Source organism: Ovis canadensis, chromosome 3 (assembly GCF_042477335.2).
Source record: "Ovis canadensis isolate MfBH-ARS-UI-01 breed Bighorn chromosome 3, ARS-UI_OviCan_v2, whole genome shotgun sequence".
Classification (NCBI taxonomy): domain Eukaryota; kingdom Metazoa; phylum Chordata; class Mammalia; order Artiodactyla; family Bovidae; genus Ovis; species Ovis canadensis.
Window position 1 is genome coordinate 107,337,165 of NC_091247.1, and position 69,883 is coordinate 107,407,047.

Genomic DNA, 69,883 nt, shown 5'->3' on the forward strand with positions numbered 1-69,883 from the left:
TCCTCTCCAGTGCTGACATGGATCTTGGGGTGCTTCTGGAGTCTCCCCAGGGAAGTCAGTCCTCGTCTCGAATGCGGGCATGCACTTGCGCTTTCCTCCAGAGCGGTAGTAGCAGTGTCACGCATTCCGCCGCTTGGATCAAAGGATCTATGGTTTTCCCTCGAGGCTTTCCCAAGAGGCTTTCCCACAGGGCTGTCCCACGTGCACACGTGGTGGGAGTCGATCCTCGGCTTGAACGTCAAGGCAGTGCAGGGAAAACAGGTTCCTCTGGAATGGACTGACACATCTGGGGGACTCTTGGAATGGTGGCACGACCCTGGAGTTCCTCTCGCCTTTCCTGTGGAGAGCGCCTCCTCTTGAGATGCGACGGGAACGCCGGGAATTCTTTCCCTACGAAACAGGGAAAGGATCCCTCACCTCGAGCTAGGAGGCGGAAACGGGGCTCCCCTGGAAGTGTGCGGGACCCTCGTGCTTCCTCTCGAGTGGAGACGGGTATGTCGGGGAACTTCTTGAGTTGCAGCAAGGGTGTGAAGGACCCTTTGGAAGTTCCAGTGGTTAGATGTGATTAGCCTCGAGAAGCCTCAGCGGAAACGGGCCTCATCTCACCTGGAGGGCAAAACCTCCTGGATTTTCTCGAGTTGCGGCAGGTGCTCTCGACTTACGACGGGGACTTCAGGGACCCGCTCTGGTGGCCTCAGGAAAGGCCAGTCCCCATGCGAGTACCTCGGGGGCCTCTCGGGATTCCTCTGCCGTCGATGCCGGGGCCTAAGACCTTGTGTGGAGTCGGGGCCGGAACCTGAGGATTCCTCTCCAGTGCTGACATGGATCTTGGGGTACTTCTGGAGTCTCCCCAGGGGAGTCAGTCTTCGTCTCGAATGCGGGCATGCACTAGGGCTTTCCTCCAGAGCGGTAGCAGCAGTTTCACGCAATCCGCCGCGTGGATCAAAGGATCTATGGTTTTCCCTCGAGTCTTTCCCACGAGGCTTTCCCACGAGGCTTTCCCACAGGTCTGTCCCACGTGCACACGTGGTGGGAGTCGATCCTCGGGTTGAACGTCAAGGCAGTGCAGGGAAAACATGTTCCTCTGGAATGGACTGACACATCTGTGGGACTCTTGGAATGGTGGCACGACCCTGGAGTTCCTCTCGTCTTTCCTGTGGAGAGCGCCTCCTCTTGAGATGCGACGGGAACGCCGGGAATTCTTTCCCTACGAAACAGGGAAAGGATCCCTCATCTCGAGCTAGGAGGCGGAAACGGGCCTCCCCTGGATGTGTGCGGGACCCTCGTGCTTCCTCTCGAGTGGAGACGGGTATGTCGGGGAACTTCTTGAGTTGCAGCAAGGGTGTGAAGGACCCTTTGGAAGTTGCAGTGGTTAGATGTGATTAGCCTTGAGAAGCCTCAGCGGAAACGGGCCTCATCTCACCTGGAGGGCAAAACCTCCTGGATTTTTTCGAGTTGCGGCAGGTGCTCTCGACTTACGACGGGGACCTCAGGGACCCGCACTGGTGGCCTCAGGAAAGGCCAGTCCCCATGCGAGTTCCTCGGGGGCCTCTCGGGATTCCTCTGCAGTCGATGCTGGGGCCTTCGACCTTGTGTGAAATCGGGGCCGGAACCTGAGGATTCCTCTCCAGTGCTGACATGGATCTTGGGGTACTTCTGGAGTCTCCCCAGGGGAGTCAGTCCTCGTCTCGAATGCGGGCATGCACTTGTGCTTTCCTCCAGAGCGGTAGCAGCAGTGTCACGCAGTCCACCGCGTGGATCAAAGAATCTATGGTTATCCCTCGAGTCTTTCCCACGAGGCTTTCCCACGAGGCTTTCCCACAGGGCAGTCCCACGTGCACACGTGGTGGGAGTCGATCCTCGGCTTGAACGTCAATGCAGTGCAGGGAAAACAGGTTCTTCTGGAATGGACTGACATATCTGGGGGTCTCTTGGAATGGTGGCACGACCCTGGAGTTCCTCTCGCCTTTCCTGTGGAGAGCGCCTCCTCTTGAGATGCGACGGGAACGCCGGGAATTCTTTCCCTACGAAACAGGGAAAAGATCCCTCATCTCGAGCTAGGAGGCGGAAACGGGGCTCCCCTGGATGTGTGCGGGACCCTCGTGCTTCCTCTCGAGTGGAGACGGGTATGTCGGGGAACTTCTTGAGTTGCAGCAAGGGTGTGAAGGACCCTTTGGAAGTTCCAGTGGTTAGATGTGATTAGCCTCGTGAAGCCTCAGCGGAAATGGGCCTCATCTCGTCTGGAGGGCAAAACCTCCCGGATTTTCTCGAGTTGCGGCAGGTGCTCTCGACCTACGACGGGGACCTCAGGGACCCGCTCTGGTGGCCTCAGGAAAGGCCAGTCCCCATGCGAGTTCCTCGAGGGCCTCTCGGGATTCCTCTGCCGTCGATGCCGGGGCCTAAGACCTTGTGTGGAGTCGGGGCCGAAACCTGAGGATTCCTCTCCAGTGCTGTCATGGATCTTGGGGTACTTCTGGAGTCTCCCCAGGGGAGTCAGTCCTCGTCTCGAGTGCGGGCATGCACTTGCGCTTTCCTCCAGGGCGGTAGCAACAGTGTCACGCAGTCCACGGCGTGGATCAAAGGATCTATGGTTTTCCCTCGAGTCTTTCCCACGAGGCTTTCCCACTAGGCTTTCCACAGGGCTGTCCCACGTGCACACGTGGTGGGAGTCGATCCTCGGCTTGAACGTCAAGGCAGTGCAGGGAAAACAGGTTCTTCTGGAATGGACTGACACATCTGGGGGTCTCTTGGAATGGTGGCACGACCCTGGAGTTCCTCTCGCCTTTCCTGTGGAGAGCGCCTCCTCCTGAGATGCGACGGGAACGCCGGGAATTCTTTCCCTACGAAACAGGGAAAGGATCCCTCATCTCCAGCTAGGAGGCGGAAACGGGGCTCCCCTGGATGTGTGCGGGACCCTCGTGCTTCCTCTCGAGTGGAGACGGGTATGTCTGGAACTTCTTGAGTTGCAGCAAGGGTGTGAAGGACCCTTTGGAAGTTCCAGTGGTTAGATGTGATTAGCCTCGAGAAGCCTCAGCGGAAATGGGCCTCATCTCGCCTGGAGGGCAAAACCTCCTGGATTTTCTCGAGTTCCGGCAGGTGCTCTCGACTTACGACGGCGACCTCAGAGACCCGCTCTGGTGGCCTCAGGAAAGGCCAGTCCCCATGCGAGTTCCTCGGGGTCCTCTCGGGATTCCTCTCCCGTCGATGCCGGGGCCTAAGACCTTGTGTGGAGTCGGGGCCGGAACCTGAGGTTTCCTCTCCAGTGTTGACATGGATCTTGGGGTACTTCTGGAGTCTCCCCAGGGGAGTCAGTCCTCGTCTCGAATGCGGGCATGCACATGCGCTTTCCTCCAGAGCGGTAGCAGCAGTGTCACGCATTCCGGCCCGTGGATCTAAGGATCTATGGTTTTCCCTCGAGTCTTTCCCACGAGGCTTTCCCACCAGGCTTTCCCACAGGGCTGTCCCACGTGCACACGTCGTGGGAGTCGATCCTCGGCTTGAACGTCAAGGCAGTGCAAGGTAAACAGGTTCCTCTGGAATGGACTGACACATCTGGGGGAGTCTTGGAATGGTGACACGACCCTGGAATTCCTCTCGCCTTTCCTGTGGAGATGCAACGGGAACGCCGGGAATTCTTTCCCTACGAAACAGGGAAAGGATCCGTCATCTCGAGCTAGGAGGCGGAAACCGGGCTCCCCTGGATGTGTGCGGGACCCTCGTGCTTCCTCTCGAGTGGAGACGTGTATGTCGGGGAACTTCTTGAGTTGCTGCAAGGGTGTGAAGGACCCTTTGTTATGTCTAGTGGTTAGATGTGATTAGCACGAGAAGCCTCAGCGGAAATAGGCCTCATTTCGCCTGGAGGGCAAAACCTCCTGGATTTTCTCGAGTTGCGGCAGGTGCTCTCGACTTATGACGGGGACCTCAGGGACCCACTCTGGTGGCCTCAGGAAAGGCCAGTCCCCATGCGAGTTCCTCGGGGGCCTCTCGGGATTTCTCTCCCGTCGATGCCGGGGCCTAAGACCTTGTGTGGAGTCGGGGCCGGAACCTGAGGATTCCTCTCCAGTTCTGACATGGATCTTGGTGTACTTCTGGAGTCTCCCCAGGGGAGTCAGTCCTCGTCTCGAATGCGAGCATGCACTTGCGCTTTCCTTCAGAGCGGTAGCAGCAGTATCACACAGTCCGCCGCGTGGATCAAAGGATCTATGGTTTTCCCTCGAGTCTTTACCTCGAGGCTTTCCCACGAGGCTTTCCCACAGGGTTGTCCCACGTGCATACGTGGTGGGAGTCGATCCTCGGCTTGAACGTCAAGGCAGTGCAGGGAAAACAGGTTCCTCTGGAATGGACTGACACATCTGGGGACTCTTGGAATGATGGCACGACCCTGGAGTTCCTCTCGCCTTTCCTGTGGAGAGCGCCTCATCTTGAGATGCGACGGGAACGCCGGGAATTCTTTCCCTACAAAACAGGGAAAGGATCCCTCATCTCGAGCTAGGAGGCGGAAACGGGGCTCCCCTGGATGTGTGCGGGGCCCTAGTGCTTCCTCTCGAGTGGAGACGGTTATGTCGCGGAACTTCTTGAGTTGCAGCAAGGGTGTGAAGGACCCTTTGGAAGTTCCAGTGGTTAGATGTGATTAGCTTCGAGAAGCCACAGCGGAAATGGGCCTCATCTCACCTGGAGGTCAAAACCTCCTGGATTTTCTCGAGTTGCGGCAAGGGCTCACGACTTACGACGGGGACCTCAGGTACCCGCTCTGGTGGCTTCAGGAAAGGCCAGTCCCCATGCGAGTTCCTCGGGGGCCTCTCGGGATTCCTCTGCCGTCGATGCCGGGGCCTAAGACCTGTTTGGAATCGGGGCCGGAACCTGAGGATTCCTCTCCAGTGCTGACATGGATCTTGGGGTACTTCTGGAGTCTCCCCAGGGGAGTCAGTCCTCGTCTCGAATGTGGGCATGCACTTGCGCTTTCCTCCAGAGCGGTAGCAGCAGTGTCACGCAGTCCGCTTCGTGGATCAAAGGATCTATGGTTTTCCCTCGAGTCTTTCCCATGAGGCTTTCCCACGAGGCTTTCCCACGGGGCTGTCCCACGTGCACACGTGGTGGGAGTCGATCCTCGGCTTGAACGTCAAGGCAGTGCAGGGAAAACAGGTTCCTCTGGAATGGACTGACACATCTGGGGGACTCTTGGAATGGTGGCACGACCCTGGAGTTCCTCTCGCCTTTCCTGTGGAGAGCGCCTCCTCTTGAGATGCGACAGGAACGCCGGGAATTCTTTCCCTACGAAACAGGGAAAGGATCCCTCATCTCGAGCTAGGAGTCGGAAACGGGGCGCCCCTGGATGTGTGCGGGACCCTCGTGCTTCCTCTCGAGTGGAGACGGGTATGTCGGGGAACTTCTTGAGTTTCAGCAAGGGTGTGAAGGACCCTTTGGAAGTTCCAGTGGTTAGATGTGATTAGCCTTGAGAAGCCTCAGCGGAAATGGGCCTCATCTCGCCTGGAGGGCAAAACCTCCTGGATTTTCTCGAGTTGCGGCAGGTGCTCTCGACATACGACGGGAATCACAGGGACCCGCTCTGGTGGCTTCAGGAAAGGCCAGTCCCCATGCGAGTTCCTCGGGGCCTCTCGGGATTCCTCTGCCGTCGATGCCGGGGCCTAAGACCTTGTGTGGAATCGGGGCCGGAATCTGAGGATTCCTCTCCAGTGCTGACATGGATCTTGGGGTACTTCTGGAGTCTCCCCAGGGGAGTCAGTCCTCGTCTCGAATGCGGGCATGCACTTGCGCGTTCCGCCAGAGCGGTAGCAGCAGTATCACACATTCTGCCGCGTGGATCAAAGGATCTATGGTATTCCCTCGAGTCTTTACCTCGAGGCTTTCCCACGAGGCTTTCCCACGACCTTTCCCACAGGGCTGTCCCACGTGAACATGTGGTCGGAGTCAATCCTCGGCTTGAACGTCAAGGCAGTGCAGGGAAATCAGGTTCCTCTGGAATGAACTGACACATCTGGGGGACTCTTGGAATGGTGGCACGACCCTGGAGTTCCTCTCGCCTTTCCTGTGGACAGCGCCTCCTCTTGAGATGCGACGGGAACGCCGGGAATTCTTTCCCTACGAAACAGGGAAAGGATCCCTCATCTCCAGCTAGGAGGCGGAAACGGGGCTCCCCTGGATGTGTGCGGGACCCTCGTGCTTCCTCTCGAGTGGAGACGGGTATGTCGGGGAACTTCTTGAGTTGCAGCAAGGGTGTGAAGGACCCTTTGGAAGTTCCAGTGGTTAGATGTGATTAGCTTCGAGAAGCCTCAGCGGAAAAGGGCCTCATCTCGCCTGGAGGTCAAAACCTCCTGGATTTTCTCGAGTTGCGGCAAGTGCTCACGACTTACGACGGGGACCTCAGGTACCCGCTCTGGTGGGTTCAGGAAAGGCCAGTCCCCATGCGAGTTCCTCGGGGGCCTCTCGGGATTCCTCTGCCGTCGATGCCGGGGCCTAAGACCTTGTGTGGAATCGGGGCCGGAACCTGAGGGTTCCTCTCCAGTGCTGACATGGATCTTGGGGTACTTCTGGAGTCTCCCCAGGGGAGTCAGTCCTCGTCTCGAATGCGGGCATGCACTTGTGCTTTCCTCCAGAGCGGTAGCAGCAGTGTCACGCAGTCCGCTTCGTGGATCAAAGGATCTATGGTTTTCCCTCGAGGCTTTCCCACGAGGCTTTCCCACAGGGCTGTCCCACGTGCACACGTGGTGGGAGTCGATCCTTGGCTTGAACGTCAAGGCAGTGCAGGGAAAACAGGTTCCTCTGGAATGGACTGACACATCTGGGGGACTCTTGGAATGGTGGCACGACCCTGGAGTTCCTCTCGCCTTTCCTGTGGACAGCGCCTCCTCTTGAGATGCGACGGGAACGCCGGGAATTCTTTCCCTACGAAACAGGGAAAGGATCCCTCATCTCGAGCTAGGAGGCGGAAACGGGGCTTCCCTGGATGTGTGCGGGACCCTCGTGCTTCCTCTCGAGTGGAGACGGGTATGTCGGGGAACCTATTGAGTTGCAGCAAGGGTGTGAAGGACCCTTTGGAAGTTCCAGTGGTTAGATGTGATTAGCCTCGAGAAGCCTCAGCGGAAACGGGCCTCATCTCACCTGGAGGGCAAAACCTCCTGGATTTTCTCGAGTTGCGGCAGGTGCTCTCGACTTACGACGGGGACTTCAGGGACCCGCTCTGGTGGCCTCAGGAAAGGCCAGTCCCCATGCGAGTACCTCGGGGGCCTCTCGGGATTCCTCTGCCGTCGATGCCGGGGCCTAAGACCTTGTGTGGAGTCGGGGCCGGAACCTGAGGATTCCTCTCCAGTGCTGACATGGATCTTGGGGTAGTTCTGGAGTCTCCCCAGGGGAGTCAGTCTTCGTCTCGAATGCGGGCATGCACTAGGGCTTTCCTCCAGAGCGGTAGCAGCAGTTTCACGCAATCCGCCGCGTGGATCAAAGGATCTATGGTTTTCCCTCGAGTCTTTCCCACGAGGCTTTCCCACGAGGCTTTCCCACAGGTCTGTCCCACGTGCACACGTGGTGGGAGTCGATCCTCGGGTTGAACGTCAAGGCAGTGCAGGGAAAACATGTTCCTCTGGAATGGACTGACACATCTGTGGGACTCTTGGAATGGTGGCACGACCCTGGAGTTCCTCTCGTCTTTCCTGTGGAGAGCGCCTCCTCTTGAGATGCGACGGGAACGCCGGGAATTCTTTCCCTACGAAACAGGGAAAGGATCCCTCATCTCGAGCTAGGAGGCGGAAACGGGCCTCCCCTGGATGTGTGCGGGACCCTCGTGCTTCCTCTCGAGTGGAGACGGGTATGTCGGGGAACTTCTTGAGTTGCAGCAAGGGTGTGAAGGACCCTTTGGAAGTTGCAGTGGTTAGATGTGATTAGCCTTGAGAAGCCTCAGCGGAAACGGGCCTCATCTCACCTGGAGGGCAAAACCTCCTGGATTTTCTCGAGTTGCGGCAGGTGCTCTCGACTTACGACGGGGACCTCAGGGACCCGCACTGGTGGCCTCAGGAAAGGCCAGTCCCCATGCGAGTTCCTCGGGGGCCTCTCGGGATTCCTCTGCAGTCGATGCTGGGGCCTTCGACCTTGTGTGAAATCGGGGCCGGAACCTGAGGATTCCTCTCCAGTGCTGACATGGATCTTGGGGTACTTCTGGAGTCTCCCCAGGGGAGTCAGTCCTCGTCTCGAATGCGGGCATGCACTTGTGCTTTCCTCCAGAGCGGTAGCAGCAGTGTCACGCAGTCCACCGCGTGGATCAAAGAATCTATGGTTTTCCCTCGAGTCTTTCCCACGAGGCTTTCCCACGAGGCTTTCCCACAGGGCAGTCCCACGTGCACACGTGGTGGGAGTCGATCCTCGGCTTGAACGTCAATGCAGTGCAGGGAAAACAGGTTCTTCTGGAATGGACTGACATATCTGGGGGTCTCTTGGAATGGTGGCACGACCCTGGAGTTCCTCTCGCCTTTCCTGTGGAGAGCGCCTCCTCTTGAGATGCGACGGGAACGCCGGGAATTCTTTCCCTACGAAACAGGGAAAGGATCCCTCATCTCGAGCTAGGAGGCGGAAACGGGGCTCCCCTGGATGTGTGCGGGACCCTCGTGCTTCCTCTCGAGTGGAGACGGGTATGTCGGGGAACTTCTTGAGTTGCAGCAAGGGTGTGAAGGACCCTTTGGAAGTTCCAGTGGTTAGATGTGATTAGCCTCGTGAAGCCTCAGCGGAAATGGGCCTCATCTCGTCTGGAGGGCAAAACCTCCCGGATTTTCTCGAGTTGCGGCAGGTGCTCTCGACCTACGACGGGGACCTCAGGGACCCGCTCTGGTGGCCTCAGGAAAGGCCAGTCCCCATGCGAGTTCCTCGAGGGCCTCTCGGGATTCCTCTGCCGTCGATGCCGGGGCCTAAGACCTTGTGTGGAGTCGGGGCCGAAACCTGAGGATTCCTCTCCAGTGCTGTCATGGATCTTGGGGTACTTCTGGAGTCTCCCCAGGGGAGTCAGTCCTCGTCTCGAGTGCGGGCATGCACTTGCGCTTTCCTCCAGGGCGGTAGCAACAGTGTCACGCAGTCCACGGCGTGGATCAAAGGATCTATGGTTTTCCCTCGAGTCTTTCCCACGAGGCTTTCCCACTAGGCTTTCCACAGGGCTGTCCCACGTGCACACGTGGTGGGAGTCGATCCTCGGCTTGAACGTCAAGGCAGTGCAGGGAAAACAGGTTCTTCTGGAATGGACTGACACATCTGGGGGTCTCTTGGAATGGTGGCACGACCCTGGAGTTCCTCTCGCCTTTCCTGTGGAGAGCGCCTCCTCCTGAGATGCGACGGGAACGCCGGGAATTCTTTCCCTACGAAACAGGGAAAGGATCCCTCATCTCCAGCTAGGAGGCGGAAACGGGGCTCCCCTGGATGTGTGCGGGACCCTCGTGCTTCCTCTCGAGTGGAGACGGGTATGTCTGGAACTTCTTGAGTTGCAGCAAGGGTGTGAAGGACCCTTTGGAAGTTCCAGTGGTTAGACGTGATTAGCCTCGAGAAGCCTCAGCGGAAATGGGCCTCATCTCGCCTGGAGGGCAAAACCTCCTGGATTTTCTCGAGTTCCGGCAGGTGCTCTCGACTTACGACGGCGACCTCAGAGACCCGCTCTGGTGGCCTCAGGAAAGGCCAGTCCCCATGCGAGTTCCTCGGGGTCCTCTCGGGATTCCTCTCCCGTCGATGCCGGGGCCTAAGACCTTGTGTGGAGTCGGGGCCGGAACCTGAGGATTCCTCTCCAGTGTTGACATGGATCTTGGGGTACTTCTGGAGTCTCCCCAGGGGAGTCAGTCCTCGTCTCGAATGCGGGCATGCACATGCGCTTTCCTCCAGAGCGGTAGCAGCAGTGTCACGCATTCCGGCCCGTGGATCTAAGGATCTATGGTTTTCCCTCGAGTCTTTCCCACGAGGCTTTCCCACCAGGCTTTCCCACAGGGCTGTCCCACGTGCACACGTCGTGGGAGTCGATCCTCGGCTTGAACGTCAAGGCAGTGCAAGGTAAACAGGTTCCTCTGGAATGGACTGACACATCTGGGGGAGTCTTGGAATGGTGACACGACCCTGGAATTCCTCTCGCCTTTCCTGTGGAGATGCAACGGGAACGCCGGGAATTCTTTCCCTACGAAACAGGGAAAGGATCCGTCATCTCGAGCTAGGAGGCGGAAACCGGGCTCCCCTGGATGTGTGCGGGACCCTCGTGCTTCCTCTCGAGTGGAGACGTGTATGTCGGGGAACTTCTTGAGTTGCTGCAAGGGTGTGAAGGACCCTTTGTTATGTCTAGTGGTTAGATGTGATTAGCACGAGAAGCCTCAGCGGAAATAGGCCTCATTTCGCCTGGAGGGCAAAACCTCCTGGATTTTCTCGAGTTGCGGCAGGTGCTCTCGACTTATGACGGGGACCTCAGGGACCCACTCTGGTGGCCTCAGGAAAGGCCAGTCCCCATGCGAGTTCCTCGGGGGCCTCTCGGGATTTCTCTCCCGTCGATGCCGGGGCCTAAGACCTTGTGTGGAGTCGGGGCCGGAACCTGAGGATTCCTCTCCAGTGCTGACATGGATCTTGGTGTACTTCTGGAGTCTCCCCAGGGGAGTCAGTCCTCGTCTCGAATGCGAGCATGCACTTGCGCTTTCCTTCAGAGCGGTAGCAGCAGTATCACACAGTCCGCCGCGTGGATCAAAGGATCTATGGTTTTCCCTCGAGTCTTTACCTCGAGGCTTTCCCACGAGGCTTTCCCACAGGGTTGTCCCACGTGCATACGTGGTGGGAGTCGATCCTCGGCTTGAACGTCAAGGCAGTGCAGGGAAAACAGGTTCCTCTGGAATGGACTGACACATCTGGGGACTCTTGGAATGATGGCACGACCCTGGAGTTCCTCTCGCCTTTCCTGTGGAGAGCGCCTCATCTTGAGATGCGACGGGAACGCCGGGAATTCTTTCCCTACAAAACAGGGAAAGGATCCCTCATCTCGAGCTAGGAGGCGGAAACGGGGCTCCCCTGGATGTGTGCGGGGCCCTAGTGCTTCCTCTCGAGTGGAGACGGTTATGTCGCGGAACTTCTTGAGTTGCAGCAAGGGTGTGAAGGACCCTTTGGAAGTTCCAGTGGTTAGATGTGATTAGCTTCGAGAAGCCACAGCGGAAATGGGCCTCATCTCACCTGGAGGTCAAAACCTCCTGGATTTTCTCGAGTTGCGGCAAGGGCTCACGACTTACGACGGGGACCTCAGGTACCCGCTCTGGTGGCTTCAGGAAAGGCCAGTCCCCATGCGAGTTCCTCGGGGGCCTCTCGGGATTCCTCTGCCGTCGATGCCGGGGCCTAAGACCTGTTTGGAATCGGGGCCGGAACCTGAGGATTCCTCTCCAGTGCTGACATGGATCTTGGGGTACTTCTGGAGTCTCCCCAGGGGAGTCAGTCCTCGTCTCGAATGTGGGCATGCACTTGCGCTTTCCTCCAGAGCGGTAGCAGCAGTGTCACGCAGTCCGCTTCGTGGATCAAAGGATCTATGGTTTTCCCTCGAGTCTTTCCCATGAGGCTTTCCCACGAGGCTTTCCCACGGGGCTGTCCCACGTGCACACGTGGTGGGAGTCGATCCTCGGCTTGAACGTCAAGGCAGTGCAGGGAAAACAGGTTCCTCTGGAATGGACTGACACATCTGGGGGACTCTTGGAATGGTGGCACGACCCTGGAGTTCCTCTCGCCTTTCCTGTGGAGAGCGCCTCCTCTTGAGATGCGACAGGAACGCCGGGAATTCTTTCCCTACGAAACAGGGAAAGGATCCCTCATCTCGAGCTAGGAGTCGGAAACGGGGCGCCCCTGGATGTGTGCGGGACCCTCGTGCTTCCTCTCGAGTGGAGACGGGTATGTCGGGGAACTTCTTGAGTTTCAGCAAGGGTGTGAAGGACCCTTTGGAAGTTCCAGTGGTTAGATGTGATTAGCCTTGAGAAGCCTCAGCGGAAATGGGCCTCATCTCGCCTGGAGGGCAAAACCTCCTGGATTTTCTCGAGTTGCGGCAGGTGCTCTCGACATACGACGGGAATCACAGGGACCCGCTCTGGTGGCTTCAGGAAAGGCCAGTCCCCATGCGAGTTCCTCGGGGCCTCTCGGGATTCCTCTGCCGTCGATGCCGGGGCCTAAGACCTTGTGTGGAATCGGGGCCGGAATCTGAGGATTCCTCTCCAGTGCTGACATGGATCTTGGGGTACTTCTGGAGTCTCCCCAGGGGAGTCAGTCCTCGTCTCGAATGCGGGCATGCACTTGCGCTTTCCTCCAGAGCGGTAGCAGCAGTATCACACATTCTGCCGCGTGGATCAAAGGATCTATGGTATTCCCTCGAGTCTTTACCTCGAGGCTTTCCCACGAGGCTTTCCCACGACCTTTCCCACAGGGCTGTCCCACGTGAACATGTGGTCGGAGTCAATCCTCGGCTTGAACGTCAAGGCAGTGCAGGGAAAACAGGTTCCTCTGGAATGAACTGACACATCTGGGGGACTCTTGGAATGGTGGCACGACCCTGGAGTTCCTCTCGCCTTTCCTGTGGACAGCGCCTCCTCTTGAGATGCGACGGGAACGCCGGGAATTCTTTCCCTACGAAACAGGGAAAGGATCCCTCATCTCCAGCTAGGAGGCGGAAACGGGGCTCCCCTGGATGTGTGCGGGACCCTCGTGCTTCCTCTCGAGTGGAGACGGGTATGTCGGGGAACTTCTTGAGTTGCAGCAAGGGTGTGAAGGACCCTTTGGAAGTTCCAGTGGTTAGATGTGATTAGCTTCGAGAAGCCTCAGCGGAAAAGGGCCTCATCTCGCCTGGAGGTCAAAACCTCCTGGATTTTCTCGAGTTGCGGCAAGTGCTCACGACTTACGACGGGGACCTCAGGTACCCGCTCTGGTGGGTTCAGGAAAGGCCAGTCCCCATGCGAGTTCCTCGGGGGCCTCTCGGGATTCCTCTGCCGTCGATGCCGGGGCCTAAGACCTTGTGTGGAATCGGGGCCGGAACCTGAGGGTTCCTCTCCAGTGCTGACATGGATCTTGGGGTACTTCTGGAGTCTCCCCAGGGGAGTCAGTCCTCGTCTCGAATGCGGGCATGCACTTGTGCTTTCCTCCAGAGCGGTAGCAGCAGTGTCACGCAGTCCGCTTCGTGGATCAAAGGATCTATGGTTTTCCCTCGAGGCTTTCCCACGAGGCTTTCCCACAGGGCTGTCCCACATGCACACGTGGTGGGAGTCGATCCTTGGCTTGAACGTCAAGGCAGTGCAGGGAAAACAGGTTCCTCTGGAATGGACTGACACATCTGGGGGACTCTTGGAATGGTGGCACGACCCTGGAGTTCCTCTCGCCTTTCCTGTGGACAGCGCCTCCTCTTGAGATGCGACGGGAACGCCGGGAATTCTTTCCCTACGAAACAGGGAAAGGATCCCTCATCTCGAGCTAGGAGGCGGAAACGGGGCTTCCCTGGATGTGTGCGGGACCCTCGTGCTTCCTCTCGAGTGGAGACGGGTATGTCGGGGAACCTATTGAGTTGCAGCAAGGGTGTGAAGGACCCTTTGGAAGTTCCAGTGGTTAGATGTGATTAGCCTCGAGAAGCCTCAGCGGAAACGGGCCTCATCTCACCTGGAGGGCAAAACCTCCTGGATTTTCTCGAGTTGCGGCAGGTGCTCTCGACTTACGACGGGGACTTCAGGGACCCGCTCTGGTGGCCTCAGGAAAGGCCAGTCCCCATGCGAGTACCTCGGGGGCCTCTCGGGATTCCTCTGCCGTCGATGACGGGGCCTAAGACCTTGTGTGGAGTCGGGGCCGGAACCTGAGGATTCCTCTCCAGTGCTGACATGGATCTTGGGGTACTTCTGGAGTCTCCCCAGGGGAGTCAGTCTTCGTCTCGAATGCGGGCATGCACTAGGGCTTTCGTCCAGAGCGGTAGCAGCAGTTTCACGCAATCCGCCGCGTGGATCAAAGGATCTATGGTTTTCCCTCGAGTCTTTCCCACGAGGCTTTCCCACGAGGCTTTCCCACAGGTCTGTCCCACGTGCACACGTGGTGGGAGTCGATCCTCGGGTTGAACGTCAAGGCAGTGCAGGGAAAACATGTTCCTCTGGAATGGACTGACACATCTGTGGGACTCTTGGAATGGTGGCACGACCCTGGAGTTCCTCTCGTCTTTCCTGTGGAGAGCGCCTCCTCTTGAGATGCGACGGGAACGCCGGGAATTCTTTCCCTACGAAACAGGGAAAGGATCCCTCATCTCGAGCTAGGAGGCGGAAACGGGCCTCCCCTGGATGTGTGCGGGACCCTCGTGCTTCCTCTCGAGTGGAGACGGGTATGTCGGGGAACTTCTTGAGTTGCAGCAAGGGTGTGAAGGACCCTTTGGAAGTTCCAGTGGTTAGATGTGATTAGCCTCGTGAAGCCTCAGCGGAAATGGGCCTCATCTCGTCTGGAGGGCAAAACCTCCCGGATTTTCTCGAGTTGCGGCAGGTGCTCTCGACCTACGACGGGGACCTCAGGGACCCGCTCTGGTGGCCTCAGGAAAGGCCAGTCCCCATGCGAGTTCCTCGAGGGCCTCTCGGGATTCCTCTGCCGTCGATGCCGGGGCCTAAGACCTTGTGTGGAGTCGGGGCCGAAACCTGAGGATTCCTCTCCAGTGCTGTCATGGATCTTGGGGTACTTCTGGAGTCTCCCCAGGGGAGTCAGTCCTCGTCTCGAGTGCGGGCATGCACTTGCGCTTTCCTCCAGGGCGGTAGCAACAGTGTCACGCAGTCCACGGCGTGGATCAAAGGATCTATGGTTTTCCCTCGAGTCTTTCCCACGAGGCTTTCCCACTAGGCTTTCCACAGGGCTGTCCCACGTGCACACGTGGTGGGAGTCGATCCTCGGCTTGAACGTCAAGGCAGTGCAGGGAAAACAGGTTCTTCTGGAATGGACTGACACATCTGGGGGTCTCTTGGAATGGTGGCACGACCCTGGAGTTCCTCTCGCCTTTCCTGTGGAGAGCGCCTCCTCCTGAGATGCGACGGGAACGCCGGGAATTCTTTCCCTACGAAACAGGGAAAGGATCCCTCATCTCCAGCTAGGAGGCGGAAACGGGGCTCCCCTGGATGTGTGCGGGACCCTCGTGCTTCCTCTCGAGTGGAGACGGGTATGTCTGGAACTTCTTGAGTTGCAGCAAGGGTGTGAAGGACCCTTTGGAAGTTCCAGTGGTTAGATGTGATTAGCCTCGAGAAGCCTCAGCGGAAATGGGCCTCATCTCGCCTGGAGGGCAAAACCTCCTGGATTTTCTCGAGTTCCGGCAGGTGCTCTCGACTTACGACGGCGACCTCAGAGACCCGCTCTGGTGGCCTCAGGAAAGGCCAGTCCCCATGCGAGTTCCTCGGGGTCCTCTCGGGATTCCTCTCCCGTCGATGCCGGGGCCTAAGACCTTGTGTGGAGTCGGGGCCGGAACCTGAGGATCCTCTCCAGTGTTGACATGGATCTTGGGGTACTTCTGGAGTCTCCCCAGGGGAGTCAGTCCTCGTCTCGAATGCGGGCATGCACATGCGCTTTCCTCCAGAGCGGTAGCAGCAGTGTCACGCATTCCGGCCCGTGGATCTAAGGATCTATGGTTTTCCCTCGAGTCTTTCCCACGAGGCTTTCCCACCAGGCTTTCCCACAGGGCTGTCCCACGTGCACACGTCGTGGGAGTCGATCCTCGGCTTGAACGTCAAGGCAGTGCAAGGTAAACAGGTTCCTCTGGAATGGACTGACACATCTGGGGGAGTCTTGGAATGGTGGCACGACCCTGGAATTCCTCTCGCCTTTCCTGTGGAGATGCAACGGGAACGCCGGGAATTCTTTCCCTACGAAACAGGGAAAGGATCCGTCTCTCGAGCTAGGAGGCGGAAACCGGGCTCCCCTGGATGTGTGCGGGACCCTCGTGCTTCCTCTCGAGTGGAGACGTGTATGTCGGGGAACTTCTTGAGTTGCAGCAAGGGTGTGAAGGACCCTTTGGTATGTCTAGTGGTTAGATGTGATTAGCACGAGAAGCCTCAGCGGAAATAGGCCTCATTTCGCCTGGAGGGCAAAACCTCCTGGATTTTCTCGAGTTGCGGCAGGTGCTCTCGACTTATGACGGGGACCTCAGGGACCCACTCTGGTGGCCTCAGGAAAGGCCAGTCCCCATGCGAGTTCCTCGGGGGCCTCTCGGGATTTCTCTCCCGTCGATGCCGGGGCCTAAGACCTTGTGTGGAGTCGGGGCCGAAACATGAGGATTCCTCTCCAGTGCTGACATGGATCTTGGTGTACTTCTGGAGTCTCCCCAGGGGAGTCAGTCCTCGTCTCGAATGCGAGCATGCACTTGCGCTTTCCTTCAGAGCGGTAGCAGCAGTATCACACAGTCCGCCGCGTGGATCAAAGGATCTATGGTTTTCCCTCGAGTCTTTACCTCGAGGCTTTCCCACGAGGCTTTCCCACAGGGTTGTCCCACGTGCATACGTGGTGGGAGTCGATCCTCGGCTTGAACGTCAAGGCAGTGCAGGGAAAACAGGTTCCTCTGGAATGGACTGACACATCTGGGGACTCTTGGAATGATGGCACGACCCTGGAGTTCCTCTCGCCTTTCCTGTGGAGAGCGCCTCCTCTTGAGATGCGACGGGAACGCCGGGAATTCTTTCCCTACAAAACAGGGAAAGGATCCCTCATCTCGAGCTAGGAGGCGGAAACGGGGCTCCCCTGGATGTGTGCGGGGCCCTAGTGCTTCCTCTCGAGTGGAGACGGTTATGTCGCGGAACTTCTTGAGTTGCAGCAAGGGTGTGAAGGACCCTTTGGAAGTTCCAGTGGTTAGATGTGATTAGCTTCGAGAAGCCTCAGCGGAAATGGGCCTCATCTCGCCTGGAGGTCAAAACCTCCTGGATTTTCTCGAGTTGCGGCAAGGGCTCACGACTTACGACGGGGACCTCAGGTACCCGCTCTGGTGGCTTCAGGAAAGGCCAGTCCCCATGCGAGTTCCTCGGGGGCCTCTCGGGATTCCTCTGCCGTCGATGCCGGGGCCTAAGACCTTGTTTGGAATCGGGGCCGGAACCTGAGGATTCCTCTCCAGTGCTGACATGGATCTTGGGGTACTTCTGGAGTCTCCCCAGGGGAGTCAGTCCTCGTCTCGAATGTGGGCATGCACTTGCGCTTTCCTCCAGAGCGGTAGCAGCAGTGTCACGCAGTCCGCTTCGTGGATCAAAGGATCTATGGTTTTCCCTCGAGTCTTTCCCATGAGGCTTTCCCACGAGGCTTTCCCACGGGGCTGTCCCACGTGCACACGTGGTGGGAGTCGATCCTCGGCTTGAACGTCAAGGCAGTGCAGGGAAAACAGGTTCCTCTGGAATGGACTGACACATCTGGGGGACTCTTGGAATGGTGGCACGACCCTGGAGTTCCTCTCGCCTTTCCTGTGGAGAGCGCCTCCTCTTGAGATGCGACAGGAACGCCGGGAATTCTTTCCCTATGAAACAGGGAAAGGATCCCTCATCTCGAGCTAGGAGGCGGAAACGGGGCGCCCCTGGATGTGTGCGGGACCCTCGTGCTTCCTCTCGAGTGGAGACGGGTATGTCGGGGAACTTCTTGAGTTTCAGCAAGGGTGTGAAGGACCCTTTGGAAGTTCCAGTGGTTAGATGTGATTAGCCTTGAGAAGCCTCAGCGGAAATGGGCCTCATCTCGCCTGGAGGGCAAAACCTCCTGGATTTTCTCGAGTTGCGGCAGGTGCTCTCGACATACGACGGGAATCACAGGGACCCGCTCTGGTGGCTTCAGGAAAGGCCAGTCCCCATGCGAGTTCCTCGGGGCCTCTCGGGATTCCTCTGCCGTCGATGCCGGGGCCTAAGACCTTGTGTGGAATCGGGGCCGGAATCTGAGGATTCCTCTCCAGTGCTGACATGGATCTTGGGGTACTTCTGGAGTCTCCCCAGGGGAGTCAGTCCTCGTCTCGAATGCGGGCATGCACTTGCGCTTTCCTCCAGAGCGGTAGCAGCAGTATCACACATTCTGCCGCGTGGATCAAAGGATCTATGGTATTCCCTCGAGTCTTTACCTCGAGGCTTTCCCACGAGGCTTTCCCACGAGGCTTTCCTACAGGGCTGCCCACGTGCACACGTGGTGGGAGTCGATCCTCTGCTTGAACGTCAAGGCAGTTCAGGGAAAACAGGTTCCTCTGGAATGGACTGACACATCTGGGGGACTCGTGGAATGGTGGCACGACCCTGGAGTTCCTCTCGCCTTTCCTGTGGAGAGCGCCTCCTCTTGAGATGCGACGGGAACGCCGGGAATTCTTTCCCTACGAAAGAGGGAAAGGATCCATCATCTCGAGCTAGGAGGCGGAAACGGGGCCCCCTGGATGTGTGCGGGACCCTCGTGCTTCCTCTCGAGTGGAGACGGGTATGTCGGGGAACTTCTTGAGTTGCAGCAAGGGTGTGAAGGAACCTTTGGAAGTTCCAGTGGTTAGATGTGATTAGCCTCGAGAAGCCTCAGTGGAAATGGGCCTCATCTCGCCTGGAGGGCAAAACCTCCTGGATTTTCTCGAGTTGCGGCAGGTGCTCTCGACTTACGACAGGGACGTCAGGGACCCGCTCTGGTGGCCCCAGGAAAGTCCAGTCCCCATGCTAGTTCCTCGGGGGCTCCTCGGGATTCCTCTGCCGACGATGCCGGGCCCTAAGACCTTGTGTGGAGTCGGGACCGGAACCTGAGGATTCCTCTCCAGTGCTGACATGGATCTTGGGGTACTTCTGGAGTCTCCCCAGGGGAGTCAGACCTCGTCTCGAATGCGGGCATGCACTTACGCTTTCCTACAGAGCGGCAGCAGCAGTGTCACGCAGTCCGCCGCGTGGATCAAAGGATCTATGTTTTTCCCTCGAGTCTTTCCCACGAGGCTTTCCCACGAGGCTTTCCCACAGGGCTGTCCCACGTGCACACGTGGTGGGAGTCTATCCTCGCCTTGAACGTCAAGGCAGTGCAGGGAAAACAGGTTCCTCTGGAATGGACTGACACATCTGGGGGACTCTTGGAATGGTGGCACGACCCTGGAGTTCGTCTCGCCTTTCCTGTGGAGAGCGCCTCCTCTTGAGATGCGACGGGAACGCCGGAAATTCTTTCCCTAGGAAACAGGGAAAGGATCCCTCATCTCGAGCTAGGAGGCGGAAACGGGGCTCCCCTGGATGTGTGCGGGACCCTCGTGCTTCCTCTGGAGTGGAGACGGGTATGTCGGGGAACTCCTTGAGTTGCAGCAAGGCTGTGAAGGACCCTTTGGAAGTTCCAGTGGTTAGATGTGATTAGCCTCGAGAAGCCTCAGCGGAAATGGGCCTCATCTCGCCTGGAGGGCAAAACCTCCTGGATTTTCTCGAGTTGCGGCAGGTGCTCTCGACCTACGACGGGGACCTCAGGGACCCGCTCTGGTGGCCTCAGGAAAGGCCAGTCCCCATGCGAGTTCATCGGGGGCCTCTCCGGATTCCTCTGCCATCGATGCCGGGGCCTAAGTCCTTGTGTGGAGTCGGGGCCGGAACCTGAGGATTCCTCTCCAGTGCTGACATGGATCTTGGGGTACTTCTGGAGTCTCCCCAGTGGAGTCAGTCCTCGTCTCGAATGCGGGCATGCACTTGTGCTTTCCTCCAGAGCGGTAGCAGCAGTGTCACCCATTCCGCCGCGTGGATCAAGGGATCTATGGCTTCCCCTCGAGGCTTTCCCACGAGGCTTTCCCACAGGGCTGTCCCACGTGCACACGTGGTGGGAGTCGATCCTCGGCATGAACGTCAAGGCAGTGCAGGGAAAACAGTTTCCTCTGGAATGGACTGAAACATCTGGGGGACTCTTGGAATGGTGGCACGACCCTGGAGTTCCTCTCGCCTTTCCTGTGGAGAGCGCCTCCTCTTGAGATGCGACGGGAACGCCGGGAATTCTTTCCCTATGAAACAGGGAAATGATCCCTCATCTCGAGCTAGGAGGCGGAAACGGGGCTCCCCTGGATATGTGCGGGACACTTGTGCTTCCTCTCGAGTGGAGACGTGTATGTCAGGGAACTTCTTGAGTTGCAGCAAGGGTGTGAAGGACCCTTTGGAAGCTCCAGTGGTTAGATGTGATTAGCCTCGAGAAGCCTCAGCGGAAATGGGCCTCATCTCGCCTGGAGGGCAAAACCTCCTGGATTTTCTCGAGTTGCGGCAGGTGCTCTCGACTTAAGACGGGGACCTCAGGGACCCGCTCTGGTGGCCTCAGGAAAGGCCAGTCCCCATGCGAGTTCCTGGGGGGCCTCTCGGGATTCCTCTCCCATCGATGCCTCGGCCTAAGACCTTGTGTGGGTCGGGGCCGGAACCTGAGGATTCCTCTCCAGTGCTGACATGCATCTTGGGGTATTTCTGGAGTCTCCCCAGGGGAGTCAGTCCTCGTCTCGAATGCGGGCATGCACTTGCGCTTTCCTCCAGAGCGGTAGCAGCAGTGTCACCCATTCCGCCGCATGGATCAATGGATCTATGGCTTCCCCTCGAGGCTTTCCCACGAGGCTTTCCCACAGGGTTGTCCCACGTGCACACGTGGTGGGAGTCGATCCTCGGCTTGAACGTCAAGGCAGTGCAGGGAAAACAGTTTCCTCTGGAATGGACTGACACATCTGGGGGACACTTGGAATGGTGGCACGACCCTGGAGTTCCTCTCGCCTTTCCTGTGGAGAGCGCCTCCTCTTGAGATGCGACGGGAAAGCCGGGAATTCGTTCCTTACGAAAGAGGGAAAGGATCCCTGTTCTCGAGCTAGGAGGCGGAATGTAGGCTCCCCTGGATGGGTGCGGGACCCTCGTGCTTCCTCTCGAGTGGAGACGAGTATGTTGGGGAACTTCTGGAGTTGCAGCAAGGGTGTGAAGGACCCTTTGGAAGTTCCAGTGGTTAGATGTGATTAGCCTCGAGAAGCCTCAGTGGAAATGGGCCTCATCTCGCCTGGAGGGCAAAATCTCCTGGATTTTCTCGAGTTGTGGCAGGTGCTCTCGACTTAAGACGGGGACCTCAGGGACCCGCTCTGGTGGCCTCAGGAAAGGCCAGTCCCCATGCGAGTTCCTCGGGGGCCTCTTGGGATTCCTCTCCCTTCGATGCCTGGGCCTAAGACCTTGTGTGGAGTAGGGGCCGGAACCTGAGGATTTCTCGCCAGTGCTCACATGGATCTTGGGGTACTTCTGGAGTCTCCCCAGGGGAGTCAGTCCTCGTCTCGAATGCGGGCATGCACTTGCGCTTTTCTCCAGAGCGGTAGCAGCAGTGTCACGCATTCCGCCGCATGGATCAAAGGATCTATGGATTTCCCTCGAGTCTTTTCCACGAGGCTTTCCCACGAGGCTTTCCCACAGGGCTGTCCCACGTGCACACGTGTTAGGAGTCGATCCTCGGCTTGAAAGTCAAGGCAGTGCAGGGAAAACAGGTTCCTCTGGAATGGAGTGACACATCTGGGGGACTCTTGGAATGGTGGCATGACCCTGGAGTTCCTCTCGCCTTTCCTGTGGAGAGCGCCTCCTCTTGAGATGCGACGGGAATGCTGGGAATCCTTTCCCTACGAAACAGGGAAAGGATCCCTCATCTCGAGCTAGGAGGCGGAAACGGGGCTCCCCTGGATGTGTGCGGGACCCTCGTGCTTCCTCTCGAGTGGAGACGGGTATGTCGTGGAACTTCTTGAGTTGCAGCAAGGGTGTGAAGGACCCTTTGGAAGTTCCAGTGGTTAGATGTGATTAGCCTCGAGAAGCCTCAGCGGAAATGGGCCTCATCTAGCCTGGAGGGCAAAACCTCCTGGATTTTCTCGAGTTGTGGCAGGTGCTCTCGACTTACGACGGGGACCTCAGGGACACGCTCTGGTGGCCTCAGGAAAGGCCAGTCCCCATGCGAGTTCCTCGGGGGCCTCTCGGGATTCCTCTGCCGTCGATGCCGGGGCCTAAGACCTTGTGTGGAGTCGGGGCCGGAACATGAGGTTTCCTCTCCAGTGCTGACATGGATCTTGGGGTACTTCTGGAGTCTCCCCAGGGGAGTCAGTCCTCGTCTCGAATGCGGTCATGCACTTGCGCTTTCCTCCAGAGCGGTAGCAGTAGTGTCACGCAGTCCGCCGCGTGGATCAAAGGATCTATGGTTTTCCCTCGAGTCTTTCCCATGAGGCTTTCCCACGAGGCTTTCCCACAGGGCTGTCCCACGTGCAAACGTGGTGGGAGTCGATCCTCGGCTTGAACGTCAAGGCAGTGCAAGGAAAACAGTTTCCTCTGGAATGGAATGACGCATCTGGGGGACTCTTGGAATGGTGGCACAACCCTGGAGTTCCTCTCGCCTTTCCTGTGGAGAGCGCCTCCTCTTGAGATGCGACGGGAACTCCGAGAATTCTTTCCCTACGAAACAGGGAAAGGATCCCTCATCTCGAGCAAGGAGGCGGAAACGGGGCTCCCCTGGATGAGTGCGGGACCCTCGTGCTTCCTCTCGATTGGAGAAGGGTATGTCGGGGAACTTATTGAGTTTCAGCAAGTGTGTGAAGGACCCTTTGGAAGTTCCAGTGGTTAGATGTGATTAGCCTGGAGAAGCCTCAGCGGAAATGGGCCTCATCTCGCCTGGAGGGCAAAACCTCCTGGATTTTCTCGAGTTGCGGCAGGTGCTCTCGACTTACGACGGGGACCTCAGGGACCCGCACTGGTGGCCTCAGGAAAGGCCAGTCCCCATGCGACTTCCTCGGGGGACTCTCGGGATTCCTCTCCCGTCGATGCCGGGGCCTAAGACCTTGTGTGGAGTCGGGGCCGGAACCTGAGGATTCCTCTCCAGTGCTGACATGGACCTTGGGGTACTTCTGGAGTCTCCCCAGGGGAGTCAGTCCTCGTCTCGAATGCGGGCATGCACTTGCGCTTTCCTCCAGAGCGGTAGCAGCAGTGTCACGCAGTCCACCGCGTGGATCAAAGGATCTATGGTTTTCCCTCGAGTCTTTCCCACGAGGCTTTCCCACGAGGCTTTCCCACAGGGCTGTCCCACGTGCACACGTGGTGGGAGTCGATCCTCGGCTTGAACGTCAAGGCAGTGCAGGGAAAACAGTTTGCTCTGGAATGGACTGACACATCTGGGGGACTCGTGGAATGGTGGCACGACCCTGGAGTTCCTCTTGCCTTTCCTGTGGAGAGCGCCTCCTCTTGAGATGCGACAGGAACCCCGGGAATTCTTTCCCTACGAAACAGGGAAAGGATCCCTCATCTCGAGCTAGGAGTCGGAAACGGTGCTCCCTGGGTGTGTGCGGGACCCTCGTGCTTCCTCTCGAGTGGAGACGGGTATGTCGGGGAACTTCTTGAGTTGCAGCAAGGGTGTGAAGGACCCTTTGGAAGTTCCAGTGGTTAGATGTGATTAGCCTCGAGAAGCCTCAGCGGAAATGGGCCTCATCTCGCCTGGAGGGCAAAACCTACTGGATTTTCTCGAGTTGCGGCAGGTGCTCTCGACTTATGACGGGGATCTCAGGGACCCGCTCTGGTGGCCTCAGGAAAGGCCCGTCCCCATGCGAGTTCTTCGGGGGCCTCTTGGGATTCCTCTGCCGTCGATCCGGGGCCTAAGACCTTGTGTGGAGTCGGGGCCGGAACCTGAGGATTCCTCTCCAGTGCTGACTCGGATCTTGGGGTACTTCTGGAGTTTCCCCAGTCGAGTCAGTCCTCGTCTCGAATGCGGGCATGCACTTGCGCTTTCCTCCAGAGCGGTAGCAGCAGTGTCACGCAGTCCGCCGCGTGGATCAAAGGATCTATGGTTTTCCCTCGAGTCTTTCCCAGGAGGCTTTCCCACGAGGCTTTCCCAAAGGGATGTTCCACGTGCAAACGTGGTGGGAGTCGATCCTCGGCTTGAACGTCAAGGCAGTGCAGGGAAAACAGGTTCCTCTGGAATGGACTGACGCATCTGGGGGACTCTTGAAATCGTGGCACCACCCTGGAGTTCCTCTCGCCTTTCCTGTGGAGAGCGCCTCCTCTTGAGATGCGACGGGAACGCCGCGAATTCTTTCCCGGCGAAACAGGGAAAGGATCCCTCATCTCGAACTAGGAGGCGGAATCGGGGCTCCCCTGGATGTGTGCGGTACCCTCGTGCTTCCTCTCGAGTGGAGACGGGTATGTCGGGGAACTTCTTGAGTTGCAGCAAGGGTGTGAAGGACCCTTTGGAAGTTCCAGTGGTTAGATGTGATTAGCCTCGAGAAGCCTCAGCTGAAATAGGCGTCATCTCGCCTGGAGGGCAAAACCTCCTGGATTTTCTCGAGTTGCGGCAGGTGCTCTCGACTTATGACGGGGAACTCAGGGACCCAGTCTGGTGGCCTCAAGAAAGGCCAGTCCCCATGCGAGTTCCCCGGGGGCCTCTCGGGATTCCTCTGCCGTCGATGCCGGGGCCTAAGACCTTGTGTGGAGTCGGGGCCGGAACCTGAGGAGTCCTCTCCAGTGCTGACATGGATCTTGGGGTACTTCTGGAGTCTCCCCAGGGGAGTCAGTCCTCGTCTCGAAAGCGGGCATGCACTTGCGCTTTCCTCCAGAGCGGTAGCAGCAGTGTCACGCAGTCCGCAGCGTGGATCAAAGGATCTATGGTTTTCCCTCGAGTCTTTCCCACGAGGCTTTCCCACGAGGCTTTCCCAAAGGGATGTTTCACGTGCAAACGTGGTGGGAGTCGATCCTCGGCTTGAACGTCAAGGCAGTGCAGGGAAAACAGGTTCCTCTGGAATGGACTGACGCATCTGGGGGACTCTTGAAATCGTGGCACCACCCTGGAGTTCCTCTCGCCTTTCCTGTGGAGAGCGCCTCCTCTTGAGATGCGACGGGAACCCCGCGAATTCTTTCCCGGCGAAACAGGGAAAGGATCCCTCATCTCGAGCTAGGAGGCGGAAACGGGGCTCCCCTGGATGTGTGCGGGACCTTCGTGCTTCCTCTCTAGTGGAGACGGGTATTTCGGGGAACTTCTTGAGTTGCAGCAAGGGTGTGAAGGACCCTTTGGAAGTTCCAGTGGTTAGATGTGATTAGCCTCGAGAAGCCTCAGCGCAAATGGGCCTCATCTCGCCTGGAGGGCAAAACCTCCTGGATTTTCTCGAGTTGTGGCAGGTGCTCTCGACTTATGACGGGGACCTCAGGGACCCACTCTGGTGGCCTCAGGAAAGGCCAGTCCCCATGCGAGTTCCTCGGGGGCCTCTCGGGATTCATCTCCCGTCGATGCCGGGGCCTAAGACCTTGTGTGGAGTCGGGGCTGGAACCTGAGGATTCCTCTCCAGTGCTGACATGGATCTTGGTGTACTTCTGGAGTCTCCCCAGGGGAGTCAGTCCTCGTCTCGAATGCGAGCATGCACTTGCGCTTTCCTTCAGAGCGGTAGCAGCAGTATCACACAGTCCGCCGCGTGGATCAAAGGATCTATGGTTTTCCCTCGAGTCTTTACCTCGAGGCTTTCCCACGAGGCTTTCCCACAGGGTTGTCCCACGTGCATACGTGGTGGGAGTCGATCCTCGGCTTGAACGTCAAGGCAGTGCAGGGAAAACAGGTTCCTCTGGAATGGACTGACACATCTGGGGACTCTTGGAATGATGGCACGACCCTGGAGTTCCTCTCGCCTTTCCTGTGGAGAGCGCCTCCTCTTGAGATGCGACGGGAACGCCGGGAATTCTTTCCCTACAAAACAGGGAAAGGATCCCTCATCTCGAGCTAGGAGGCGGAAACGGGGCTCCCCTGGATGTGTGCGGGGCCCTAGTGCTTCCTCTCGAGTGGAGACGGTTATGTCGCGGAACTTCTTGAGTTGCAGCAAGGGTGTGAAGGACCCTTTGGAAGTTCCAGTGGTTAGATGTGATTAGCTTCGAGAAGCCTCAGCGGAAATGGGCCTCATCTCGCCTGGAGGTCAAAACCTCCTGGATTTTCTCGAGTTGCGGCAAGGGCTCACGACTTACGACGGGGACCTCAGGTACCCGCTCTGGTGGCTTCAGGAAAGGCCAGTCCCCATGCGAGTTCCTCGGGGGCCTCTCGGGATTCCTCTGCCGTCGATGCCGGGGCCTAAGACCTTGTTTGGAATCGGGGCCGGAACCTGAGGATTCCTCTCCAGTGCTGACATGGATCTTGGGGTACTTCTGGAGTCTCCCCAGGGGAGTCAGTCCTCGTCTCGAATGTGGGCATGCACTTGCGCTTTCCTCCAGAGCGGTAGCAGCAGTGTCACGCAGTCCGCTTCGTGGATCAAAGGATCTATGGTTTTCCCTCGAGTCTTTCCCATGAGGCTTTCCCACGAGGCTTTCCCACGGGGCTGTCCCACGTGCACACGTGGTGGGAGTCGATCCTCGGCTTGAACGTCAAGGCAGTGCAGGGAAAACAGGTTCCTCTGGAATGGACTGACACATCTGGGGGACTCTTGGAATGGTGGCACGACCCTGGAGTTCCTCTCGCCTTTCCTGTGGAGAGCGCCTCCTCTTGAGATGCGACAGGAACGCCGGGAATTCTTTCCCTACGAAACAGGGAAAGGATCCCTCATCTCGAGCTAGGAGTCGGAAACGGGGCGCCCCTGGATGTGTGCGGGACCCTCGTGCTTCCTCTCGAGTGGAGACGGGTATGTCGGGGAACTTCTTGAGTTTCAGCAAGGGTGTGAAGGACCCTTTGGAAGTTCCAGTGGTTAGATGTGATTAGCCTTGAGAAGCCTCAGCGGAAATGGGCCTCATCTCGCCTGGAGGGCAAAACCTCCTGGATTTTCTCGAGTTGCGGCAGGTGCTCTCGACATACGACGGGAATCACAGGGACCCGCTCTGGTGGCTTCAGGAAAGGCCAGTCCCCATGCGAGTTCCTCGGGGCCTCTCGGGATTCCTCTGCCGTCGATGCCGGGGCCTAAGACCTTGTGTGGAATCGGGGCCGGAATCTGAGGATTCCTCTCCAGTGCTGACATGGATCTTGGGGTACTTCTGGAGTCTCCCCAGGGGAGTCAGTCCTCGTCTCGAATGCGGGCATGCACTTGCGCTTTCCTCCAGAGCGGTAGCAGCAGTATCACACATTCTGCCGCGTGGATCAAAGGATCTATGGTATTCCCTCGAGTCTTTACCTCGAGGCTTTCCCACGAGGCTTTCCCACGACCTTTCCCACAGGGCTGTCCCACGTGAACATGTGGTCGGAGTCAATCCTCGGCTTGAACGTCAAGGCAGTGCAGGGAAAACAGGTTCCTCTGGAATGAACTGACACATCTGGGGGACTCTTGGAATGGTGGCACGACCCTGGAGTTCCTCTCGCCTTTCCTGTGGACAGCGCCTCCTCTTGAGATGCGACGGGAACGCCGGGAATTCTTTCCCTACGAAACAGGGAAAGGATCCCTCATCTCCAGCTAGGAGGCGGAAACGGGGCTCCCCTGGATGTGTGCGGGACCCTCGTGCTTCCTCTCGAGTGGAGACGGGTATGTCGGGGAACTTCTTGAGTTGCAGCAAGGGTGTGAAGGACCCTTTGGAAGTTCCAGTGGTTAGATGTGATTAGCTTCGAGAAGCCTCAGCGGAAAAGGGCCTCATCTCGCCTGGAGGTCAAAACCTCCTGGATTTTCTCGAGTTGCGGCAAGTGCTCACGACTTACGACGGGGACCTCAGGTACCCGCTCTGGTGGGTTCAGGAAAGGCCAGTCCCCATGCGAGTTCCTCGGGGGCCTCTCGGGATTCCTCTGCCGTCGATGCCGGGGCCTAAGACCTTGTGTGGAATCGGGGCCGGAACCTGAGGGTTCCTCTCCAGTGCTGACATGGATCTTGGGGTACTTCTGGAGTCTCCCCAGGGGAGTCAGTCCTCGTCTCGAATGCGGGCATGCACTTGTGCTTTCCTCCAGAGCGGTAGCAGCAGTGTCACGCAGTCCGCTTCGTGGATCAAAGGATCTATGGTTTTCCCTCGAGGCTTTCCCACGAGGCTTTCCCACAGGGCTGTCCCACGTGCACACGTGGTGGGAGTCGATCCTTGGCTTGAACGTCAAGGCAGTGCAGGGAAAACAGGTTCCTCTGGAATGGACTGACACATCTGGGGGACTCTTGGAATGGTGGCACGACCCTGGAGTTCCTCTCGCCTTTCCTGTGGACAGCGCCTCCTCTTGAGATGCGACGGGAACGCCGGGAATTCTTTCCCTACGAAACAGGGAAAGGATCCCTCATCTCGAGCTAGGAGGCGGAAACGGGGCTTCCCTGGATGTGTGCGGGACCCTCGTGCTTCCTCTCGAGTGGAGACGGGTATGTCGGGGAACCTATTGAGTTGCAGCAAGGGTGTGAAGGACCCTTTGGAAGTTCCAGTGGTTAGATGTGATTAGCCTCGAGAAGCCTCAGCGGAAACGGGCCTCATCTCACCTGGAGGGCAAAACCTCCTGGATTTTCTCGAGTTGCGGCAGGTGCTCTCGACTTACGACGGGGACTTCAGGGACCCGCTCTGGTGGCCTCAGGAAAGGCCAGTCCCCATGCGAGTACCTCGGGGGCCTCTCGGGATTCCTCTGCCGTCGATGCCGGGGCCTAAGACCTTGTGTGGAGTCGGGGCCGGAACCTGAGGATTCCTCTCCAGTGCTGACATGGATCTTGGGGTACTTCTGGAGTCTCCCCAGGGGAGTCAGTCTTCGTCTCGAATGCGGGCATGCACTAGGGCTTTCCTCCAGAGCGGTAGCAGCAGTTTCACGCAATCCGCCGCGTGGATCAAAGGATCTATGGTTTTCCCTCGAGTCTTTCCCACGAGGCTTTCCCACGAGGCTTTCCCACAGGTCTGTCCCACGTGCACACGTGGTGGGAGTCGATCCTCGGGTTGAACGTCAAGGCAGTGCAGGGAAAACATGTTCCTCTAGAATGGACTGACACATCTGTGGGACTCTTGGAATGGTGGCACGACCCTGGAGTTCCTCTCGTCTTTCCTGTGGAGAGCGCCTCCTCTTGAGATGCGACGGGAACGCCGGGAATTCTTTCCCTACGAAACAGGGAAAGGATCCCTCATCTCGAGCTAGGAGGCGGAAACGGGCCTCCCCTGGATGTGTGCGGGACCCTCGTGCTTCCTCTCGAGTGGAGACGGGTATGTCGGGGAACTTCTTGAGTTGCAGCAAGGGTGTGAAGGACCCTTTGGAAGTTGCAGTGGTTAGATGTGATTAGCCTTGAGAAGCCTCAGCGGAAACGGGCCTCATCTCACCTGGAGGGCAAAACCTCCTGGATTTTCTCGAGTTGCGGCAGGTGCTCTCGACTTACGACGGGGACCTCAGGGACCCGCACTGGTGGCCTCAGGAAAGGCCAGTCCCCATGCGAGTTCCTCGGGGGCCTCTCGGGATTCCTCTGCAGTCGATGCTGGGGCCTTCGACCTTGTGTGAAATCGGGGCCGGAACCTGAGGATTCCTCTCCAGTGCTGACATGGATCTTGGGGTACTTCTGGAGTCTCCCCAGGGGAGTCAGTCCTCGTCTCGAATGCGGGCATGCACTTGTGCTTTCCTCCAGAGCGGTAGCAGCAGTGTCACGCAGTCCACCGCGTGGATCAAAGAATCTATGGTTTTCCCTCGAGTCTTTCCCACGAGGCTTTCCCACGAGGCTTTCCCACAGGGCAGTCCCACGTGCACACGTGGTGGGAGTCGATCCTCGGCTTGAACGTCAATGCAGTGCAGGGAAAACAGGTTCTTCTGGAATGGACTGACATATCTGGGGGTCTCTTGGAATGGTGGCACGACCCTGGAGTTCCTCTCGCCTTTCCTGTGGAGAGCGCCTCCTCTTGAGATGCGACGGGAACGCCGGGAATTCTTTCCCTACGAAACAGGGAAAGGATCCCTCATCTCGAGCTAGGAGGCGGAAACGGGGCTCCCCTGGATGTGTGCGGGACCCTCGTGCTTCCTCTCGAGTGGAGACGGGTATGTCGGGGAACTTCTTGAGTTGCAGCAAGGGTGTGAAGGACCCTTTGGAAGTTCCAGTGGTTAGATGTGATTAGCCTCGTGAAGCCTCAGCGGAAATGGGCCTCATCTCGTCTGGAGGGCAAAACCTCCCGGATTTTCTCGAGTTGCGGCAGGTGCTCTCGACCTACGACGGGGACCTCAGGGACCCGCTCTGGTGGCCTCAGGAAAGGCCAGTCCCCATGCGAGTTCCTCGAGGGCCTCTCGGGATTCCTCTGCCGTCGATGCCGGGGCCTAAGACCTTGTGTGGAGTCGGGGCCGAAACCTGAGGATTCCTCTCCAGTGCTGTCATGGATCTTGGGGTACTTCTGGAGTCTCCCCAGGGGAGTCAGTCCTCGTCTCGAGTGCGGGCATGCACTTGCGCTTTCCTCCAGGGCGGTAGCAACAGTGTCACGCAGTCCACGGCGTGGATCAAAGGATCTATGGTTTTCCCTCGAGTCTTTCCCACGAGGCTTTCCCACTAGGCTTTCTACAGGGCTGTCCCACGTGCACACGTGGTGGGAGTCGATCCTCGGCTTGAACGTCAAGGCAGTGCAGGGAAAACAGGTTCTTCTGGAATGGACTGACACATCTGGGGGTCTCTTGGAATGGTGGCACGACCCTGGAGTTCCTCTCGCCTTTCCTGTGGAGAGCGCCTCCTCCTGAGATGCGACGGGAACGCCGGGAATTCTTTCCCTACGAAACAGGGAAAGGATCCCTCATCTCCAGCTAGGAGGCGGAAACGGGGCTCCCCTGGATGTGTGCGGGACCCTCGTGCTTCCTCTCGAGTGGAGACGGGTATGTCTGGAACTTCTTGAGTTGCAGCAAGGGTGTGAAGGACCCTTTGGAAGTTCCAGTGGTTAGATGTGATTAGCCTCGAGAAGCCTCAGCGGAAATGGGCCTCATCTCGCCTGGAGGGCAAAACCTCCTGGATTTTCTCGAGTTCCGGCAGGTGCTCTCGACTTACGACGGCGACCTCAGAGACCCGCTCTGGTGGCCTCAGGAAAGGCCAGTCCCCATGCGAGTTCCTCGGGGTCCTCTCGGGATTCCTCTCCCGTCGATGCCGGGGCCTAAGACCTTGTGTGGAGTCGGGGCCGGAACCTGAGGATTCCTCTCCAGTGTTGACATGGATCTTGGGGTACTTCTGGAGTCTCCCCAGGGGAGTCAGTCCTCGTCTCGAATGCGGGCATGCACATGCGCTTTCCTCCAGAGCGGTAGCAGCAGTGTCACGCATTCCGGCCCGTGGATCTAAGGATCTATGGTTTTCCCTCGAGTCTTTCCCACAAGGCTTTCCCACCAGGCTTTCCCACAGGGCTGTCCCACGTGCACACGTCGTGGGAGTCGATCCTCGGCTTGAACGTCAAGGCAGTGCAAGGTAAACAGGTTCCTCTGGAATGGACTGACACATCTGGGGGAGTCTTGGAATGGTGGCACGACCCTGGAATTCCTCTCGCCTTTCCTGTGGAGATGCAACGGGAACGCCGGGAATTCTTTCCCTACGAAACAGGGAAAGGATCCGTCATCTCGAGCTAGGAGGCGGAAACCGGGCTCCCCTGGATGTGTGCGGGACCCTCGTGCTTCCTCTCGAGTGGAGACGTGTATGTCGGGGAACTTCTTGAGTTGCAGCAAGGGTGTGAAGGACCCTTTGGTATGTCTAGTGGTTAGATGTGATTAGCACGAGAAGCCTCAGCGGAAATAGGCCTCATTTCGCCTGGAGGGCAAAACCTCCTGGATTTTCTCGAGTTGCGGCAGGTGCTCTCGACTTATGACGGGGACCTCAGGGACCCACTCTGGTGGCCTCAGGAAAGGCCAGTCCCCATGCGAGTTCCTTGGGGGCCTCTCGGGATTTCTCTCCCGTCGATGCCGGGGCCTAAGACCTTGTGTGGAGTCGGGGCCGGAACCTGAGGATTCCTCTCCAGTGCTGACATGGATCTTGGTGTACTTCTGGAGTCTCCCCAGGGGAGTCAGTCCTCGTCTCGAATGCGAGCATGCACTTGCGCTTTCCTTCAGAGCGGTAGCAGCAGTATCACACAGTCCGCCGCGTGGATCAAAGGATCTATGGTTTTCCCTCGAGTCTTTACCTCGAGGCTTTCCCACGAGGCTTTTCCACAGGGTTGTCCCACGTGCATACGTGGTGGGAGTCGATCCTCGGCTTGAACGTCAAGGCAGTGCAGGGAAAACAGGTTCCTCTGGAATGGACTGACACATCTGGGGACTCTTGGAATGATGGCACGACCCTGGAGTTCCTCTCGCCTTTCCTGTGGAGAGCGCCTCCTCTTGAGATGCGACGGGAACGCCGGGAATTCTTTCCCTACAAAACAGGGAAAGGATCCCTCATCTCGAGCTAGGAGGCGGAAACGGGGCTCCCCTGGATGTGTGCGGGGCCCTAGTGCTTCCTCTCGAGTGGAGACGGTTATGTCGCGGAACTTCTTGAGTTGCAGCAAGGGTGTGAAGGACCCTTTGGAAGTTCCAGTGGTTAGATGTGATTAGCTTCGGGAAGCCTCAGCGGAAATGGGCCTCATCTCGCCTGGAGGTCAAAACCTCCTGGATTTTCTCGAGTTGCGGCAAGGGCTCACGACTTACGACGGGGACCTCAGGTACCCGCTCTGGTGGCTTCAGGAAAGGCCAGTCCCCATGCGAGTTCCTCGGGGGCCTCTCGGGATTCCTCTGCCGTCGATGCCGGTGCCTAAGACCTTGTTTGGAATCGGGGCCGGAACCTGAGGATTCCTCTCCAGTGCTGACATGGATCTTGGGGTACTTCTGGAGTCTCCCCAGGGGAGTCAGTCCTCGTCTCGAATGTGGGCATGCACTTGCGCTTTCCTCCAGAGCGGTAGCAGCAGTGTCACGCAGTCCGCTTCGTGGATCAAAGGATCTATGGTTTTCCCTCGAGTCTTTCCCATGAGGCTTTCCCACGAGGCTTTCCCACGGGGCTGTCCCACGTGCACACGTGGTGGGAGTCGATCCTCGGCTTGAACGTCAAGGCAGTGCAGGGAAAACAGGTTCCTCTGGAATGGACTGACACATCTGGGGGACTCTTGGAATGGTGGCACGACCCTGGAGTTCCTCTCGCCTTTCCTGTGGAGAGCGCCTCCTCTTGAGATGCGACAGGAACGCCGGGAATTCTTTCCCTACGAAACAGGGAAAGGATCCCTCATCTCGAGCTAGGAGTCGGAAACGGGGCGCCCCTGGATGTGTGCGGGACCCTCGTGCTTCCTCTCGAGTGGAGACGGGTATGTCGGGGAACTTCTTGAGTTTCAGCAAGGGTGTGAAGGACCCTTTGGAAGTTCCAGTGGTTAGATGTGATTAGCCTTGAGAAGCCTCAGCGGAAATGGGCCTCATCTCGCCTGGAGGGCAAAACCTCCTGGATTTTCTCGAGTTGCGGCAGGTGCTCTCGACATACGACGGGAATCACAGGGACCCGCTCTGGTGGCTTCAGGAAAGGCCAGTCCCCATGCGAGTTCCTCGGGGCCTCTCGGGATTCCTCTGCCGTCGATGCCGGGGCCTAAGACCTTGTGTGGAATCGGGGCCGGAATCTGAGGATTCCTCTCCAGTGCTGACATGGATCTTGGGGTACTTCTGGAGTCTCCCCAGGGGAGTCAGTCCTCGTCTCGAATGCGGGCATGCACTTGCGCTTTCCTCCAGAGCGGTAGCAGCAGTATCACACATTCTGCCGCGTGGATCAAAGGATCTATGGTATTCCCTCGAGTCTTTACCTCGAGGCTTTCCCACGAGGCTTTCCCACGACCTTTCCCACAGGGCTGTCCCACGTGAACATGTGGTCGGAGTCAATCCTCGGCTTGAACGTCAAGGCAGTGCAGGGAAAACAGGTTCCTCTGGAATGAACTGACACATCTGGGGGACTCTTGGAATGGTGGCACGACCCTGGAGTTCCTCTCGCCTTTCCTGTGGACAGCGCCTCCTCTTGAGATGCGACGGGAACGCCGGGAATTCTTTCCCTACGAAACAGGGAAAGGATCCCTCATCTCGAGCTAGGAGGCGGAAACGGGGCTCCCCTGGATGTGTGCGGGACCCTCGTGCTTCCTCTCGAGTGGAGACGGGTATGTCGGGGAACTTCTTGAGTTGCAGCAAGGGTGTGAAGGACCCTTTGGAAGTTCCAGTGGTTAGATGTGATTAGCTTCGAGAAGCCAAGGCGGAAAAGGGCCTCATCTCGCCTGGAGGTCAAAACCTCCTGGATTTTCTCTAGTTGCGGCAAGTGCTCACGACTTACGACGGGGACCTCAGGTACCCGCTCTGGTGGGTTCAGGAAAGGCCAGTCCCCATGCGAGTTCCTCGGGGGCCTCTCGGGATTCCTCTGCCGTCGATGCCGGGGCCTAAGACCTTGTGTGGAATCGGGGCCGGAACCTGAGGGTTCCTCTCCAGTGCTGACATGGATCTTGGGGTACTTCTGGAGTCTCCCCAGGGGAGTCAGTCCTCGTCTCTAATGCGGGCATGCACTTGTGCTTTCCTCCAGAGCGGTAGCAGCAGTGTCACGCAGTCCGCTTCGTGGATCAAAGGATCTATGGTTTTCCCTCGAGGCTTTCCCACGAGGCTTTCCCACAGGGCTGTCCCACGTGCACACGTGGTGGGAGTCGATCCTTGGCTTGAACGTCAAGGCAGTGCAGGGAAAACAGGTTCCTCTGGAATGGACTGACACATCTGGGGGACTCTTGGAATGGTGGCACGACCCTGGAGTTCCTCTCGCCTTTCCTGTGGACAGCGCCTCCTCTTGAGATGCGACGGGAACGCCGGGAATTCTTTCCCTACGAAACAGGGAAAGGATCCCTCATCTCGAGCTAGGAGGCGGAAAGGGGGCTTCCCTGGATGTGTGCGGGACCCTCGTGCTTCCTCTCGAGTGGAGACGGGTACGTCGGGGAACCTATTGAGTTGCAGCAAGGGTGTGAAGGACCCTTTGGAAGTTCCAGTGGTTAGATGTGATTAGCCTCGAGAAGCCTCAGCGGAAACGGGCCTCATCTCACCTGGAGGGCAAAACCTCCTGGATTTTCTCGAGTTGCGGCAGGTGCTCTCGACTTACGACGGGGACTTCAGGGACCCGCTCTGGTGGCCTCAGGAAAGGCCAGTCCCCATGCGAGTACCTCGGGGGCCTCTCGGGATTCCTCTGCCGTCGATGCCGGGGCCTAAGACCTTGTGTGGAGTCGGGGCCGGAACCTGAGGATTCCTCTCCAGTGCTGACATGGATCTTGGGGTACTTCTGGAGTCTCCCCAGGGGAGTCAGTCTTCGTCTCGAATGCGGGCATGCACTAGGGCTTTCCTCCAGAGCGGTAGCAGCAGTTTCACGCAATCCGCCGCGTGGATCAAAGGATCTATGGTTTTCCCTCGAGTCTTTCCCACGAGGCTTTCCCACGAGGCTTTCCCACAGGTCTGTCCCACGTGCACACGTGGTGGGAGTCGATCCTCGGGTTGAACGTCAAGGCAGTGCAGGGAAAACATGTTCCTCTGGAATGGACTGACACATCTGTGGGACTCTTGGAATGGTGGCACGACCCTGGAGTTCCTCTCGTCTTTCCTGTGGAGAGCGCCTCCTCTTGAGATGCGACGGGAACGCCGGGAATTCTTTCCCTACGAAACAGGGAAAGGATCCCTCATCTCGAGCCAGGAGGCGGAAACGGGCCTCCCCTGGATGTGTGCGGGACCCTCGTGCTTCCTCTCGAGTGGAGACGGGTATGTCGGGGAACTTCTTGAGTTGCAGCAAGGGTGTGAAGGAGCCTTTGGAAGTTGCAGTGGTTAGATGTGATTAGCCTTGAGAAGCCTCAGCGGAAACGGGCCTCATCTCACCTGGAGGGCAAAACCTCCTGGATTTTCTCGAGTTGCGGCAGGTGCTCTCGACTTACGACGGGGACCTCAGGGTCCCGCACTGGTGGCCTCAGGAAAGGCCAGTCCCCATGCGAGTTCCTCGGGGGCCTCTCGGGATTCCTCTGCAGTCGATGCTGGGGCCTTCGACCTTGTGTGAAATCGGGGCCGGAACCTGAGGATTCCTCTCCAGTGCTGACATGGATCTTGGGGTACTTCTGGAGTCTCCCCAGGGGAGTCAGTCCTCGTCTCGAATGCGGGCATGCACTTGTGCTTTCCTCCAGAGCGGTAGCAGCAGTGTCACGCAGTCCACCGCGTGGATCAAAGAATCTATGGTTTTCCCTCGAGTCTTTCCCACGAGGCTTTCCCACGAGGCTTTCCCACAGGGCAGTCCCACGTGCACACGTGGTGGGAGTCGATCCTCGGCTTGAACGTCAATGCAGTGCAGGGAAAACAGGTTCTTCTGGAATGGACTGACATATCTGGGGGTCTCTTGGAATGGTGGCACGACCCTGGAGTTCCTCTCGCCTTTCCTGTGGAGAGCGCCTCCTCTTGAGATGCGACGGGAACGCCGGGAATTCTTTCCCTACGAAACAGGGAAAGGATCCCTCATCTCGAGCTAGGAGGCGGAAACGGGGCTCCCCTGGATGTGTGCGGGACCCTCGTGCTTCCTCTCGAGTGGAGACGGGTATGTCGGGGAACTTCTTGAGTTGCAGCAAGGGTGTGAAGGACCCTTTGGAAGTTCCAGTGGTTAGATGTGATTAGCCTCGTGAAGCCTCAGCGGAAATGGGCCTCATCTCGTCTGGAGGGCAAAACCTCCCGGATTTTCTCGAGTTGCGGCAGGTGCTCTCGACCTACGACGGGGACCTCAGGGACCCGCTCTGGTGGCTTCAGGAAAGGCCAGTCCCCATGCGAGTTCCTCGAGGGCCTCTCGGGATTCCTCTGCCGTCGATGCCGGGGCCTAAGACCTTGTGTGGAGTCGGGGCCGAAACCTGAGGATTCCTCTCCAGTGCTGTCATGGATCTTGGGGTACTTCTGGAGTCTCCCCAGGGGAGTCAGTCCTCGTCTCGAGTGCGGGCATGCACTTGCGCTTTCCTCCAGGGCGGTAGCAACAGTGTCACGCAGTCCACGGCGTGGATCAAAGGATCTATGGTTTTCCCTCGAGTCTTTCCCACGAGGCTTTCCCACTAGGCTTTCCACAGGGCTGTCCCACGTGCACACGTGGTGGGAGTCGATCCTCGGCTTGAACGTCAAGGCAGTGCAGGGAAAACAGGTTCTTCTGGAATGGACTGACACATCTGGGGGTCTCTTGGAATGGTGGCACGACCCTGGAGTTCCTCTCGCCTTTCCTGTGGAGAGCGCCTCCTCCTGAGATGCGACGGGAACGCCGGGAATTCTTTCCCTACGAAACAGGGAAAGGATCCCTCATCTCCAGCTAGGAGGCGGAAACGGGGCTCCCCTGGATGTGTGCGGGACCCTCGTGCTTCCTCTCGAGTGGAGACGGGTATGTCTGGAACTTCTTGAGTTGCAGCAAGGGTGTGAAGGACCCTTTGGAAGTTCCAGTGGTTAGATGTGATTAGCCTCGAGAAGCCTCAGCGGAAATGGGCCTCATCTCGCCTGGAGGGCAAAACCTCCTGGATTTTCTCGAGTTCCGGCAGGTGCTCTCGACTTACGACGGCGACCTCAGAGACCCGCTCTGGTGGCCTCAGGAAAGGCCAGTCCCCATGCGAGTTCCTCGGGGTCCTCTCGGGATTCCTCTCCCGTCGATGCCGGGGCCTAAGACCTTGTGTGGAGTCGGGGCCGGAACCTGAGGATTCCTCTCCAGTGTTGACATGGATCTTGGGGTACTTCTGGAGTCTCCCCAGGGGAGTCAGTCCTCGTCTCGAATGCGGGCATGCACATGCGCTTTCCTCCAGAGCGGTAGCAGCAGTGTCACGAATTCCGGCCCGTGGATCTAAGGATCTATGGTTTTCCCTCGAGTCTTTCCCACGAGGCTTTCCCACCAGGCTTTCCCACAGGGCTGTCCCACGTGCACACGTCGTGGGAGTCGATCCTCGGCTTGAACGTCAAGGCAGTGCAAGGTAAACAGGTTCCTCTGGAATGGACTGACACATCTGGGGGAGTCTTGGAATGGTGGCACGACCCTGGAATTCCTCTCGCCTTTCCTGTGGAGATGCAACGGGAACGCCGGGAATTCTTTCCCTACGAAACAGGGAAAGGATCCGTCATCTCGAGCTAGGAGGCGGAAACCGGGCTCCCCTGGATGTGTGCGGGACCCTCGTGCTTCCTCTCGAGTGGAGACGTGTATGTCGGGGAACTTCTTGAGTTGCAGCAAGGGTGTGAAGGACCCTTTGGTATGTCTAGTGGTTAGATGTGATTAGCACGAGAAGCCTCAGCGGAAATAGGCCTCATTTCGCCTGGAGGGCAAAACCTCCTGGATTTTCTCGAGTTGCGGCAGGTGCTCTCGACTTATGACGGGGACCTCAGGGACCCACTCTGGTGGCCTCAGGAAAGGCCAGTCCCCATGCGAGTTCCTCGGGGGCCTCTCGGGATTTCTCTCCCGTCGATGCCGGGGCCTAAGACCTTGTGTGGAGTCGGGGCCGAAACCTGAGGATTCCTCTCCAGTGCTGACATGGATCTTGGTGTACTTCTGGAGTCTCCCCAGGGGAGTCAGTCCTCGTCTCGAATGCGAGCATGCACTTGCGCTTTCCTTCAGAGCGGTAGCAGCAGTATCACACAGTCCGCCGCGTGGATCAAAGGATCTATGGTTTTCCCTCGAGTCTTTACCTCGAGGCTTTCCCACGAGGCTTTCCCACAGGGTTGTCCCACGTGCATACGTGGTGGGAGTCGATCCTCGGCTTGAACGTCAAGGCAGTGCAGGGAAAACAGGTTCCTCTGGAATGGACTGACACATCTGGGGACTCTTGGAATGATGGCACGACCCTGGAGTTCCTCTCGCCTTTCCTGTGGAGAGCGCCTCCTCTTGAGATGCGACGGGAACGCCGGGAATTCTTTCCCTACAAAACAGGGAAAGGATCCCTCATCTCGAGCTAGGAGGCGGAAACGGGGCTCCCCTGGATGTGTGCGGGGCCCTAGTGCTTCCTCTCGAGTGGAGACGGTTATGTCGCGGAACTTCTTGAGTTGCAGCAAGGGTGTGAAGGACCCTTTGGAAGTTCCAGTGGTTAGATGTGATTAGCTTCGAGAAGCCTCAGCGGAAATGGGCCTCATCTCGCCTGGAGGTCAAAACCTCCTGGATTTTCTCGAGTTGCGGCAAGGGCTCACGACTTACGACGGGGACCTCAGGTACCCGCTCTGGTGGCTTCAGGAAAGGCCAGTCCCCATGCGAGTTCCTCGGGGGCCTCTCGGGATTCCTCTGCCGTCGATGCCGGGGCCTAAGACCTTGTTTGGAATCGGGGCCGGAACCTGAGGATTCCTCTCCAGTGCTGACATGGATCTTGGGGTACTTCTGGAGTCTCCCCAGGGGAGTCAGTCCTCGTCTCGAATGTGGGCATGCACTTGCGCTTTCCTCCAGAGCGGTAGCAGCAGTGTCACGCAGTCCGCTTCGTGGATCAAAGGATCTATGGTTTTCCCTCGAGTCTTTCCCATGAGGCTTTCCCACGAGGCTTTCCGACGGGGCTGTCCCACGTGCACACGTGGTGGGAGTCGATCCTCGGCTTGAACGTCAAGGCAGTGCAGGGAAAACAGGTTCCTCTGGAATGGACTGACACATCTGGGGGACTCTTGGAATGGTGGCACGACCCTGGAGTTCCTCTCGCCTTTCCTGTGGAGAGCGCCTCCTCTTGAGATGCGACAGGAACGCCGGGAATTCTTTCCCTACGAAACAGGGAAAGGATCCCTCATCTCGAGCTAGGAGGCGGAAACGGGGCGCCCCTGGATGTGTGCGGGACCCACGTGCTTCCTCTCGAGTGGAGACGGGTATGTCGGGGAACTTCTTGAGTTTCAGCAAGGGTGTGAAGGACCCTTTGGAAGTTCCAGTGGTTACATGTGATTGGCCTCGAGAAGCCTCAGCGGAAATGGGCCTCATCTCGCCTGGAGGGCAAAGCCTCCTGGATTTTCTCGAGTTGCGGCAGGTGCTCTCGACATACGACGGGAATCACAGGGACCCGCTCTGGTGGCTTCAGGAAAGGCCAGTCCCCATGCGAGTTCCTCGGGGCCTCTCGGGATTCCTCTGCCGTCGCTGCCGGGGCCTAAGACCTTGTGTGGAATCGGGGCCGGAATCTGAGGATTCCTCTCCAGTGCTGACATGGATCTTGGGGTACTTCTGGAGTCTCCCCAGGGGAGTCAGTCCTCGTCTCGAATGCGGGCATGCACTTGCGCTTTCCTCCAGAGCGGTAGCAGCAGTATCACACATTCTGCCGCGTGGATCAAAGGATCTATGGTATTCCCTCGAGTCTTTACCTCGAGGCTTTCCCACGAGGCTTTCCCACGAGGCTTTCCTACAGGGCTGCCCACGTGCACACGTGGTGGGAGTCGATCCTCTGCTTGAACGTCAAGGCAGTTCAGGGAAAACAGGTTCCTCTGGAATGGACTGACACATCTGGGGGACTCGTGGAATGGTGGCACGACCCTGGAGTTCCTCTCGCCTTTCCTGTGGAGAGCGCCTCCTCTTGAGATGCGACGGGAACGCCGGGAATTCTTTCCCTACGAAAGAGGGAAAGGATCCATCATCTCGAGCTAGGAGGCGGAAACGGGGCCCCCTGGATGTGTGCGGGACCCTCGTGCTTCCTCTCGAGTGGAGACGGGTATGTCGGGGAACTTCTTGAGTTGCAGCAAGGGTGTGAAGGAACCTTTGGAAGTTCCAGTGGTTAGATGTGATTAGCCTCGAGAAGCCTCAGTGGAAATGGGCCTCATCTCGCCTGGAGGGCAAAACCTCCTGGATTTTCTCGAGTCGCGGCAGGTGCTCTCGACTTACGACAGGGACGTCAGGGACCCGCTCTGGTGGCCCCAGGAAAGTCCAGTCCCCATGCTAGTTCCTCGGGGGCTCCTCGGGATTCCTCTGCCGACGATGCCGGGCCCTAAGACCTTGTGTGGAGTCGGGACCGGAACCTGAGGATTCCTCTCCAGTGCTGACATGGATCTTGGGGTACTTCTGGAGTCTCCCCAGGGGAGTCAGACCTCGTCTCGAATGCGGGCATGCACTTACGCTTTCCTACAGAGCGGCAGCAGCAGTGTCACGCAGTCCGCCGCGTGGATCAAAGGATCTATGTTTTTCCCTCGAGTCTTTCCCACGAGGCTTTCCCACGAGGCTTTCCCACAGGGCTGTCCCACGTGCACACGTGGTGGGAGTCTATCCTCGCCTTGAACGTCAAGGCAGTGCAGGGAAAACAGGTTCCTCTGGAATGGACTGACACATCTGGGGGACTCTTGGAATGGTGGCACGACCCTGGAGTTCGTCTCGCCTTTCCTGTGGAGAGCGCCTCCTCTTGAGATGCGACGGGAACGCCGGAAATTCTTTCCCTAGGAAACAGGGAAAGGATCCCTCATCTCGAGCTAGGAGGCGGAAACGGGGCTCCCCTGGATGTGTGCGGGACCCTCGTGCTTCCTCTGGAGTGGAGACGGGTATGTCGGGGAACTCCTTGAGTTGCAGCAAGGCTGTGAAGGACCCTTTGGAAGTTCCAGTGGTTAGATGTGATTAGCCTCGAGAAGCCTCAGCGGAAATGGGCCTCATCTCGCCTGGAGGGCAAAACCTCCTGGATTTTCTCGAGTTGCGGCAGGTGCTCTCGACTTACGACGGGGACCTCAGGGACCCGCTCTGGTGGCCTCAGGAAAGGCCAGTCCCCATGCGAGTTCATCGGGGGCCTCTCCGGATTCCTCTGCCATCGATGCCGGGGCCTAAGTCCTTGTGTGGAGTCGGGGCCGGAACCTGAGGATTCCTCTCCAGTGCTGACATGGATCTTGGGGTACTTCTGGAGTCTCCCCAGTGGAGTCAGTCCTCGTCTCGAATGCGGGCATGCACTTGCGCTTTCCTCCAGAGCGGTAGCAGCAGTGTCACCCATTCCGCCGCGTGGATCAAGGGATCTATGGCTTCCCCTCGAGGCTTTCCCACGAGGCTTTCCCACAGGGCTGTCCCACGTGCACACGTGGTGGGAGTCGATCCTCGGCATGAACGTCAAGGCAGTGCAGGGAAAACAGTTTCCTCTGGAATGGACTGAAATATCTGGGGGACTCTTGGAATGGTGGCACGACCCTGGAGTTCCTCTCGCCTTTCCTGTGGAGAGCGCCTCCTCTTGAGATGCGACGGGAACGCCGGGAATTCTTTCCCTATGAAACAGGGAAATGATCCCTCATCTCGAGCTAGGAGGCGGAAACGGGGCTCCCCTGGATATGTGCGGGACCCTTGTGCTTCCTCTCGAGTGGAGACGTGTATGTCAGGGAACTTCTTGAGTTGCAGCAAGGGTGTGAAGGACCCTTTGGAAGTTCCAGTGGTTAGATGTGATTAGCCTCGAGAAGCCTCAGCGGAAATGGGCCTCATCTCGCCTGGAGGGCAAAACCTCCTGGATTTTCTCGAGTTGCGGCAGGTGCTCTCGACTTAAGACGGGGACCTCAGGGACCCGCTCTGGTGGCCTCAGGAAAGGCCAGTCCCCATGCGAGTTCCTGGGGGGCCTCTCGGGATTCCTCTCCCATCGATGCCTCGGCCTAAGACCTTGTGTGGGTCGGGGCCGGAACCTGAGGATTCCTCTCCAGTGCTGACATGCATCTTGGGGTACTTCTGGAGTCTCCCCAGGGGAGTCAGTCCTCGTCTCGAATGCGGGCATGCACTTGCGCTTTCCTCCAGAGCGGTAGCAGCAGTGTCACCCATTCCGCCGCATGGATCAATGGATCTATGGCTTCCCCTCGAGGCTTTCCCACGAGGCTTTCCCACAGGGTTGTCCCACGTGCACACGTGGTGGGAGTCGATCCTCGGCTTGAACGTCAAGGCAGTGCAGGGAAAACAGTTTCCTCTGGAATGGACTGACACATCTGGGGGACACTTGGAATGGTGGCACGACCCTGGAGTTCCTCTCGCCTTTCCTGTGGAGAGCGCCTCCTCTTGAGATGCGACGGGAAAGCCGGGAATTCGTTCCTTACGAAAGAGGGAAAGGATCCCTGTTCTCGAGCTAGGAGGCGGAATGTAGGCTCCCCTGGATGGGTGCGGGACCCTCGTGCTTCCTCTCGAGTGGAGACGAGTATGTTGGGGAACTTCTGGAGTTGCAGCAAGGGTGTGAAGGACCCTTTGGAAGTTCCAGTGGTTAGATGTGATTAGCCTCGAGAAGCCTCAGTGGAAATGGGCCTCATCTCGCCTGGAGGGCAAAATCTCCTGGATTTTCTCGAGTTGTGGCAGGTGCTCTCGACTTAAGACGGGGACCTCAGGGACCCGCTCTGGTGGCCTCAGGAAAGGCCAGTCCCCATGCGAGTTCCTCGGGGGCCTCTCGGGATTCCTCTCCCTTCGATGCCTGGGCCTAAGACCTTGTGTGGAGTAGGGGCCGGAACCTGAGGATTCCTCTCCAGAGCTCACATGGATCTTGGGGTACTTCTGGAGTCTCCCCAGGGGAGTCAGTCCTCGTCTCGAATGCGGGCATGCACTTGCGCTTTTCTCCAGAGCGGTAGCAGCAGTGTCACGCATTCCGCCGCATGGATCAAAGGATCTATGGATTTCCCTCGAGTCTTTTCCACGAGGCTTTCCCACGAGGCTTTCCCACAGGGCTGTCCCACGTGCACACGTGTTAGGAGTCGATCCTCGGCTTGAAAGTCAAGGCAGTGCAGGGAAAACAGGTTCCTCTGGAATGGAGTGACACATCTGGGGGACTCTTGGAATGGTGGCATGACCCTGGAGTTCCTCTCGCCTTTCCTGTGGAGAGCGCCTCCTCTTGAGATGCGACGGGAATGCTGGGAATCCTTTCCCTACGAAACAGGGAAAGGATCCCTCATCTCGAGCTAGGAGGCGGAAACGGGGCTCCCCTGGATGTGTGCGGGACACTCGTGCTTCCTCTCGAGTGGAGACGGGTATGTCGTGGAACTTCTTGAGTTGCAGCAAGGGTGTGAAGGACCCTTTGGAAGTTCCAGTGGTTAGATGTGATTAGCCTCGAGAAGCCTCAGCGGAAATGGGCCTCATCTAGCCTGGAGGGCAAAACCTCCTGGATTTTCTCGAGTTGTGGCAGGTGCTCTCGACTTACGACGGGGACCTCAGGGACCCGCTCTGGTGGCCTCAGGAAAGGCCAGTCCCCATGCGAGTTCCTCGGGGGCCTCTCGGGATTCCTCTGCCGTCGATGCCGGGGCCTAAGACCTTGTGTGGAGTCGGGGCCGGAACCTGAGGATTCCTCTCCAGTGCTGACATGGATCTTGGGGTACTTCTGGAGTCTCCCCAGGGGAGTCAGTCCTCGTCTCGAATGCTGTCATGCACTTGCGCTTTCCTCCAGAGCGGTAGCAGTAGTGTCACGCAGTCCGCCGCGTGGATCAAAGGATCTATGGTTTTCCCTCGAGTCTTTCCCATGAGGCTTTCCCACGAGGCTTTCCCACAGGGCTGTCCCACGTGCAAACGTGGTGGGAGTCGATCCTCGGCTTGAACGTCAAGGCAGTGCAAGGAAAACAGTTTCCTCTGGAATGGAATGACGCATCTGGGGGACTCTTGGAATGGTGGCACAACCCTGGAGTTCCTCTCGCCTTTCCTGTGGAGAGCGCCTCCTCTTGAGATGCGACGGGAACTCCGAGAATTCTTTCCCTACGAAACAGGGAAAGGATCCCTCATCTCGAGCAAGGAGGCGGAAACGGGGCTCCCCTGGATGAGTGCGGGACCCTCGTGCTTCCTCTCGATTGGAGAAGGGTATGTCGGGGAACTTATTGAGTTTCAGCAAGTGTGTGAAGGACCCTTTGGAAGTTCCAGTGGTTAGATGTGATTAGCCTGGAGAAGCCTCAGCGGAAATGGGCCTCATCTCGCCTGGAGGGCAAAACCTCCTGGATTTTCTCGAGTTGCGGCAGGTGCTCTCGACTTACGACGGGGACCTCAGGGACCCGCACTGGTGGCCTCAGGAAAGGCCAGTCCCCATGCGACTTCCTCGGGGGACTCTCGGGATTCCTCTCCCGTCGATGCCGGGGCCTAAGACCTTGTGTGGAGTCGGGGCCGGAACCTGAGGATTCCTCTCCAGTGCTGACATGGACCTTGGGGTACTTCTGGAGTCTCCCCAGGGGAGTCAGTCCTCGTCTCGAATGCGGGCATGCACTTGCGCTTTCCTCCAGAGCGGTAGCAGCAGTGTCACGCAGTCCACCGCGTGGATCAAAGGATCTATGGTTTTCCCTCGAGTCTTTCCCACGAGGCTTTCCCACGAGGCTTTCCCACAGGGCTGTCCCACGTGCACACGTGGTGGGAGTCGATCCTCGGCTTGAACGTCAAGGCAGTGCAGGGAAAACAGTTTGCTCTGGAATAGACTGACACATCTGGGGGACTCGTGGAATGGTGGCACGACCCTGGAGTTCCTCTTGCCTTTCCTGTGGAGAGCGCCTCCTCTTGAGATGCGACAGGAACGCCGGGAATTCTTTCCCTACGAAACAGGGAAAGGATCCCTCATCTCGAGCTAGGAGTCGGAAACGGTGCTCCCTGGGTGTGTGCGGGACCCTCGTGCTTCCTCTCGAGTGGAGACGGGTATGTCGGGGAACTTCTTGAGTTGCAGCAAGGGTGTGAAGGACCCTTTGGAAGTTCCAGTGGTTAGATGTGATTAGCCTCGAGAAGCCTCAGCGGAAATGGGCCTCATCTCGCCTGGAGGGCAAAACCTACTGGATTTTCTCGAGTTGCGGCAGGTGCTCTCGACTTATGACGGGGATCTCAGGGACCCGCTCTGGTGGCCTCAGGAAAGGCCAGTCCCCATGCGAGTTCTTCGGGGGCCTCTTGGGATTCCTCTGCCGTCGATCCGGGGCCTAAGACCTTGTGTGGAGTCGGGGCCGGAACCTGAGGATTCCTCTCCAGTGCTGACTAGGATTTTGGGGTACTTCTGGAGTTTCCCCAGTCGAGTCAGTCCTCGTCTCGAATGCGGGCATGCACTTGCGCTTTCCTCCAGAGCGGTAGCAGCAGTGTCACGCAGTCCGCCGCGTGGATCAAAGGATCTATGGTTTTCCCTCGAGTCTTTCCCAGGAGGCTTTCCCACGAGGCTTTCCCAAAGGGATGTTCCACGTGCAAACGTGGTGGGAGTCGATCCTCGGCTTGAACGTCAAGGCAGTGCAGGGAAAACAGGTTCCTCTGGAATGGACTGACGCATCTGGGGGACTCTTGAAATAGTGGCACCACCCTGGAGTTCCTCTCGCCTTTCCTGTGGAGAGCGCCTCCTCTTGAGATGCGACGGGAACGCCGCGAATTCTTTCCCGGCGAAACAGGGAAAGGATCCCTCATCTCGAACTAGGAGGCGGAATCGGGGCTCCCCTGGATGTGTGCGGTACCCTCGTGCTTCCTCTCGAGTGGAGACGGGTATGTCGGGGAACTTCTTGAGTTGCAGCAAGGGTGTGAAGGACCCTTTGGAAGTTCCAGTGGTTAGATGTGATTAGCCTCGAGAAGCCTCAGCTGAAATAGGCCTCATCTCGCCTGGAGGGCAAAACCTCCTGGATTTTCTCGAGTTGCGGCAGGTGCTCTCGACTTATGACGGGGAACTCAGGGACCCAGTCTGGTGGCCTCAAGAAAGGCCAGTCCCCATGCGAGTTCCCCGGGGGCCTCTCGGGATTCCTCTGCCGTCGATGCCGGGGCCTAAGACCTTGTGTGGAGTCGGGGCCGGAACCTGAGGATTCCTCTCCAGTGCTGACATGGATCTTGGGGTACTTCTGGAGTCTCCCCAGTCGAGTCAGTCCTCGTCTCGAAAGCGGGCATGCACTTGCGCTTTCCTCCAGAGCGGTAGCAGCAGTGTCACGCAGTCCGCAGCGTGGATCAAAGGATCTATGGTTTTCCCTCGAGTCTTTCCCACGAGGCTTTCCCACGAGGCTTTCCCAAAGGGATGTTTCACGTGCAAACGTGGTGGGAGTCGGTCCTCGGCTTGAACGTCAAGGCAGTGCAGGGAAAACAGGTTCCTCTGGAATGGACTGACGCATCTGGGGGACTCTTGAAATCGTGGCACCACCCTGGAGTTCCTCTCGCCTTTCCTGTGGAGAGCGCCTCCTCTTGAGATGCGACGGGAACGCCGCGAATTCTTTCCCGGCGAAACAGGGAAAGGATCCCTCATCTCGAGCTAGGAGGCGGAAACGGGGCTCCCCTGGATGTGTGCGGGACCTTCGTGCTTCCTCTCTAGTGGAGACGGGTATTTCGGGGAACTTCTTGAGTTGCAGCAAGGGTGTGAAGGACCCTTTGGAAGTTCCAGTGGTTAGATGTGATTAGCCTCGAGAAGCCTCAGCGCAAATGGGCCTCATCTCGCCTGGAGGGCAAAACCTCCTGGATTTTCTCGAGTTGCGGCAGGTGCTCTCGACTTATGACGGGGACCTCAGGGACCCACTCTGGTGGCCTCAGGAAAGGCCAGTCCCCATGCGAGTTCCTCGGGGGCCTCTCGGGATTCATCTCCCGTCGATGCCGGGGCCTAAGACCTTGTGTGGAGTCGGGGCTGGAACCTGAGGATTCCTCTCCAGTGCTGACATGGATCTTGGGGTACTTCTGGAGTCTCCCCAGGGGAGTCAGTACTCGTCTCGAATGCGGGCATGCACTTGCGCTTTCCTCCAGAGCGGTAGCAGCAGTGTCACCCAGTCCGCCGCGTGGATCAAAGGATCTATGGTTTTCCCTCGAGTCTTTCCCACGAGGCTTTCCCACGGGGCTTTTCCACAGCGCTGTCCCACGTGCACACGTGGTCGGAGTCGATCCTCGGCTTGAATGTCAAGGCAGTGCAGGGAAAACAGGTTCCTCTGGAATGGACTGACACATCTGGGGGACTCTTGGAATGGTGGCACGACCCTGGAGTTCCTCTCGCCTTTCATGTGGAGAGCGCCTCCACTTCAGATGCGACGGGAACGCCGGGAATTCTTTCCCTACGAAACAGGGAAAGGATCCCTCATCTCGAGCTAGGAGGCGGAAACGGGGCTCCCCTGGATGTGTGCGGGACCCTCGTGCTTCCTCTCAAGTGGAGACGGGTATGTCGGGGAACTTCTTGAGTTGCAGCAAGGGTGTGAAGGACCCTTTGGAAGTTCCAGTGGTTAGATGTGATTAGCCTCGAGAAGCCTCAGCGGAACTGGGCCTCAGCTCGCCTGGAGGGCAAAACCTCCTGGATTTTCTCGAGTTGCGGCAGGTGCTCTCGACTTACGACGGGGACCTCAGGGACCCGCTCTGCTGGCCTCAGGAAAGGCTAGTCCCCATGCGAGTTGCTCGGGGCCTCTCGTGATCTCTCTCCCGTCGATGCTGGGGCCTAAGACCTTGTGTGGAGTCGGGGCCGGAACCTGAGGATTCCTCTCCAATGCTGACATGGATCTTGGGGTACTTCTGAAGTCTCCGCAGGGGAGTCAGTCCTCGTCTCGAATGCGGGCTTGCACTTGCCCTTTCCTCCAGAGCGGTAGCAGCAGTGTCACCCAGTCCGCCGCGTGGATCAAAGGATCTATGGTTTTCCCTCTAGTCTTTCCCACGAGGATTTCCCACGAGGCTTTCCCACAGGGCTGCCCACGTGCACACGTGGTGGGAGTCGATCCTCTGCTTGAACGTCAAGGCAGTGCAGGGAAAACAGGTTCCTCTGGAATGGACTGACACATCTGGGGGACTCGTGGAATGGTGGCACGACCCTGGAGTTCCTCTCGCCTTTCCTGTGGAGAGCGCCTCCTCTTGAGATGCGACGGGAACGCCGGGAATTCTTTCCAGACGAAACAGGGAAAGGATCCCTCATCTCGAGCTAGGAGGCGGAAACGGGGCTCCCCTGGATGTGTGCGGGACCCTCGTGCTTCCTCTCGACTGGAGACGGGTATGTCGGGAAACTTCTTGAGTTGCAGCAAGGGTGTGAAGGACCCTTTGGAAGTTCCAGTGGTTAGATGTAATTAGCCTCGAGAAGCCCCAGCGGAAACGGGCCTCATCTCGCCTGGAGGGCAAAACCTCCTGGATTTTCTCGAATTGAGGCAGGGCCTCTCGACTTTGGTCGGGGCCATCAGGGACCCGCTCTGGTGGCCTCAGGAAAGGCCAGTCCCCATGCGAGTTGCTCTGGGCCTCTCGAGATTCCTCTCCCGTCGATGCTGGGGCCTAAGACCTTTTTTGGAGTCGGGGCCGGAACCTGAGGATTCCTCTCCAGTGCTGACATGGATCTTGGGGTACTTCTGGAGTCTCCCCAGGGGAGTCAGTCCTCGTCTCGAATGCGGCCATGCACTTGAGCTTTCTTCCAGAGCGGTAGCAGCAGTGTCACGCAGTCCACCAGGTGGATCAAAGGATCTATGGTTTTACCTCGAGTCTTTCCCACGAGGCTTCCCACGAGGCTTTCCCACAGGGCTGTCCCACGTGCACACGTGGTGGGAGTCGATCGTTGGCTTGAACGTCAAGGCAGTGCAGGGAAAACAGGTTCCTCTGGAATGGACTGACACATCTGGGCGACTCTTGGAATGGTGGCACGACCCTGGAGTTCCTCTTGCCTTTCCTGTGGAGAGCGCCTCCTCTTGAGATGCGACGGGAACGCCGGGAATTCTTTCCCTACGAAACAGGGAAAGGATCCCTCATCTCGAGCTAGGAGGCGGAAACGGTGCTCCCTGGGTGTGTGCGGGACCCTCGTGCTTCCTCTCGAGTGGAGACGGGTATGTCGGGGAACTTCTTGAGTTGCAGCAAGGGTGTGAAGGACCCTTTGGAAGTTCCAGTGGTTAGATGTGATTAGCCTCGAGAAGCCTCAGAGGAAATGGGCCTCATCTCGCCTGGAGGGCAAAACCTCCTGGATTTTCTCGAGTTGCGGCAGGTGCTCTCGACTTAAGACGGGGACCTCAGGGACCCGCTCTGATGGCCTCAGGAAAGGCCAGTCCCCATGCGAGTTCTTCGGGGGCCTCTTGGGATTCCTCTGCCGTCGATCCGGGGACAAAGACCTTGTGTGGAGTCGGGGCCGGAACCTGAGGATTCCTCTCCAGTGCTGACATGGATCTTGGGGTACTTCTGGAGTCTCCCCAGTCGAGTCAGTCCTCGTCTCGAATGCGGGCATGCACTTGCGCTTTCCTCCAGAGCGGTAGCAGCAGTGTCACGCAGTCCGCAGCGTGGATCAAAGGATCTATGGTTTTCCGTCGAGTCTTTCCCACGAGGCTTTCCCACGAGGCTTTCCCAAAGGGATGTTCCACGTGCAAACGTGGTGGGAGTCGATCCTCGGCTTGAACGTCAAGGCAGTGCAGGGAAAACAGGTTCCTCTGGAATGGACTGACGGATCTGGGGGACTCTTGGAATGGTGGCACCACCCTGGAGTTCCTCTCGCCTTTCCTGTGGAGAGCGCCTCCTCTTGAGATGCGACGGGAACGCCGCGAATTCTTTCCCGGCGAAACAGGGAAAGGATCCCTCATCTCGAGCTAGGAGGCGGAAACGGGGCTCCTCTGGATGAGTGCGGGACCCTCGTGCTTCCTCTCGATTGGAGAAGGGTATGTCGGGGAACTTATTGAGTTTCAGCAAGGGTGTGAAGGACCCTTTGGAAGTTCCAGTGGTTAGATGTGATTAGCCTGGAGAAGCCTCAGCGGAAATGGGCCTTATCTCGCCTGGAGGGCAAAACCTCCTGGATTTTCTCGAGTTGCGGCAGGTGCTCTCGACCTACGACGGGGACCTCAGGGACCCGCACTGGTGGCCTCAGGAAAGGCCAGTCCCCATGCGACTTCCTCGGGGGCCTCTCAGGATTCCTCTCCCGTCGATGCCGGGGCCTAAGACCTTGTGTGGAGTCGGGGCCGGAACCTGAGGATTCCTCTCCAGTGCTGACATGGACCTTGGGGTACTTCTGGAGTCTCCCCAGGGGAGTCAGTCCTCGTCTCGAATGCGGGCATGCACTTGCGCTTTCCTCCAGAGCGGTAGCAGCAGTGTCACGCAGTCCACCGCGTGGATCAAAGGATCTATGGTTTTCCCTCGAGTCTTTCCCACGAGGCTTTCCCACGAGGCTTTCCCACAGGGCTGTCCCACGTGCACACGTGGTGGGAGTCGATCCTCGGCTTGAACGTCAAGGCAGTGCAGGGAAAACAGTTTGCTCTGGAATGGACTGACACATCTGGGGGACTCGTGGAATGGTGGCACGACCCTGGAGTTCCTCTTGCCTTTCCTGTGGATAGCGCCTCCTCTTGAGATGCGACGGGAACGCCGGGAATTCTTTCCCTACGAAACAGGGAAAGGATCCCTCATCTCGAGCAAGGAGGCGGAAACGGGGCTCCCCTGGATGAGTGCGGGACCCTCGTGCTTCCTCTCGATTGGAGAAGGGTATGTCGGGGAACTTATTGAGTTTCAGCAAGTGTGTGAAGGACCCTTTGGAAGTTCCAGTGGTTAGATGTGATTAGCCTGGAGAAGCCTCAGCGGAAATGGGCCTCATCTCGCCTGGAGGGCAAAACCTCCTGGATTTTCTCGAGTTGCGGCAGGTGCTCTCGACTTACGACGGGGACCTCAGGGACCCGCACTGGTGGCCTCAGGAAAGGCCAGTCCCCATGCGACTTCCTCGGGGGACTCTCGGGATTCCTCTCCCGTCGATGCCGGGGCCTAAGACCTTGTGTGGAGTCGGGGCCGGAACCTGAGGATTCCTCTCCAGTGCTGACATGGACCTTGGGGTACTTCTGGAGTCTCCCCAGGGGAGTCAGTCCTCGTCTCGAATGCGGGCATGCACTTGCGCTTTCCTCCAGAGCGGTAGCAGCAGTGTCACGCAGTCCACCGCGTGGATCAAAGGATCTATGGTTTTCCCTCGAGTCTTTCCCACGAGGCTTTCCCACGAGGCTTTCCCACAGGGCTGTCCCACGTGCACACGTGGTGGGAGTCGATCCTCGGCTTGAACGTCAAGGCAGTGCAGGGAAAACAGTTTGCTCTGGAATGGACTGACACATCTGGGGGACTCGTGGAATGGTGGCACGACCCTGGAGTTCCTCTTGCCTTTCCTGTGGAGAGCGCCTCCTCTTGAGATGCGACAGGAACGCCGGGAATTCTTTCCCTACGAAACAGGGAAAGGATCCCTCATCTCGAGCTAGGAGTCGGAAACGGTGCTCCCTGGGTGTGTGCGGGACCCTCGTGCTTCCTCTCGAGTTGAGACGGGTATGTCGGGGAACTTCTTGAGTTGCAGCAAGGGTGTGAAGGACCCTTTGGAAGTTCCAGTGGTTAGATGTGATTAGCCTCGAGAAGCCTCAGCGGAAATGGGCCTCATCTCGCCTGGAGGGCAAAACCTCCTGGATTTTCTCGAGTTGCGGCAGGTGCTCTCGACTTATGACGGGGATCTCAGGGACCCGCTCTGGTGGCCTCAGGAAAGGCCAGTCCCCATGCGAGTTCTTCGGGGGCCTCTTGGAATTCCTCTGCCGTCGATCCGGGGCCTAAGACCTTGTGTGGAGTCGGGGCCGGAACCTGAGGATTCCTCTCCAGTGCTGACTAGGATCTTGGGGTACTTCTGGAGTTTCCCCAGTCGAGTCAGTCCTCGTCTCGAATGCGGGCATGCACTTGCGCTTTCCTCCAGAGCGGTAGCAGCAGTGTCACGCAGTCCGCAGCGTGGATCAAAGGATCTATGGTTTTCCCTCGAGTCTTTCCCAGGAGGCTTTCCCACGAGGCTTTCCCAAAGGGATGTTCCACGTGCAAACGTGGTGGGAGTCGATCCTCGGCTTGAACGTCAAGGCAGTGCAGGGAAAACAGGTTCCTCTGGAATGGACTGACGCATCTGGGGGACTCTTGAAATCGTGGCACCACCCTGGAGTTCCTCTCGCCTTTCCTGTGGAGAGCGCCTCCTCTTGAGATGCGACGGGAACGCCGCGAATTCTTTCCCGGCGAAACAGGGAAAGGATCCCTCATCTCGAACTAGGAGGCGGAATCGGGGCTCCCCTGGATGTGTGCGGTACCCTCGTGCTTCCTCTCGAGTGGAGACGGGTATGTCGGGGAACTTCTTGAGTTGCAGCAAGGGTGTGAAGGACCCTTTGGAAGTTCCAGTGGTTAGATGTGATTAGCCTCGAGAAGCCTCAGCTGAAATAGGCCTCATCTCGCCTGGAGGGCAAAACCTCCTGGATTTTCTCGAGTTGCGGCAGGTGCTCTCGACTTATGACGGGGAACTCAGGGACCCAGTCTGGTGGCCTCAAGAAAGGCCAGTCCCCATGCGAGTTCCCCGGGGGCCTCTCGGGATTCCTCTGCCGTCGATGCCGGGGCCTAAGACCTTGTGTGTAGTCGGGGCCGGAACCTGAGGATTCCTCTCCAGTGCTGACATGGATCTTGGGGTACTTCTGGAGTCTCCCCAGTCGAGTCAGTCCTCGTCTCGAAAGCGGGCATGCACTTGCGCTTTCCTCCAGAGCGGTAGCAGCAGTGTCACGCAGTCCGCAGCGTGGATCAAAGGATCTATGTTTTTCCCTCGAGTCTTTCCCACGAGGCCTTCCCACGAGGCTTTCCCAAAGGGATGTTTCACGTGCAAACGTGGTGGGAGTCGATCCTCGGCTTGAACGTCAAGGCAGTGCAGGGAAAACAGGTTCCTCTGGAATGGACTGACGCATCTGGGGGACTCTTGAAATCGTGGCACCACCCTGGAGTTCCTCTCGCCTTTCCTGTGGAGAGCGCCTCCTCTTGAGATGCGACGGGAACGCCGCGAATTCTTTCCCGGCGAAACAGGGAAAGGATCCCTCATCTCGAGCTAGGAGGCGGAAACGGGGCTCCCCTGGATGTGTGCGGGACCTTCGTGCTTCCTCTCTAGTGGAGACGGGTATTTCGGGGAACTTCTTGAGTTGCAGCAAGGGTGTGAAGGACCCTTTGGAAGTTCCAGTGGTTAGATGTGATTAGCCTCGAGAAGCCTCAGCGCAAATGGGCCTCATCTCGCCTGGAGGGCAAAACCTCCTGGATTTTCTCGAGTTGTGGCAGGTGCTCTCGACTTATGACGGGGACCTCAGGGACCCACTCTGGTGGCCTCAGGAAAGGCCAGTCCCCATGCGAGTTCCTCGGGGGCCTCTCGGGATTCATCTCCCGTCGATGCTGGGGCCTAAGACCTTGTGTGGAGTCGGGGCTGGAACCTGAGGATTCCTCTCCAGTGCTGACATGGATCTTGGGGTACTTCTGGAGTCTCCCCAGGGGAGTCAGTACTCGTCTCGAATGCGGGCATGCACTTGCGCTTTCCTCCAGAGCGGTAGCAGCAGTGTCACCCAGTCCGCCGCGTGGATCAAAGGATCTATGGTTTTCCCTCGAGTCTTTCCCACGAGGCTTTCCCACGGGGCTTTTCCACAGCGCTGTCCCACGTGCACACGTGGTCGGAGTCGATCCTCGGCTTGAATGTCAAGGCAGTGCAGGGAAAACAGGTTCCTCTGGAATGGACTGACACATCTGGGGGACTCTTGGAATGGTGGCACGACCCTGGAGTTCCTCTCGCCTTTCATGTGGAGAGCGCCTCCACTTCAGATGCGACGGGAACGCCGGGAATTCTTTCCCTACGAAACAGGGAAAGGATCCCTCATCTCGAGCTAGGAGGCGGAAACGGGGCTCCCCTGGATGTGTGCGGGACCCTCGTGCTTCCTCTCAAGTGGAGACGGGTATGTCGGGGAACTTCTTGAGTTGCAGCAAGGGTGTGAAGGACCCTTTGGAAGTTCCAGTGGTTAGATGTGATTAGCCTCGAGCAGCCTCAGCGGAACTGGGCCTCAGCTCGCCTGGAGGGCAAAACCTCCTGGATTTTCTCGAGTTGCGGCAGGTGCTCTCGACTTACGACGGGGACCTCAGGGACCCGCTCTGCTGGCCTCAGGAAAGGCTAGTCCCCATGCGAGTTGCTCGGGGCCTCTCGTGATCTCTCTCCCGTCGATGCTGGGGCCTAAGACCTTGTGTGGAGTCGGGGCCGGAACCTGAGGATTCCTCTCCAATGCTGACATGGATCTTGGGGTACTTCTGAAGTCTCCGCAGGGGAGTCAGTCCTCGTCTCGAATGCGGGCTTGCACTTGCCCTTTCCTCCAGAGCGGTAGCAGCAGTGTCATGCATTCCGCCGCGTGGATCAAAGGATCTATGGTTTTCCCTCTAGTCTTTCCCACGAGGATTTCCCACGAGGCTTTCCCACAGGGCTGCCCACGTGCACACGTGGTGGGAGTCGATCCTCTGCTTGAACGTCAAGGCAGTGCAGGGAAAACAGGTTCCTCTGGAATGGACTGACACTTCTGGGGGACTCGTGGAATGGTGGCACGACCCTGGAGTTCCTCTCGCCTTTCCTGTGGAGAGCGCCTCCTCTTGAGATGCGACGGGAACGCCGGGAATTCTTTCCAGACGAAACAGGGAAAGGATCCCTCATCTCGAGCTAGGAGGCGGAAACGGTGCTCCCTGGGTGTGTGCGGGACCCTCGTGCTTCCTCTCGAGTGGAGACGGGTATGTCGGGGAACTTCTTGAGTTGCAGCAAGGGTGTGAAGGACCCTTTGGAAGTTCCAGTGGTTAGATGTGATTAGCCTCGAGAAGCCTCAGAGGAAATGGGCCTCATCTCGCCTGGAGGGCAAAACCTCCTGGATTTTCTCGAGTTGCAGCAGGTGCTCTCGACTTAAGACGGGGACCTCAGGGACCCGCTCTGATGGCCTCAGGAAAGGCCAGTCCCCATGCGAGTTCTTCGGGGGCCTCTTGGGATTCCTCTGCCGTCGATCCGGGGACTAAGACCTTGTGTGGAGTCGGGGCCGGAACCTGAGGATTCCTCTCCAGTGCTGACATGGATCTTGGGGTACTTCTGGAGTCTCCCCAGTCGAGTCAGTCCTCGTCTCGAATGCGGGCATGCACTTGCGCTTTCCTCCAGAGCGGTAGCAGCAGTGTCACGCAGTCCGCAGCGTGGATCAAAGGATCTATGGTTTTCCCTCGAGTCTTTCCCAGGAGGCTTTCCCACGAGGCTTTCCCAAAGGGATGTTCCACGTGCAAACGTGGTGGGAGTCGATCCTCGGCTTGAACGTCAAGGCAGTGCAGGGAAAACAGGTTCCTCTGGAATGGACTGACGCATCTGGGGGACTCTTGGAATGGTGGCACCACCCTGGAGTTCCTCTCGCCTTTCCTGTGGAGAGCGCCTCCTCTTGAGATGCGACGGGAACGCCGCGAATTCTTTTCCTGCGAAACAGGGAAAGGATCCCTCATCTCGAGCTAGGAGGCGGAAACGGGGCTCCTCTGGATGAGTGCGGGACCCTCGTGCTTCCTCTCGATTGGAGAAGGGTATGTCGGGGAACTTATTGAGTTTCAGCAAGGGTGTGAAGGACCCTTTGGAAGTTCCAGTGGTTAGATGTGATTAGCCTGGAGAAGCCTCAGCGGAAATGGGCCTTATCTCGCCTGGAGGGCAAAACCTCCTGGATTTTCTCGAGTTGCGGCAGGTGCTCTCGACCTACGACGGGGACCTCAGGGACCCGCACTGGTGGCCTCAGGAAAGGCCAGTCCCCATGCGACTTCCTCGGGGGCCTCTCAGGATTCCTCTCCCGTCGATGCCGGGGCCTAAGACCTTGTGTGGAGTCGGGGCCGGAACCTGAGGATTCCTCTCCAGTGCTGACATGGACCTTGGGGTACTTCTGGAGTCTCCCCAGGGGAGTCAGTCCTCGTCTCGAATGCGGGCATGCACTTGCGCTTTCCTCCAGAGCGGTAGCAGCAGTGTCACGCAGTCCACCGCGTGGATCAAAGGATCTATGGTTTTCCCTCGAGTCTTTCCCACTAGGCTTTCCCACGAGGCTTTCCTACAGGGCTGCCCACGTGCACACGTGGTGGGAGTCGATCCTCTGCTTGAACGTCAAGGCAGTTCAGGGAAAACAGGTTCCTCTGGAATGGACTGACACATCTGGGGGACTCGTGGAATGGTGGCACGACCCTGGAGTTCCTCTCGCCTTTCCTGTGGAGAGCGCCTCCTCTTGAGATGCGACGGGAACGCCGGGAATTCTTTCCCTACGAAACAGGGAAAGGATCCATCATCTCGAGCTAGGAGGCGGAAACGGGGCCCCCTGGATGTGTGCAGGACCCTCGTGCTTCCTCTCGAGTGGAGACGGGTATGTCGGGGAACTTCTTGAGTTGCAGCAAGGGTGTGAAGGACCCTTTGGAAGTTCCAGTGGTTAGATGTGATTAGCCTCGAGAAGCCTCAGCGGAAATGGGCCTCATCTCGCCTGGAGGGCAAAACCTCCTGGATTTTCTCGAGTTGCGGCAGGTGCTCTCGACTTATGACGGGGACCTCAGGGACCCGCTCTGGTGGCCTCAGGAAAGGCCAGTCCCCATGCGAGTTCCTCGGGGGCCTCTTGGGATTCCTCTGCCGTCGATCCGGGGCCTAAGACCTTGTGTGGAGTCGGGGCGGGAACCTGAGGATTCCTCTCCAGTGCTGACATGGATCTTGGGGTACTTCTGGAGTCTCCCCAGGGGAGGCAGTCCTCGTCTCGAATGCGGGCATGCACTTGCGCTTTCCTCCAGAGCGGTAGCAGCAGTGTCACGCAGTCCGCAGCGTGGATCAAAGGATCTATGGTTTTCCCTCGAGTCTTTCCCACGAGGCTTTCCCACGAGGCTTTCCCACGAGGCCTTCCCACAGGGCTGTCCCACGTGAATACGTGGTGGGAGTCGATCCTCGGCTTTAACGTCAAGGCAGTGCAGGGAAACAGGTTCCTCTGGAATGGACTGACACATCCGGGGGACTCTTGGAATGGTGGCACGACCCTGGAGTTCTTCTCGCCTTTCCTGTGGAGAGCGCCTCCTCGTGAGATGCGACGGGAACGCCGGGAATTCTTTCCCTACGAAACAGGGAAAGGATCCCTCATCTCGAGCTAGGAGGCGGAAACGGGGCTCCCCTGGATGTGTGCGGGACCCTCGTGCTTCCTCTCGAGTGGAGACGGGTATGTCGGGGAACTTCTTGAGTTGCAGCAAGGGAGTGAAGGACCCTTTGGAAGTTCCAGTGGTTAGATGTGATTAGCCTCGAGAAGCCTCAGCGGAAATGGGCCTCATCTCGCCTGGAGGGCAAAACCTCCTGGATTTTCTAGAGTTACGGCAGGTGCTCTCGACTTACGAGGGGGCCCTCAGGGACCCGCTCTGGTGGCCTCAGGAAAGGCCAGTCCCAATGCGAGTTCCTCGGGGGCCTCTCGGGATTCCTCTGCCGTAGATGCCGGGGCCTAAGACCTTGTGTGGAGTCGGGGCCGGAACCTGAGGATTCCTATCCAGTGCTGACATGGATCTTGGGGTACTTCTGGAGTCTCCCCAGGGGAGTCAGTCCTCGTCTCGAATGTGGGCATGCACTTGCGCTTTCCTCCAGAGCGGTAGCAGCAGTGTCACGCAGTCCACCGCGTGGATCAAAGGATCTATGGTTTTCCCTGGAGTCTTTCCCACGAGGCTTTCCCACGAGGCTTTCCCACAGGGCTGTCCCACGTGCACACGTGGTGGGAGTCGATCCTCGGCTTGAACATCAAGGCAGTGCAGGGAAAAAAGGTTCCTCTGGAATGGACTGACACATCCGGGGACTCTTGGAATGGTGGCACGACCCTGGAGTTCCTCTCGCCTTTCCTGTGGAGAGCGCCTCCTCTTGAGATGCGACGGGAACGCCGGGAATCCTTTCCCTACGAAACAGGGAAAGGATCCCTCATCTCGAGCTAGGAGGCGGAAACGGGGCTCCCCTGGATGTGTGCGTGACCCTCGTGCTTCCTTTCCAGTGAAGACGGGTATGTCGGGGAACTTCTTGAGTTGCAGCAAGGGTGTGAAGGACCCTTTGGAAGTTCCAGTGGTTAGATGTGATTAGCCTCCAGAAGCCTCAGCGGAAATGGGCCTCATCTCGCCTGGAGGGAAAACCTCCTAGATATTCTCGAGTTGCGGCAGGTGCTCTCGACTTACGACGGGGACCTCAGGGACCCGCTCTGGTGGCCTCAGGAAAGGCCAGTCCCCATGCGAGTTCATCGGGGGCCTCTCGGGATTCCTCCCCATCGATGCCGGGGCCTAAGACCTTGTGTGGAGTCGGGGCCGGAACCTGAGGATTCCTCTCCAGTGCTGACATGGATCTTGGGGTACTTCTGGAGTCTCCCCAGGGGAGTCAGTCCTCGTCTCCAATGCGGGCATGCACTTGCGCTTTCCTCCAGAGCGGTAGCAGCAGTGTCACGCATTGCGCCGCATGGATCAAAGGATCTATGGTTTTCCCTCGAGTCTTTCCCACGAGGCTTTCCCACGAGGCTTTCCCACAGGGCTGTCCCACGTGCACACGTGGTGGGAGTCGATCCTCGGCTTGAACGTCAAGGCAGTGCAGGGAAAACAGGTTCCTCTGGAATGGACTGACACATATGGGGGACTCTTGGAATGGTGGCACGACCCTGGAGTTCCTCTCGCCTTTCCTGTGGAGAGCGCCTCCTCTTGAGATGCGACGGGAACGCCGGGAATTCTTTCCCTACGAAACAGGGAAAGGATCCCTCATCTCGAGCTAGGAGGCGGAAACGGGGCTCCCCTGGATGTGTGCGGGACCCTCGTGCTTCCTCTCGAGTGAAGAAGGGTATGTCGGGGAACTTCTTGAGTTGCAGCAAGGGTGTGAAGGACCCTTTGGAAGTTCCAGTGGTTAGATGTGATTAGCCTCGAGAAGCCTGAGCGGAAATGGGCCTCATCTCGCCTGGAGGGCAAAACCTCCTAGATATTCTCGAGTTGCGGCAGGTGCTCTCGACTTACGACGGGGACCTCAGGGACCCGCTCTGGTGGCCTCAGGAAAGGCCAGTCCCCATGCGAGTTCCTCGGGGGCCTCTCGGGATTCCTCCCCATCGATGCCGGGGCCTAGGACCTTGTGTGGAGTCGGGGCCGGAACCTGAGGATTCCTCTCCAGTGCTGACATGCATCTTGGGGTACTGCTGGAGTCTCCCCAGGGGAGTCAGTCCTCGTCTCGAATGCGGGCATGCACTTGCGCTTTCCTCCAGAGCGGTAGCAGCAGTGTCACGCAGTCCACCGCGTGGATCAAAAGATCTATGGTTTTCCCTCGAGTCTTTCCCACTAGTCTTTCCCACGAGGCTTTCCTACGAGTCCTTCCCACAGGGCTGACCCACATGAACACGTGGTCGGAGTCGATCCTCGGCTTTAACGTCAAGGCAGTGCAGGGAAACTGGTTCCTCTGGAATGGACTGACACATCCGGGGGACTCTTGGAATGGTGGCACGACCCTGGAGTTCCTCTCGCCTTTCCTGTGGAGAGCGCCTCCTCTTGAGATGCGACGGGAACGCCGGGAATCCTTTCCCTACGAAACAGGGAAAGGATCCCTCATCTCGAGCTAGGAGGCGGAAACGGGGCTCCCCTGGATGTGTGCGTGACCCTCGTGCTTCCTTTCCAGTGAAGACGGGTATGTCGGGGAACTTCTGGAGTTGCAGCACGGGTGTGAAGGACCCTTTGGAAGTTCCAGTGGTTAGATGTGATTAACCTCGAGAAGCCTCAGCGGAAATGGGCCTCATCTCGCCTGGAGGGCAAAATCTCGTGGATTTTCTCGAGTTGCGGCAGGTGCTCTCGACTTACGACGGGGCCCTCAGGGACCCGCTCTGGTGGCCTCAGGAAATGCCAGTCCCCATGCGAGTTCCTCGGGGGACTCTCGGGATTCCTCTGCCTTCGATGCTGGGGCCTAAGACCTTGTGTGGAGTCGGGGCCGGAACCTGAGAATTCCTCTCCAGTGCTGACATGGATCTTGGGGTACTTCTGGAGTCTCCCCAGGGGAGTCAGTCCTCGTCTCGAATGCGGGCATGCACTTGCGCTTTCCTCCAGAGCGGTAGCAGCAGTGTCACGCAGTCCACTGCGTGGTTCAAAGAATCTATGGTTTTCCCTCGAGTCTTTCCCACGAGGCTTTCCCACGAGGCTTTCCCACAGGGCTGTCCCACGTGCACACGTGGTGGGAGTCGATCCTCGGCTTGAACGTCAAGGCAGTGCAGGGAAAACAGGTTCGTCTGGAATGGACTGACACATCTGGGGGACTCTTGGAATGGTGGCACGACCCTGGAGTTCCTCTCGCCTTTCCTGTGGAGAGCGCCTCTTCTTGAGATGCGACGGGAACGCCGGGAATTCTTTCCCTACGAAACAGGGAAAGGATCCCTCATCTCGAGCTAGGAGGCGGAAACGGGGCTCCCCTGGATGTGTGCGGGACCCTCGTGCTTCCTCGCAAGTGGAGACGGGTATGTCGGGGAACTTCTTGAGATGCAGCAAGGGTGTGAAGGACCCTTTGGAAGTTCCAGTGGTTAGATGTGATTAGCCTCGAGCAGCCTCAGCGGAACTGGGCCTCAGCTCGCCTGGAGGGCAAAACCTCCCGGATTTTCTCGAGTTGCGGCAGGTGCTCTCGACTTACGACGGGGACCTCAGGGACCCGCTCTGCTGGCCTCAGGAAAGGCTAGTCCCCATGCGAGTTGCTCGGGGCCTCTCGTGATCTCTCTCCCGTCGATGCTGGGGCCTAAGACCTTGTGTGGAGTCGGGGCCGGAACCTGAGGATTCCTCTCCAATGCTGACATGGATCTTGGGGTACTTCTGAAGTCTCCGCAGGGGAGTCAGTCCTCGTCTCGAATGCGGGCTTGCACTTGCCCTTTCCTCCAGAGCGGTAGCAGCAGTGTCATGCATTCCGCCGAGTGGATCAAAGGATCTATGGTTTTCCCTCTAGTCTTTCCCACGAGGATTTCCCACGAGGCTTTCCCACAGGGCTGCCCACGTGCACACGTGGTGGGAGTCGATCCTCTGCTTGAACGTCAAGGCAGTGCAGGGAAAACAGGTTCCTCTGGAATGGACTGACACATCTGGGGGACTCGTGGAATGGTGGCACGACCCTGGAGTTCCTCTCGCCTTTCCTGTGGAGAGCGCCTCCTCTTGAGATGCGACGGGAACGCCGGGAATTCTTTCCAGAGGAAACAGGGAAAGGATCCCTCATCTCGAGCTAGGAGGCGGAAACGGGGCTCCCCTGGATGTGTGCGGGACCCTCGTGCTTCCTCTCGACTGGAGACGGGTATGTCGGGAAACTTCTTGAGTTGCAGCAAGGGTGTGAAGGACCCTTTGGAAGTTCCAGTGGTTAGATGTAATTAGCCTCGAGAAGCCCCAGCGGAAACGGGCCTCATCTCGCCTGGAGGGCAAAACCTCCTGGATTTTCTCGAATTGAGGCAGGGCCTCTCGACTTTGGTCGGGGCCATCAGGGACCCGCTCTGGTGGCCTCAGGAAAGGCCAGTCCCCATGCGAGTTCTTCGGGGGCCTCTCGGGATTCCTTCCCATCGATGCCGGGGCCTAAGACCTTGTGTGGAGTCGGGGCCGGAACCTGAGGATTCCTCTCCAGTGCTGACATGGATCTTGGGGTACTTCTGGAGTTTCCCCAGGGGAGTCAGTCCTCGTCTCGAATGCGGGCCTGCACTTGCGCTTTCCTCCAGAGCGGTAGCAGCAGTGTCACGCAGTCCGCAGCGTGGATCAAAGGGTCTATGGTTTTCCCTCGAGTCTTTCCCACGAGGCTTTCCCACGAGGCTTTCCCACAGGGCTGTCCCACGTGCACACGTGGTGGGAGTCGATCCTCGGCTTGAACGTCAAGGCAGTGCAGGGAAAACAGGTTCCTCTGGAATGGACTGACACATCCGGGGGACTATTGGAATGGTGGCACGAACCTGGAGTTCCTCTCGCCTTTCCTGTGGAGAGCGCCTCCTCTTGAGATGCGACGGGAACGCCGGGAATTCTTTCCCTACGAAACAGGGAAAGGATCCCTCATCTCGAGCTAGGAGGCGGAAACGGGGCTCCCCTGGATGTGTGCGGGACCCTCGTTCTTCCTCTCGAGTGAAGACGGGTATGTCGGGGAACTTCTTGAGTTGCAGCAAGGGTGTGAAGGACCCTTTGGAAGTTCCAGTGGTTAGATGTGATTAGCCACGAGAAGCCTCAGCGGAAATGGGCCTCATCTCGCCTGGAGGGCAAAACCTCCTAGGTATTCTCGAGTTGCGGCAGGTGCTCTCGACTTACGACGGGGACCTCAGGGACACGCTCTGGTGGCCTCAGGAAAGGCCAGTCCCCATGCGAGTTCCTCGGGGGCCTCTCGGGATTCCTCCCCATCGATGCCGCGGCCTAAGACCTTGTGTGGAGTCGGGGCCAGAACCTGAGGATTCCTCTCCAGTGCTGACATGGATCTTGGGGTACTTCTGGAGTCTCCCCAGGGGAGTCAGTCCTCGTCTCGAATGCGGGCATGCACTTGCGCTTTCCTCCAGAGCGGTAGCAGCAGTGTCACGCAGTCCACCGCGTGGATCAAAGGATCTATGGTTTTCCCTCGAGTCTTTCCCACGAGGCTTTCCCACGAGGCTTTCCCACAGGGCTGTCCCACGTGCACACGTGGTGGGAGTCGATCCTGGGCTTGAACGTCAAGGCAGTGCAGGGAAAACAGGTTCCTCTGGAATGGACTGACACATATGGGGGACTCTTGGAATGGTGGCACGACCCTGGAGTTCCTCTCGCCTTTCCTGTGAAGAGCGCCTCCTCTTGAGATGCGACGGGAACGCCGGGAATTCTTTCCCTACGAAACAGGGAAAGGATCCCTCATCTCGAGCTAGGAGGCGGAAACGGGGCTCCCCTGGATGTGTGCGGGACCCTCGTGCTTCCTCTCGAGTGAAGACGGGTATGTCGGGGAACTTCTTGAGTTGCAGCAAGGGTGTGAAGGACCCTTTGGAAGTTCCAGTGGTTAAATGTGATTAGCCTCGAGAAGCCTCAGCGGAAATGGGCCTAATCTCGCCTGGAGGGCAAAACCTCCTAGATATTCTCGAGTTGCGGCAGGTGCTCTCGACTTACGACGGGGACCTCAGGGACCCGCTCTGGTGGCCTCAGGAAAGGCCAGTCCCCATGCGAGTTCCTCGGGGGCCTCTCGGGATTCCTCCCCATCGATGCCGGGGCCTAGGACCTTGTGTGGAGTCGGGGCCGGAACCTGAGGATTCCTCTCCAGTGCTGACATGCATCTTGGGGTACTGCTGGAGTCTCCCCAGGGGAGTCAGTCCTCGTCTCGAATGCGGGTATGCACTTGTGCTTTCCTCCAGAGCGGTAGAAGCAGTGTCACGCAGTCCACCGCGTGGATCAAAAGATCTATGGTTTTCCCTCGAGTCTTTCCCACGAGTCTTTCCCACGAGGCTTTCCTACGAGGCCTTCCCACAGGGCTGACCCACGTGAACACGTGGTCGGAGTCGATCCTCGGCTTTAACGTCAAGGCAGTGCAGGGAAACAGGTTCCTCTGGAATGGACTGACACATCTGGGGGACTCTTGGAATGGTGGCACGTCCCTGGAGTTCCTCTCGCCTTTCCTGTGGAGAGCGCCTCCTCTTGAGATGCGACGGGAACGCCGGGAATTCTTTCCCTAAGAAACAGGGAAAGGATCCCTCATCTCGAGCTAGGAGGCGGAAACGGGGCTCCCCTGGATGTGTGCGGGACCCTCGTGCTTCCTCTCCAGTGGAGACGGGTATGTCGGGGAACTTCTTGAGTTGCAGCAAGGGTGTGAAGGACCCTTTGGAAGTTCCAGTGGTTAGATGTGATTAGCCTCAAGAAGCCTCAGCGGAAACCGGCCTCATCTCGCCTGGAGGGCAAAACCTCCTGGATTTTCTCGAGTTGCGGCAGGTGCTCTCGACTTACAACGGGGACCTCAGGGACCCGCTCTGGTGGCCTCAGGAAAGGCCAGTCCCCATGCGAGTCCCTCGGGGGCCTCTCGGGATTCCTCTGCCGTCGATGCCGGGGCCTAAGACCTTGTGTGGAGTCGGGGCCGGAACCTGAGGATTCCTCTCGGTGCTGACATGGATCTTGGGGTACGTCTGGAGTCTCCCCAGGGAAGTCAGTCCTCGTCTCGCATGCGCGCATGCACTTGCGCTTTCCTACAGAGCGGTAGCAGCAGTGTCACGCAGTCCACCGCGTGGATCAAAGAATCTATGGTTTTCCGTCAAGTCTTTCCCCGAGGCTTTCCCATGAGGCTTTCCCACAGGGCTGTCCCAGGTGCACACGTGTTGGGAGTCGATCCTCGGCTTGAACGTCAAGGCAGTGCAGGGAAAACAGGTTCCTCTGGAATGGACTGACACATCTGGGGGACTCTTGGAATGGTGGCACCACCCTGGAGTTCCTCTCGCCTTTCCTGTGCAGAGCGCCTCCTCTTGAGATGCGACGGGAACGCCGGGAATTCTTTCCCTACGAAACAGGGAAAGGATCTCTCATCTCGAGCTAGGAGGCGGAAACTGGGCTCCCCTGGATGTGTGCGTGACCCTCGTGCTTCCTCTCGAGTGGAGACGGGTATGTCGGGGAACTTCTTGAGTTGCAGCAAGGGTGTGAAGGACCCTTTGGAAGTTCCAGTGGTTAGATGTGATTAGCCTCGAGAAGCCTCAGCGGAAACGGGCCTCATCTCGCCTGGAGGGCAAAACCTCCTGGATTTTCTCGAGTTGTGGCAGGTTCTCTCGACTTACGACGGGGACCTCATTGACCCGCTCTGGTGTCCTCAGGAAAGGCCAGTCCCCATGTGAGTTACTCGGGGCCTGTCGGGATTCCTCTCCCGTCGATGCCGGGGCCTTGACCTTGTGTGGAGTCGGGGCCGGAAGCTGAGGATTCCTCTCCAGTGCTGACATGGATCTTGGGGTACTGCTGGAGTCTCCCCAGGGGAGTCAGTCCTCGTCTCGAATGCGGGCATGCACTTGCGCTTTCCTCCAGAGCGGTAGCAGCAGTGTCACGCAGTCCGCCGCGTGGATCAAAGGATCTATGGTTTTCCCTCGAGTCTTTCCCACGAGTCTTTCCCACGAGGCTTTCCCACAGGGCTGTCCCACGTGCACACGTGGTGGGAGTCGATCCTCGGCTTGAACGTCAAGGCAGTGCAGGGAAAACAGGTTCCTCTGGAATGGACTGACACATCTGGGGGACTCTTGGAATGGTGGCACGACCCTGGAGTTCCTCTCGCCTTTCCTTGGAGAGAGCCTCCTCTTGAGATGCGACGGGAACGCCGGGAATTCTTTCCCTACGAAACAGGGAAAGGATCCCTCATCTCGAGCTAGGAGGCGGAAACGCGGCTCCCCTGGATGTGTGCGGGACCCTCGTGCTTCCTCTCGAGTGGAGACGGGTATGTCGGGGAACTTCTTGAGTTGCAGCAAGGGTGTGAAGGACCCTTTGGAAGTTCCAGTGGTTAGATGTGATTAGCCTCGAGAAGCCTCAGCGGAAATGGGCCTCATCTCGCCTGGAGGGCAAAACCTCCTGGATTTTCTCGAGTTGCAGCAGGTGCTCTCGACGTACGACGGGGACCTCATTGACGCGCTCTGGTGGCCTCAGGAAAGGCCAGTCCCCATGCGAGTTCCTCGGGGGCCTCTCAGGATTCCTCTCCCGTCGATGCCGGGGCCTAAGACCGTGTGTGGAATCGGGGCCGGAACCTGAGGATTCCTCTCCAGTGCTGACATGGATCTTGGGGTACTGCTGGAGTCTCCCCAGGGGAGTCAGTCCTCGTCTCGAATGCGGGCATGCACTTGCGCTTTCCTCCAGAGGGGTAGCAGCAGTGTCACGCAGTCCGCCGCGTGGATCAAAGGATCTATGGTTTTCCCTCGAGTCTTTCCCACGATGCTTTCCCACGAGGCTTTCCCACGAGGCTTTCCCACACGGCTGTCCCCCGTGCACACGGGGTGGGAGTCGATCCTCGGCTTGAACGTCAAGGCAGTGCAGGGAAAACAGGTTCCTCTGGAATGGACTGACACATCTGGGGGACTCTTGGAATGGTGGCACGACCCTGGAGTTCCTCTCGCCTTTCCTGTGGAGAGCGCCTCCTCTTGAGATGCGACGGGAACGCCGGGAATTCTTTCCCTACGAAACAGGGAAAGGATCCCTCATCTCGAGCTAGGAGGCGCAAACGGGGCTCCCCTGGATGTGTGGGGGACCCTCGTGCTTCCTCTCGAGTGGAGACGGGTATGTCGGGGAACTTCTTGAGTTGCAGCAAGGGTGTGTAGGACCCTTTGGAAGTTCCAGTGGTTAGATGTGATTAGCCTCCAGAAGCCTCAGCGGAAATGGGCCTCATCTCGCCTGGAGGGCAAAACCTCCTGGATTTTCTCGAGTTGCGGCAGGTGCTCTCGACTTACAACGGGGACCTCAGGGACCCGCTCTGGTGGCCTCAGGAAAGGCCAGTCCCCATGCGAGTTCCTCGGGGGCCTCTCGGGATTCCTCTGCCGTCGATGCCGGGGCCTAAGACCTTGTGTGGAGTCGGGGCCGGAACCTCAGGATTCCTCTCCAGTGCTGACATGGATCTTGGGGTACGTCTGGAGTCTCCCCAGGGGAGTCAGTCCTCGTCTCGCATGCGCGCATGCACTTGCGCTTTCCTACAGATCGGTAGCAGCAGTGTCACGCAGTCCACCGCGTGGATCAAAGAATCTATGGTTTTCTGTCAAGTCTTTCCCCGAGGCTTTCCCATGAGGCTTTCCCACAGGGCTGTCCCACGTGCACACGTGTTGGGAGTCGATCCTCGGCTTGAACGTCAAGGCAGTGCAGGGAAAACAGGTTCCTCTGGAATGGACTGACACATCTGGGGGACTCTTGAAATGGTGGCACCACCCTGGAGTTCCGCTCGCCTTTCCTGTGGAGAGCGCCTCCTCTTGAGATGCGACGGGAACGCCGGGAATTCTTTCCCTACGAAACAGGGAAAGGATCTCTCATCTCGAGCTAGGAGGCGGAAACTGGGCTCCCCTGGATGTGTGCGTGACCCTCGTGCTTCCTCTCGAGTGGAGACGGGTATGTCGGGGAACTTCTTGAGTTGCAGCAAGGGTGTGAAGGACCCTTTGGAAGTTCCAGTGGTTAGATGTGATTAGCCTCGAGAAGCCTCAGCGGAAACGGGCCTCATCTCGCCTGGAGGGCAAAACCTCCTGGATTTTCTCGAGTTGTGGCAAGTGCTCTCGACTTACGACGGGGACCTCATTGACCCGCTCTGATGTCCTCAGGCAAGGCCAGTCCCCATGCGAGTTACTCGGGGCCTGTCGGGATTCCTCTCCCGACGATGCCGGGGCCTTGACCTTGTGTGGAGTCGGGGCCGGAAGCTGAGGATTCCTCTCCAGTGCTGACATGGATCTTGGGGTACTGCTGGAGTCTCCCCTGGGGAGTCAGTCCTCGTCTCGAATGCGGGCATGCACATGCGCTTTCCTCCAGAGCGGTAGCAGCAGTGTCACGCAGTCCGCCGCGTGGATCAAAGGATCTATGGTTTTCCCTCGAGTCTTTCCCACGAGTCTTTCCCACGAGGCTTTCCCACAGGGCTGTCCCACGTGCACACGTGGTGGGAGTCGATCCTCGGCTTGAACGTCAAGGCAGTGCAGGGAAAACAGGTTCCTCTGGAATGGACTGACACATCTGGGGGACTCTTGGAATGGTGGCACGACCCTGGAGTTCCTCTCGCCTTTCCTGTGGAGAGAGCCTCCTCTTGAGATGCGACGGGAACGCCGGGAATTCTTTCCCTACGAAACAGGGAAAGGATCCCTCATCTCGAGCTAGGAGGCGGAAACGCGGCTCCCCTGGATGTGTGCGGGACCCTCGTGCTTCCTCTCGAGTGGAGACGGGTATGTCGGGGAACTTCTTGAGTTGCAGCAAGGGTGTGAAGGACCCTTTGGAAGTTCCAGTGGTTAGATGTGATTAGCCTCGAGAAGCCTCAGCGGAAATGGGCCTCATCTCGCCTGGAGGGCAAAACCTCCTGGATTTTCTCGAGTTGCAGCAGGTGCTCTCGACGTACGACGGGGACCTCATTGACGCGCTCTGGTGGCCTCAGGAAAGGCCAGTCCCCATGCGAGTTCCTCGGGGGCCTCTCAGGATTCCTCTCCCGTCGATGCCGGGGCCTAAGACCTTGTGTGGAATCGGGGCCGGAACCTGAGGATTCCTCTCCAGTGCTGACATGGATCTTGGGGTACTGCTGGAGTCTCCCCAGGGGAGTCAGTCCTCGTCTCGAATGCGGGCATGCACTTGCGCTTTCCTCCAGAGGGGTAGCAGCAGTGTCACGCAGTCCGCCGCGTGGATCAAAGGATCTATGGTTTTCCCTCGAGTCTTTCCCACGAGTCTTTCCCACGAGGCTTTCCCACAGGGCTGTCCCACGTGCACACGTGGTGGGAATCGATCCTCGGCTTGAACGTCAAGGCAGTGCAGGGAAAACAGGTTCCTCTGGAATGGACTGACACATCTGGGGGACTCTTGGAATGGTGACACGACCCTGGAGTTCCTCTCGCCTTTCCTGTGGAGAGCGCCTCCTCTTGAGATGCGACGGGAACGCCGGGAATTCTTTCCCTACGAAACAGGGAAAGGATCCCTCATCTCGAGCTAGGAGGCGGAAACGGGGCTCCCCTGGATGTGTGCGGGACCCTCGTGCTTCCTCTCGAGTGGAGACGGGTATGTCGTGGAACTTCTTGAGTTGCAGCAAGGGTGTGAAGGACCCTTTGGAAGTTCCAGTGGTTAGATGTGATTAGCCTCGAGAAGCCTCAGCGGAAATGGGCCTCATCTCGCCTGGAGGGCAAAACCTCCTGGATTTTCTCGAGTTGCGGCAGGTGCTCTCGACGTACGACGGGGACCTCAGGGACCCGCTCTGGTGGCCTCAGGAAAGGCCAGTCCCCATGCGAGTTCCTCGGGGGCCTCTCAGGATTCCTCTCCCGTCGATGCCGGGGCCTAAGACCTTGTGTGGAATCGGGGCCGGAACCTGAGGATTCCTCTCCAGTGCTGACATGGATCTTGGGCTACTTCTGGAGTCTCCCCAGGGGAGTCAGTCCTCGTCTCGAATGCGGGCATGCACTTGCGCTTTTCTCCAGAGCGGTAGCAGCAGTGTCACGCAGTCCGCCGCGTGGATCAAAGGATCTATGGTTTTCCCTCGAGTCTTTCCCACGAGTCTTTCCCACGAGGCTTTCCCACAGGGCTGTCCCACGTGCAGACGTGGTGGGAGTCGATACTCGGCTTGAACGTCAAGGCAGTGCAGGGAAAACAGGTTCCTCTGGAATGGACTGACACATCTGGGGGCCTCTTGGAATGGTGGCACGACCCTGGAGTTCCTCTCGCCTTTCCTGTGGAGAGCGCCTCCTCTTGAGATGCGACGGGAACGCCGGGAATTCTTTCCCTACGAAACAGGGAAAGGATCCCTCATCTCGAGCTAGGAGGCGGAAACGGGGCTCCCCTGGATGTGTGCGGGACCCTCGTGCTTCCTCTCGAGTGGAGACGGGTATGTCGGGGAACTTCTTGAGTTGCAGCAAGGGTGTGAAGGACCCTTTGGAAGTTCCAGTGGTTAGATGTGATTAGCCT